This window comes from Ursus maritimus, unplaced genomic scaffold (genome assembly GCF_017311325.1).
Source record: "Ursus maritimus isolate PB19 unplaced genomic scaffold, ASM1731132v1 scaffold_1, whole genome shotgun sequence".
Classification (NCBI taxonomy): Eukaryota; Metazoa; Chordata; class Mammalia; order Carnivora; family Ursidae; genus Ursus; species Ursus maritimus.
The window spans coordinates 90026881-90098969 of record NW_024423343.1 but is presented as its reverse complement, the minus strand read 5'-3'; the positions used below and the strand labels follow the sequence as shown (position 1 = coordinate 90098969).

Sequence of the window (72089 nt, the reverse complement as noted above, 5' to 3'; positions counted from 1 at the left end):
CTAGCCTCTGTACACTGCTGGGTTCCAAAGCCACTCACACACATATCTGTTCCAGGAACCTTACTTCCAGGAACCAAAAATCTGTATTTATCCCTTTCTCCTCTTACCTCCAGAGGTGACTATTCTAACATATTTAAAGCATCATTTTGTTTGTGAAGACTTCTTATAAAATTATACTCTTGTTTTATGAGCATACATTTTTACTTTCTTAAATGGTATTGTTTTAGATATCTCATTCTGTTTCCCAGTCTTTTCAACCATCACTATGCTTTCAAGCTCCATCCATGATATTATGAGTGACTAGATGTAGTCACTGGCTTCCAACTGTGTGTCGGACACCATGGGTTACTCCCCTACCCCCATGTTTTATATGTGCAGTGCCCTAGGGGTGGATACCCAGATGATCTCCATCTTCATGCCATCATCACAAATAATATAGCCATGAGCATCCTAATCCATAGCCCCTTAGGAATGTGTATGAGGACGTCTTTGTGATATATGCATACCCAGAAGTGAAATTAATGATGTTTAGGGTATACATAGGCTTAAATTGACTAGGAAGTACCAAATTACTCATAATCTTCATGCACTAGTCTTCATTCCCACCAGCCATGCATCAACAAACTTGTATGCCACATATAGGCCGACACTCAGTATCATCATCCAGCTTAAATTTTTTTTTTCAGTCTATTTGGTATGAAATTGTGTTTCATTAATATTTTGATTGGTATTTTTCCTGACAATTGATGAATTGCAGCATCCCTTCATATACATTTGACTTCCCTCTTCCACAGACTGCCTGCCTATATCCTTGTTTGTATCTGTGATTTTTAAGATCAGAGAGAAGGTATGATTTTTTTCTGCATTCTCCACTGCTCCCAGCAACACTGATGGATGTTGATTGATGATTGATGAGAAGGTCAATGTAGCTGTGTTATTTGAGCTTCTGGATTTTGAGGCCTACTTCTCCTCCACAGAGCCTGAGGTGTTTGCCTTCATTCATTCAGAACACATTCATCAAACGACTACCCCATGCCAAGTCTTCCTGTGCAACTCTCCCTCCCGGCAAAGCCCAAATGACCTGTCAGTCACTCTATCAATTGAACAGAAGAATGAAACTGGTCACACTAGTCATCTGGCATCAGACAGACTGGTAACATTTTAAGTGCCCTTTTATAGACTCTAGTGCTCTATGATCCTCTGATTGTAACTCACTGACTAGTTGATTTTTTTCCTTAATTGTTGTTTTTAACTGCCACGTGCCTAAAGCAAGGCAAGATCCAAGGAACCTTGGCTATGTGTTTGCACATCAACAGGAGACCCAAAACAGCCTTTTGTTAAGTGTCTCTGCTTGTGAGACATAATCCCACATTGTAGTGAAATATGATTGCTGAAAACTATTATGGATTTCACAGTCAAAAAGTAAACTCTCCTTCTTGTACTCTACAAAGGTCACAAGTCTCAGTGTGACAACATCTATTGGTATTTCCAGGGAGAAGAACTGTTCTCAGCCCTAACCTAGCTACTCCCACACCCACCCACTCCAGGGGCAGGGTTAGGAGCCCGAATCTGTAAGTCTTGTAAGACTGAAATACCTCCACCCCATATTGTAATTGTCTGTTTATTTGTTCTTCCTCCTCTAGATTTGGGACACACGGAGGGCACAGACTGTGTCTTATTCATTTCTTTAGTTTACTGTACTTAGCAAGGCATTTGTCATGGAATTAAGTGTTCAATAAACATTGACTGAATGAATGGACACATGAAAAAATATTTATTGAGCACCTACATGCCACATACTATGTCAGATGCTGGGAATTCATAGACAAATAAGACACAGTTTAATTACAAAAAAGTGTGGAAATGTACAGAGGAGGAGCACCGCATCTTATGGCGAGATGAATGTCAAACAAAGAGGAATGCCATTTGCAATACTCATCTTTTTCATCTCCAAAAGAGTTCATCTGCCTTATATTCTGTATATGGCTTGTATTCTACTTGCAAGAAATAGGCTTTTTCTCTGTGTACATGTGTGTGAGAGGTGTGGGTGTGGATGCTGCCTGTCCACGTGTGCCTATCCATTGTAGCCTGAAGTTAGTACAGGGTGGTTGAAGGCTATTTGCCCACCTTCCAAATGGCAGGGATAGTTACAGAGCCATCTGGGGCTGTAGTGTGAACGAACAAGTGAGTATCACAATATTGGACCCTTCATTCCTTTGGTACATGATCCAACAGTTGGGAAAATCTAAGCTGGCCTAGGAGTGAGCTTTCCCAGCTCCATCTCAAATCCACGTCATTTTTCATCTCTTTGGTCAAGTGAAAGGGACTTGGGTCAAGTTCTGTCCAAAGGATCGGGCTTGAGGGAAACTTAGTCAAGTATGTTTGCTGGAAGGTCTAGTTATATACCTCTTGGAAAACACACTAGTCAGACCTCTGCAGGAACCTTGTCTGACTTCATATCAGCTCAGTGGGAAAGTTTTAAGTGACTTCTTAATGGGCACTAGGTATGGAGCCGAGTAGGGAAGTATGCTAAATTTGGCATTATGTCTTCCACAGAAAAACAAATACTCATTTCTTTGTGCTCACTTTAAAAGATACTTCTTATAAAAAAGGTTTCTTTGTAAAGAATCACTTAGTACTTGGTATTTGATCAAGTGAAACAAATTTGGTTTCTCCTGAGCAAATCCCTAAAGAGATTTTCTTCATTTACATATCTGTGGACTTTGGATAGCAGAGTCTAATGTGAAATAATCTTCAATAAAATTTTTTTCATTGACATTATATAGGGCAGAGTTCTTTTATCTTTATTTGCTCCATAATCTTGAAGCATTTGCTCAATACCACAGTGTGGGCTTCAGTTAAATATGCAACTCCTGGCTCTGCCATACTTTTACAGAATTATTAAACTAGTTTTCTGGTGTGCATTTACCTCTATTTTGATGGACTCAGCCACTGATAATGAGGATCTAGTGTACATGAGTCACCTTTGTTTGGGGTCTGTGAGCCTGTCCATCATAAACCAAAATAGTCAATAGCAGATGAATTGATGAATGCTACCATCAATAATAATTGGGCAATGTGAGGACAACTAATAGAGTAGGGGTTGGCAAACGTTTTCTCTGAAGGGCCAGATAGTAAATATTTTAGGCTTTGTGAGTCATATAGTCTCTGTCATAACTACTTACCTCTGCCACTGTAGTGCCAACTCAGCTGTAGACAATACATAAATGAATGAGCATAGTTATATACCAATAAAACTTTATTTACAAAAACAGGCAACAGGCCAGATTTAGCCTGTGGCTATATTTTACTGATCCCTAACCTAGGATAGAAACAAGTAGCTTTAGGGACACTTGGGTGGCTCAGTCAGTTAAGCGTCTGCCTTTGGCTCAGGTCATGACCTCAGGGTCCTGGGATCAAGCCCCATGTTGGGCTCTCTGTTCAGCAGGGAGTCTGCTTCTTCCTCTCCCCACCCCTCTATCAAATTAAAAAAAAAAAAAAGAAACGAGTTGCTTTAGCTATGAAAAATATCATAAGGGCCCACCCCTTTGAAACTCTAATTTTGCCCTATATCTTAGCATACAGCATCTGCTGTCCAGTTTTGTTTCCTGAGCTTTAGGTTTATAGGGAGAGTGACAGTGTTTACAGAGGATTCAATGACAAGAAGCCCTAAGTGGTGCCCTTCCCTTTTGTTTTCAGACCTCTTGTCCTGTCCTAACTGGGCCATGGTAATGGGCTGAAATAGAGAAGGGTCTGGAATGGAAACCAGCCACTCTGCAGAGGATCAGGGTCTCCCAGGGGAGTTGGGGTTTGGAGCTTAGGGAGAAAGAAGGGGTGTGCTTCTAGGAGTCTACTCTAGCAACTGAGAGATGAGCAAGAAAAGAGACCAAGTTCCCCAAATTCTCCTGGGTGCAAGCTTGGTTCCAGTTTTGGAGAGGTCAGTTTCGGAGCACAGTTTCTAGGCACAGGGTTTGGCTAGCGGTTTGTGTTTCATCGGTAAAGAAGACCCTGTGGTAGTTCTGGTGTTCTCTTCGCAGCCGTTGACAGATGTGAACAATCCATTGCCATGTGGACTCCTTATATGGTTTCAGCATTTGCCAAAGCAGCGATTCCACTGTCTCCATGGGAGACACAAGGGACGCAAGTAAGAACTAAAAGAAAGGTAAGAAACTGAAGCTCAGGTATCCTTTACTTGGAAGAGTGCCAATAAGTACATTAATGAATGTATGGAGTGGATGTTGCAGCTGAGACCAAATTCTAAGATTGTAGTTAACTTTCTTTCTACCTGGAGTAGATCCGTAATCTTGCTTTTTGCTCTAACATTTTTTTCTCAAGTCTGAGCAAACATAAGCCATCCTTGAGTTCCTGGCTCTGATAGATTCCCAAGTGAGCAGCATCTGTTGGATGGAGAAGTAGTTCATGCCCAAGATGTTTTTAGAGGGCTGACCCAGCGTTGGTGTCAGGGCCATCAATTAGACAGTGGGAGAGGGGAAGCAAAGAGGCAGCGATGAAGTTGGTAATTACACACCACAGTACCATTGACCTCCAAGAGCAGGTGGCGGGGGCAAGTGAAATTCCAGGCTCTGTCACTCAAGATTCATTTTCCCTCTTGTGTTTCGGCCTGAGGGGATGCTCATTGATCTGGAAGAGATTGTCTACACTGTTTTGTTAATAATAAGGACAATAAGAAAATAATGTATTTAATACAGAAGGATATTTTCCTTTCCTTTTCTTTCCTTAGTTGCTATCACATTTTTTTTTTAAAGATTTTATTTATTTATTCGACAGAGATAGAGACAGCCAGCGAGAGAGGAAACACAAGCAGGGGGAGTGGGAGAGGAAGAAGCAGGCTCATAGCCGAGGAGCCTGATGTGGGGCTCGATCCCAGAACGCCAGGATCACGCCCTGAGCCGAAGGCAGACGCTTAACCGCTGTGCCACCCAGGCGCCCCTGCTATCACATTTTTTAAACCTCTCTCTCTTTATCATTCTCTCTCTCTTTATATACGTGTGTGTCTATATGTATATATATATATACATCTACATATATATGTTTAAATTGGGAAGATCGGGATCTATATCTATGAGTTCAGTATTTACTGTTTCTTTATTTTTAAAGATTATTTATCTATTTATTTATTTATTTATTTGAGAGATGGTGGGGAGAGCACAAGCAGGGGGAGGGGCAGAGAGAGAGGGAGTGGCAGACTCCCCACTGAGCAGGGAGCTGATACGGGGCTCAATCCCAGGACCCTGAGATCATGACCTGAGCCAAAGGCAGACGCGTAACCAGCTGAGCCACCCAGGTGCCCCAATATTTACTGCTTCTCTAGAACTGGCCCTTTGTTGAGGCCTATGCAGCCCTACGATTTCCATTTCTTCATGATTGCCTTCTTTTACAGAGCCACCATTACTCCTGGGTCCCAGGTCAGAGAGGAGGGCCCAGAAAATGATACCCAAGCCCTGGCAACAGATTTGGTGACTATCCTTCAGCCTTCCCAGTTGTGCTTGCCATTTTCAATGTCACTCTGAGGTGTTTCCAATTCTGTCCCCCTTCGTCCAAAGCATCTCTCCCTCCCAGTGAGAAAGCGTGGCTTTTGGCCTTCAGTGGGGTGGGGGAGGTGAGTGAGTTGTCTTGGGTGCCTACGTTCAGTCCTGAGCAGCCTGGAGTCAAGGGGGGTATGGACAGCAGGACATAACAGCTTCATTTTCCCTAGCTCTTGAGCCACGTCAAACACTTCTCACAATAACAGACCCCAATCTGCAATTGATGTCCGGGACAGATGGAGGTCTTGGCGGAAGCTGAGATTACTTTCCAATTTCACTGAGATTATAAAAACAACATTTTTGAACTTTAAATCCTAGCACTCATGACCCTGAGCATTTTCTTTTTCCTTTGTCACTGCCGTCTTTGAAGACCAAGTTACCTGTTCCTTCAGCTTGAGACAATGTTTCTGGTGATAAGAAAAGACAAACTATCAGAAACCCCAGAGGTGCCAATTATCTGTCATTTCCATGCTAACAACTTGCATGTCTACTCATTGGTTTATATAAAAGTAACTACCCCTTTCTCTTAACATTCTTGGAGGGGGTGCGTGGCGGTGGTGGTGGGGGGGTTGTCTGTACCAAAGTAGCCAGACCAGACTTTTTAAATGAACAAGAGTCAAAAAAGAAAAAGAAAAAAAATGGTAAATTGACTTTTTACAGGGAAACAGGCCATTCCTCAAAAACTATTAAAGATTCTGTCATCCAGAATATCCCTATCCTGTTGACCTTATTTACAGATTTCATGAAAAATACATCATCATAACATTGATATATGGACCCTGTAGCATCCAATTTCTTGAAGGCATGTGAACCTGATAAGGATGCTGGTCATGCACTCATAAACGTGGGGCCAATATAAATGAGATGATGCCCCATGGAATATAATACCCACAGATGCTTTTCTAAAATATGCTCATATCCTTTGGAAACAAGGCAATTTGGCTCTCTACCTTGGCTCCGAATGAAATAATGTTCTGGGTGGGGGAGGCAGGTAATAAAAGCGACAATTGTGAAGTGTTACTGGCAGTTTTTTTCATTTTTACTGCAAGCTGGGCATACATTTGTCTTCATTGTCAAAGGGCTGGTGTTGTTTACAAGTTAAAGACAAGGAAGCAGGAAAGCTTATCCCATTTTCTCAGCCGGGAAAGCACCATTTCCTCAGCACAAATCCAAACCACATCTTGAGCAGGAATTAGGCGACACGTCGCTTTAGATTTGGTCTGATCTGGAAGGTTGCCTTGCTCTTTTCCCCATACCTGTCTGGCGGTGTGGAAATACCTGGCAAGAGTTGCTCTTCGAGGGTGATAGCAAACCAAACTTGGCCATTTCTGCACCTCCCTCCCCCGTGTCAGCTGACTGGAAGCTGAGAACAGCTGGGGGGTCTAGCCTTTGCCAGTTGACAAAACCTTACCAACTTTTCTCATCTTTCAGGAGAAACAAAAGGTGGATGCAGAAATTTTGGAGGCAGAGCGATGGTTGGTCAACTCCTTCACTGTGGACAGTGATGCAGGTTGAAAAGGTTTAATCCGCATCCAGGCCTCCATCTTTCGACAGTCCGTCTTGATTGTCAGGACAAATCTCCAAACTGGGAGGCACAGTACTCTCAGAGGGTGTGGGGAGGGGGGGAACACAACTGGAAGGGAAATGCACTCACACACACACAAATGCGCATACACACACACACACACACACACACACACACACACACACACTTCAAAACAAATCTAAAGTGCAAGGAACTTCAGAGATGGGAACGGGGCCTGAAATCCCAGCCCAGAGCTTGCAAATCCTCAGCAGCCAAACAGTGAGCCTCTGTGTGCCCCATCCTCATTTAGGAACAGTCAACAAAGCAACTGCAGGTGATCTGGGCTGATGCTGTGGAGGCCTCTCAGATGGCCAGGCTCCTGCAAACTTATTCACCGCCTCATTAAAGCAATTTCAAAATCAATTCCGAATTTGACAAGCCGTCAGTACATTGTTGCTTCTCGGTGATGGGAGTGACATGTTAACAGCAATTAGACTTTTGCACATGTACGTTGGAGCCTGTTCAGCATATTCTTTATTAGAAGAGCCTAAAAAGCGTTATTATAATCATCTAACCTGGGGTCATGGACACATGCTCTATGATCTCTGCCTCTGTCAGCAGTCCCCTTGGTGAAATTTTGCCTATTGTCCATAGAGATTAAAAGGAAGTGCTTACCCCAGATGCGATATTGGAAAATCAAAGGTCAGAGCAAAGCTTGTGGTAACCTCCATGTTTTTTAATACAAGTTATAGGAGCAATCAGATTAGCATGAACAGATATTGCTCCTTCTAACAGATGGAGCAGGATTCTTATGCAAACGAGGGAGGACAGGCTACCGTCATTCAGTGGCCACATTCTGGGGGCAGGAGTGGGGATGCTGTTATCTCGACTGTGGTCGGCCAGCACTTGGGCAGTGAGGATGGCAAAGCCTTCACTCCAGATATGCTCAGAGGCATATCAGTCCTTTATGTCGTGGAAAACAACTTCCTTCTCTAATAAAATCAGTCTATCCTGTTTGGAATGGTCCCCTTTGTAGTCAGCTCTATTGGTCAGCTAAAGTCATCAGTGGGAGCTGTTTTCCTCTCTGCTTTGGGGGCCCAGCAGAATCTACTGAAAACGAGTAGTATAAGCTGATCTTCCCAAGACTCTGCCAGCCAAATGAGAACAAAATAAGTCTCCAATCTCGTTGGACCCCATTTACTTCTGGGTAGTCCCAAGAGAGTCTCTCATGTGCCCGCAAACGATTCCCTCCCAGTCTTCTCTTCCGAGTTCTGCTTTGACGGCCACCCTTTGAGAGTGGTTTTATGCCCAGTGTCCAGTGTGAATAAAGCTAACATCTTACAACAACCCCTCAAGTAAGTACTTTTATTATTCCCACTTTGAAGATGAAAAAACAGGAGAGCAGCAAGTTTCACCCAGTTGCTCAGTATCTCATTGCTAGGACACAGGATGCAAGCTCAGACAGTCTGGTTTCCAATCTCCCATGGTTGGTCATTACTCGATGTTGCCTCTTGAGCAGAAGCTGATCTCCACCCAAGGCGACCACCTCCCCAAGCTCCCGTCATTGCAAACTGTTCAATGTTCCAAGTAAACATTTACTGACTGACTGACTGATTAACTGATGCACGGAATGAATGAATTCAGATTGACTTCATGATGGCCAGATTCATGCAGAGCTATATAATATTTCTAATTCCCAGCCTTCTCAAGCAAACCCAGGTTGCTTACACTGGCCAGCCTATTTAAAATTGCAAACAGCTCTCAACTCTGTAGTCTGTAGTCGCTTTCCCTGCTTTAAGTGGTGATGCTTATCACCCCTGACGTATGGTATAGTTTGTTTACCTATCCCTCCCTCCAGAATATAAAGGCAAGAATTTTTCAATGTTTTGCTCACAGCTCTTTCAGTGCTAGGACAGTGCCAGCAACCAACTGCGGTCCCGATAATTGCTGAATAAGTGACAGGGTTATGTATTTCAGGTATAAATAGGGTAGGGAATGTGTCCTATGTTTTGTTCAGAAATAGATCCATAGACTTATGCGCATCACTGATGAGAAACATAACACAAAAAGCTGCAAGGAATTTCGCACTCTTCTAGCCTCTTTGTCATTTTTAGAGAGTCGTTTGCTTTTAATAACACCAAGCAGATGGTAGAACCAGAACTAAAAGTCCATGTCTGGGTACTTTCCCACCCCACATCCCACCACTTAGTGTGACCAGATCTAGGGATTTCCTTTTCCACTTAGCTCGTTATTAAATGTCTTCTCGGAAAACCCCCCACCGATCTGATGTTGCCCCCACTCCCACTTTGGGCTCCTTCCTGGTTGGCTGATGGTAAGGGCTTTAGAGGGTCCCTGTTGTTTTGTTGGGTGGGGGGTTGCTAGCTTTTGAAGCAGGCCTGCTCATTGCTGACTTCCCCCAGGCGCTTGTTTTTGAAGCCAACACTTCAAAGGCAAGCAACATTTGAAATTCCTCAGCTATTCATCCAGTTGGTTAAACTAGATGCGCACCCTCAAGAAGCCATTTGTTACTTTCATTGGGGTCAGCAGATAAGCAGGAAGCCACCATTTGGAGGATGAGCTGATAGCCTACCATGAGGATCAGTAGGTCTGCAGAGGGGCTGCTCAGGGTTCATATTTTGATGTAAAGCTTCCCAAAGAGAGGTTTTAGGAAAATCAAGGTGGAAATTGTGTGTGTGTGTGTGTGTGTGTGTGTGTTTGATGATGATGATGATGATTTTGAATGGTGGGTAGGCAAAAGGGTGAGAAGAAATCTTAGCATTTCCAACAAGAATGAATAGAACAGCAGTTTTTCCAAACTGTGGTCCAGTGATGCTTGGGGGTTCCAGAAACCTTTCTGGGGGTTCTGTAAAGTCAAAACTGTTTTCATAACAACACTAAGATATTATTTGCCCTTTTCACTGTCATTCTCTCATCAGTGTACTGAGGAGTTTCTACCTGTCATGTGATGTGGCAAAAGAGTGAATGCAAACGCAGGAATGAGAAACTAGCCGTCCTCTATTAAGCCAGACATTAAAGAGATTTGCAAAAAACATGAAACGATGTTCCTCTTCTCCCTTTTGTTAAAAAATGCAACTACTTTCCATAAAATTGTATTTTTATGTTAACTTATAATAGGCTTATTATTTTTAAATGATTTAATGAATTTAAACAATTTCTCAGTTTTAATTTCTAACACAGTAAAGACTAATATATATATATATATATATATATATATATACACACACACACACACACACACATACACATACACATATTGCACTATAAATAAAAGCACTTTCAGATCCTCAAAATTTTTTAAGAGAGTGAAGAGGTCACGAGACCAAAAAGTTTGAGAACCACAGTAATAAAGCTGTCAAAACTTGGTCTGAATAAAAGCCACAGAGAATCATACATTTCAGAATGAGAAGGATCCTTGAAGCATGATCTGGTCCCGTCCCCTAGATTGCTCAAGCAGGCTAGGTATTATCCCTTTTTACACATGGGATTACAGAGACCCAGAGGGTTCACAGACTTCCCCAACACTCCACAGCTGTTGAGTTCAGTTAGGGAGAGAAGTGAGGTTGTGGCAAGATTGGGATGACAGGTCTTGTTCCTTTTGATGCAGACAGAGCTCTACCCACTACCCCACTCTGCCAGGGACATGAATGGTACTTACTAAGAAAATGTAAACAACAAATATACAAACCTATCTTCTTCTTTTCTTTTTTTCTTTGGCTGTTAAATCTACCTTTGGTAATTTTTCTGGTGGTGGGTCTGAATGTGCTAGAAAGAACTATTTATTTGCTTAGCTTATTGGATTTAGGAACTGTGGGCTGAAGTTGGTGATGTTGGCTATGCTGGCTGCAGTCCTTGCAGGGCTCAGCTTGTGGGAGAATCCACTTCCATACTCACTGGTGAGGCTATTGGCAAGCCTCAGGCTCTGGCTGGCTGTTCATTAGAGACTTTAGTCCCTTGCCACATGGACCTCTCCACAGCTGCCCAGCTCACAACATGGCAGCTGGCTTCCCTCAGAGTCGGTGTGAGTGAGAGGGGCTACCCAAGATGGAACCCATAGTCTTCTTGTCACCTAGTCTTGGTAGTGACACCCCAGGACTTCTGCCATATTCTAATTTTCAGATGTGAGTCACTAGGTCCAGCCCACATTCAAGGGGAGGGGATTACATATAGATATGAATACCAGGAGGCACGGATTCTGGGGAGCCATCTTAAATGCCGGCTACTACAACCTCTAACCTAACATTTGATCCGGTGACCTTCACACAGTGCCTTTTAAGTGTAAATAACATGTGCTCATTATCTGGGGGACAGTGTGATGCAGAGGTTAAAACCATGAACTCTTCCGGGATTTGATCTCAGCTCTACCGCTCTGATAGCTTTTGACCTCAGGCAAGTGACTGTGTGTCTCAGTTTCCCACCCATAAGATTGGGCTGATAAACATTGCTCCTTCATGGGAGCTGTTGTGAAGATTGCGTTAATACATAGTACAGAGCCATTAAAACTGTGGCTGGCGTGGAGTAAGCCCCATATGGGTACTTATAGGTTTCCCCACCATTGAAAGTAGAGTATTCCTATTAGAATTTCTGATATCTTAGGACACATCTTGCTAATGGACGCACAAAATAAATGGAGATAAAGCACAGATGCCTACAGACACAGTTCAAAGCTATGGCGGCTTGATGCTGAGTGAAATTGCCAGGGAAGGAGTTTGGGGGAGCCACTCTTATGGCTCAGGGTGCACACTGCCTCAATAATGGCTCACTTTAAAACCAACGCTGAACACTATTGTACTTTTCACCTTTTCCCATAAAAGCAAAAAATCATTTTCAGATTAATTTTGGCTGGCAAAAACAAATCCTAATGTAGGTCTTTTCATGTAAGTGAAGTGGCATAACATGAACTTTTGAAAAGTAGGGGAGGTTCCCTCTATTCCTACTGTACACCAGGCACATTATACATTATTTATTGCGAACAATATCCCCATGCAGTAGGTGTTTTCACATCATCTGACTAATGAAAAACTACCGCTTAGAGAGTTTAAGCATCTTGCCCATGGTATCATCACTGGCAAATGATAGGAGTGGGGTTCTTTATCAGGTTTGTATAGCTCCAGTTCTGGCCTTCTATGCTGTTACTTTGGGGAATGCACCATGGAAGGAAAATGATCAGGGAGAGTAAAATAAGAATATGCCTAAGGTACTGCGGAGATAATTATGAGTTAAAAAGAAGACACATTTTGATCATTCCTATGTACACAAATGGGGGTTTTTCTAGGACTAAATTTAACTTTGAAAATAAATGACTAGTAGCCAGGCAGACTCAAAAATAACCAAGTACTCAGGCTATAACTGTTTACCATGTGATTTTCCCCATCCTTTCTATGGTACTTACCTTGCAATTAAATGATCAATAGTTATCCTGTAAGTAGCAAGTATGCCCATGAAATTTGTGACCTGGAAAATCAGCCATTATAAGAGCGGAAGTGTTAAATGGTCTGGAAATGATCAGTGGGAAGGTAAGGCTGCCTCCTTCTTTCGACATATCTACTGAGGCACTAAATTCAGAGATACCCAAATAAATTCCCAGGCTGCGAATTGGCACCATCATCAGGCCCTTCCACAGAGGAGCTGGAAGTGCCTGTGGCGATGCCTCCGCCCAGGCTGGTAGAGTCTCCTTGTACACCTAGGCAGGGAGGTGCAGCTCTCTAGACCTGTACAGTAAAAACTCCATCATCAGTTTTCAGGGCAGCGTATGACTAAGCATGACCAATTGTGGTCTGGTGGCCACTGAGTTGGCAGCTCTCAACAGAGCTGGGCATGTTTCCTGTGACTTCCTTGTAGAGAGAAACTTCAGGGAAGGCAAATGTTCTCCAATGCGCCTTAGGAGATTGTGGGGGGGGGACACCCACTCCTTCTAACATTGGCGCAGGTAGACCACACTGAGGAGAAGCCAGCCACTGCTGGTCTCTATATCCTCTCCAAAAAGAGAGAGTTCCATAATTACTCATTTAGGAGTAAGGAAGAACGGCAAGGCCATTTCTTCTATCTGAAGAACCTGCGTCTTTATTGGGGATTCACGATGGAGTCACATGAGCCAATTGGATCTTGTCAATAGTAACTAGGAATATCAGAGAATCTGGAACATTCAGAAAAGGTCTAGTGAAAAGGGAAGGGTTTGAGCCAGTCCTGGAAGGCTTTAACTAGGCAAAAAGGAAGAAAAAACCCAAGCTCTTTACATTTCTAGGCTGTGGCCATGATCTTCTTTTTCAGATTCTAGGAAAGCAGCTTACTGTAGAGAAAGAGGACGGGCTTTGGCATTGGGCAGACTTGGCTCAAAGTCCTGGATCTCTAATAATTTGCTGTTGGGACCTAAAGCAAGTCACTTAATTTCTTTGAAGTTCTGTTTTCCACCTACAAAGCAGTAATAATAAAGCCTACTGAGAGCAACGCTGAAGGTTATATGAAAATATATGTACTTGCACATAATAGGTACTCAAGAAACATCAGTACCCTTCTTTTTTACTGTCCTTTCAGAGACTCTACTGGACCCTATTAGGCCTGCATGCCCAGCCATGCCAATTCCTGTTTCCAGATCATCTTATGTCAACCTTAGTCTCTTGAAATCCTCCATCAAGGCTGCCATCAAATGCCACCTCCTCTGTGACCTTCCTCAGCCCTCCAGCCATAAGGGACCTGTCAGGCATTCATCCCAGTCTCACTGGATATTTGCTACTGGATTACTTGGGCATACTCCCATCTCTCTTGCCAGGAAATACGCTCCTTGGGAGCGTTGACTGTGTCAGGTTTATCTTTCTAGATGCACAGCACGAGCAAAGACATAGGAGTGGGCATGGCTGTGGTGTGTTAACGGCACGATATCAGCCTGGCTATGAGTGATAGTTTGGGTCAGGAGCAGTACAAAACTTGGCAGCTTGGGAGCATCAAGGCATTTGTCCCAATTCCTCTTCCCCACTTGAGCATAGCACCCTTTTCATGGCTTTTGAGGTTGACTTGATATAAATCTGAGTCTAGTTCACTTTAATGTACTTAACACTCAAACTGGAAACTATCTTTCCCACAGAGCTAGTTATATAGGCTCTCTGGAGGAGAGGTGACTATATCTGGGTCACAGTTTTAATTGGGACAGTCAACTCTAACGGAAATGCTCTAAAAGACAGGTTGGGTGTGCCCATCTCTGCCAATCAGGAAGCCAGGTGGGGTTGTCCCCAGTTGCATGTGTAGGGTTTGTTAAACCTTCCGTATAGTTCACATCGTAGGCCATTCCATACTTGTTCACAGAATTAAAACTCAAGAGAGATGAAAGGAGCTGCCTGACCCTCCGCCAGTCTTTCCTCTCCAAAGCCAGGACGCTTTGAGGGGAAAATTCTAAAGTAGATCTGAGACCGCTTAAATCAGAACTAGAAAAACCAACTCCAGGTGACGGGGTGCAGAGAACGCGTTGGAGTCGAGCATCGTGTTAGCCAGACAGAAGGTGTCTGGTCATTTAAAGCTTTGATTTTTCACAGGCTTCCTGCGTTTTCAGAAAGGTCTATAGTGATTATATTCATAATTGCGCAGGTCACACAGCTAGTTGGCCTCAGAGCTGAGCCTAGTGATGCTATCTTCTATTTACTTTGTGCTTTTTACATTTGTAAAGTCCTGTTATGTACTTTTATTTCTCCAAATGAGTTATATAGCGCATGCTGTTCCCATTTTAAAGATGAGGCAGTTGAGGTTGGGAGGCAGAGTCAGCTAAATGTAAAACTTCTCACGAAGAGCTGCTTTCCCTGTTCATCTTCCGTTCTCCCCTCCTGTCTCGACAGAGATTGTAATGAGTGCCGGAGCCAGGGGTGGAGGTCTGTGGAGAGGGTGCTCCGGGGCTGTGTATGTGACAGAAAGAGACCCCTTGGGGACACGGCCACCTCGAGAGACTGTCGGCAGCCTCATTTATCCACCCCATCCGCCCTGGAAAGCCCCAGGTTGTGCAGCCCGGGGACTGCCGTGCCTTCCCCAAGAAGTTCCGACAGCGGCCCTCCTGGCATGCTATGAAAACCTCAGGCACACATTTTCAGACAGCCGTTAGCAGGCCACAGAAGTTCCCCAAGACACTTGGTAAACCTTGGTCAAATCTGTTCCGATTTTGTGTGGGCGGCTGGGTTTCATCAAGAGGGTGCTGAAAGCAGCAACCCCAGGAGGGCTGAATCTGGACGGAGCAGAGCCTCAGCCCTGCCCACCTTCCTCTGCTGCTCTGTAATGCTCTATAATCCCCGCTGCCGAAAGCGCGAACTCTGACACAACGCTCCTGTGCGACGCATGCCTTTTTACGTGCAAGCTTGGCGGCAATGAGATATTAGGAGAGAGTTTCTCTGAATTTGTTCTCAAATTCTGCAGAATTATCTGTGCGGAAATCCACTGTGGGCTCCGTTGGTTCTTAAAACACACTTAAGAGATACTATCCACTGGGCATTGCCCCTGGGTTCAGTCATTTTTCCTAATGACTTCTGCAGTCAGTCCTGAAAGGCAGACAGATTGCAGTTTTAAAAGCTCAATGGTGACGTTTGAGGGGGAAAAATTCTTTGCTTGTCTTCAATTTTCATTTGTCATCGAGTCCCAGTTTTCCCCCGAAGTTACTAGACTTTGCTGATCTCCTCAGCTGAAACAAAACAAAACCAAACAAGACCAACCACAAGGAGCTGCTTTTGTCCACAAAGCGAGCTGCTAGTGGTGAGGGTCAGGGCTGCCCGCACCGTGGCTTTCAGAGACCAGCCAGATGGCTTCATAAACAGATTCCCTGGGTGGCTGGGGCAGAGGTGAGGACAGACAATGAAGATGGGGGTGTAGGAGCGAAGCTGGAATATTTCGTAAAGACGGGAATGGGAAACAGGGAAGCAAAACATCTGTCTTGGTGTTTAAGAAAGGCTAAGTAACGCGGCTGCTGGTGTCAGACTGTTAGTATCTGTGGAGGACCTCAAGAGACACGTGTCTAGAGTCCCATGAACCTCAGATAGAAAAATCCTCTTGTCTTTCTTCCCAACTTTCAAAAACAGTGTGTATTACTCAAGAAAAACCACAAAGCTTTGAGCTGGTACTGGTTAGCCCAATATAAGGTCAGATTTTGCATAGGAGACTCGGAGACAGGAAATACATTGGCGTAAATGCAGTCAAGAGGGCACTGAAATAATACCACCATTTCCACAGGCTTCACACCAGATATGCTGTCATCTGTGGGCATTTTTTTTTTCTTGATGGTTTGTTTGCAAAATGACTACAGCGCATTAGCATTGCCAATGAGCCTCTGTCGTGAAATTCTACAGGATGAAAAGAGGGGTGATTTTGTCATGCAACCTGGAATCAATTCTCAAGAGGGAGGTGGGAGAAGATGGTGGTCTGACCAATGAGTTTGTATAACAACTTCTACACTTAAACAAAATAGAATATTGGGATCTTCTCTCATTAAGGGTGGTGTTGAAGTTGTCCAAAAGAAGGGCTCCTGGGTGGCTCAGTTGGTTAAGCATCTGCCTTTGGCTCTGGTCATGATCTCAGGGTCCTGGGATCAAGCCCCACATTGGTCTCCCTGCACAGCAGGGAGCCTGCTTCTCTCCCTCCTTCTGCTCTCCACTCCCTACTCCCCTTTCCGCCCACCCCTACCTCCTATTCTCCATACCCCATACCTCCTCCCCCACAACCCCCCCTCTTGTGCTTACTCTCTCTCTCTCAAAGAAATAAATAAAACCTTAAAAAAAAAAAGTTGTCCAAAAGAAAACACCACTCTCTCAAATAAATAAATAAAACCTTAAAAAAAAAAGTTGTCCAAAAGAAAACACCACTACTTACTAGACAGGTTTTCAGGACAGCGTCTTCAGTCTACACTGTGCCTTTTAAAAGTGTATGCCCTTAAAGCGTCATTCATCTCTGACAATTCTGCCAGGCTGGCCTGCTAAATTTTCAACTATTGAATTTTCATAGTCCTTTTGTAAATGAAGATGCTCCCAACTGGCTATTACTCCTGAGAAAACTAGGAAGTGATCTGAGAAAGATGATAATTTATGGTAATATAGAGCAAGACCAATTATTCCTCTTGGATTAAACAGTTCAGTGTTGAACTGAAGTCCAGGGACTTGAATTTCTAATCGGTATTATCCAGGGTTAAAACTTTCTGGGTCAGTTTGGCCTTTGGTAAAACTTCCACTTATTAGATAATCGAGTGTATTTCCTGAGAAAGTTTAATCTAAATATATTAGTTGACCATTTCGCACAAGATTATTAGTTACGATTTGAAATTATAATACTATATATTAATAGGTATGTTCTGATTTTAGGTGGAAGAGTCAGATATTTCCATTTTAAGTCAACATATCCACAAATTAGATTCAATGCCTTTGTCACAGGAATGGTAACGTCAAGGTGATGCTTATAAACAAGGTTCATTTAAGAATTTTGTGGACTAAACTACTACTCCCAGAGATCTGCACCCTACATCAAATCATTCACATTACAAGGCACCCATATTTCACATTAAACACACATGTACATACACAATTGTATGGATTTTTATAAACCAGGTTTTAAAATTACATAGTTACTTGTAACTTATTTATTTGTAATTGGCTATAATGGCATGTATAATTAGAAATTCTTAGAAGTGATGGGGCGCCTGGGTGGCACAGCGGTTGAGCGTCTGCCTTCGGCTCAGGGCGTGGTCCCGGCGTTGTGGGATCGAGCCCCACATCAGGCTCCTCTGCTATGAGCCTGCTTCTTCCTCTCCCACTCCCCCTGCTTGTGTTCCCTCTCTCGCTGGCTGTCTCTATCTCTGTCAAATAAATAAATAAAATCTTTAAAAAAAAAAAAAAAGAAATTCTTAGAAGTGAGAAAAATCTAACCTATAAATTCTTTTCAAATGTAATTAATTTTTATAAATATTGAATTTAACAATTAGTGACATTGCCATGCTTTTTTATACTTATAGGAATTGAAGTATTTATAGATTTAGTAATTTCGTGTGTGTGTGTGTGTGTGTGTGTGTGTGTATTTTGAAACCAATACATTTTTTGCCCCCTGGTTTCTAACATTTCTATAACTTCTTAAGAGGCCTTGTACTCGTAATGCCTGATATTTATAGTGGCCTTGTTTATAAAATCCTTTAAAGGCATAAAATATCTAAAAAATTCATAGAGCATTGAGCAAGCATCGTTGTATCATGGTTGCTTTTTGTCTCTTGTCCTCAATAGCTAGATTACATAGGTCCAGGAATCAAGAGGCATAAGTTGGCTTGGTTCCTCATATTAACAATCCTAGTGATCTACTTGTAGAATTCAGATTTAAATTCTGCTGGATTAGAAGTCCTGGTTTTGGTGACAGAGGGTAGAGAACTACGAGCACAGGACCAAGTACAGTTTCTACTGAATCAGTTTAGGCTCCTTTTGCTAATGGACCGTATTTGCAGGAATGATTGGCCCTGGTTATCATTAAGAACTACAATTGCTGCTACCCAGTGGGGACAGGAAGGAGTATGTCTTGAATGAAGGGGATTCACTGGGATATCTCTAGGAGTTTCCAAAGCCCAGTGCTAACTGTAAATGAGCAAGTGTAGCAAATGCAGTCCAAGAACAGTAGAGCAACTTGGATGGGGGGGGGGTGGGGGAAGGAGGAATAGAAGGTTCAGGAACATGGAAATGTTAAAGGAGATTTGCTGTGTGAATGTCAGGTAGATTTGCAGAGAACCCACCACTAGGCTGAGTTCTCCCCAAGGGCCTTACAGAGCACACCCCTCACAAGGACCCTGTGGAAAGCACTGGTGAGGGGGGCACCAGCTTCACCATTTTCACGGACCTTGGAAAGCTCCAGGGCCTGGGCACTGTTTCTGTAGTGCCTAGTGGAAAAATAGCCTTGTTTACAAACTTCTCTGAGAGTCTCTTTCAGGAAAGATCAATAGGGACCATCTCTTGTGATTCTTAGGCTGATAACTCTTAGAGAAAAAGTTTTCTGGTTTACATCCAGATTATTTTAGGAAGAGGTACTTAGAAGGTACTAAGAAGAGTGTGATATACGAGGAGGAAAAGTTAGTTTGAGATAGCATTGTTAAGTTAATGAGTTAGTCATACCTTTGGGAGACTGGAACTTGATTTCAATGGGGCCCTTCTGAGGAGTCTGCTTAGGAGACACAAGATGGGAGTATTTATTCAATGTATCCACTATCTATCTGCTTTCCTTGTTAGTCAAGTCTTAGCCTATGGGGTGTTTACTCCTTTCACTTCCAGGCTTCTGTACCTGTTAGAAAGGCATGTTGTCCCACATGGCAGTGCAGAGAAGTTCTGGGGCAGCTGAGACAAGGTGTTGTCAGGTTATTCCTGCACATAGTGGTGACTCATCATTGGCTTGAGTGAAAAGGTGAGCCAGGAGGACATGAGGCAGGGCAGACACCGTGTCCCCTCAGGACCCATCCAAGAACTCACCTGTTAAGCTGAGAACAGAATAGAATGTAGAAAACCCATCAATGATATTTATCTTATGTAGCGTGTGCTACTCTATTTTTTTTCTTTCCTTTTGTTTGTTTGTTTTTTAAACATTTAAACCATGGAGATAATAGAATACTCATCAAAGAAAGTCACTTGTGTATTTCAAAGGAAAAAAATGGTAAGGAAATGAAGAATGGGAAACAAAGGAAAGGCCAATTGCCCAAAGGACTTAGGAGTAAAATCTAACCTTGGATGACTTGTCTCTCAGATACTCCTCCCTTCTGTTCTGTGGGAACTCCTTCTCATCCTGCAGGTCCCAATTTACCTCTCTGTGGTTTCTCCAGCTCCTTTCACTTTCCCTGATTCTGGAGGTCCTGACTCTCTCCTCAGGGTCACTCACTCTCTCTCCTGGGCTCCCAAAGCCTTTGACACAAACCTCTGTTCCAGTATGTGCCACATTGTACAGCAAATTTCCAATAGATTAGGGCCTTCTCATTTTTTCCCCCTTGACACTTTTTCTAGCATCTTGTATGCACTCATTTTCTGAATTTCAGCCACAGTATTATGTAGCAGATGACCTTTCTGGATCTGCTATGTGCTGGGCACAGTGGGAGAGACACTGTGTTGTAAGACCCAGGTCTTGCCCTCAGGGGGACGCAGAGAAATCCAGTGGGCAGGTCAGGAGTTGGCTGATCAAAAGTCCAACCCCCATTATAAAACCTGAAATCCCAGTTTCAGTTGTTAGCCTGATAGTCCTGAGGGGAATAAACTCTTGGCGTGAACCAGGGAGATAATGGTTCCTTCAGAAGTGAAGACACAGAGTAGCCAGGAGCTTGGTGATACTCCTGTAGGGGTCTGAACGCACATGTCCCACCTTGTAGGATTCTGTGGGGAGGGTCCCAGAGCAGCAGTGCCTCTGCCTGAGCCAAAGTGAGCCTGGGAAGGGGAAGGGAGGGATCCAAGGTATGGGCCAAATCAGATTGCTAAATCCTGTCCAGTTGTACTCAGAAATGAGGAACTTGTTGGTGCCCTCATTAGGGCAATTGTTCCTTAGAATGAGAAGCAATTTAAACAAGATCTGCATTGACTGGGCTCAACCCAAGTTCCCTCCCCACACCTCTACTCTGTCTACACCTTTGGTCTTCTACACAGGTCAGACTTCTCTCCAGAGCCGAAGTCACCTGGTGTCAATAGGACCCTTCTCTCTCTCTCTCTCTCTCTCTCTCTCTCTTTAGTTTTAAAGATTTTATTTGTTTATTTGAGAGAGAGAGAGAGAGAGAGAGAGAGAAAGAGCACGAGAGGGACAGAGGGAGAGGCAGACTCCCCACTGAGTGGGAAGTCCCATGTGGGACTCGATCCGGAGACTCCGGGATCATGACCTGAGTCGAAGGCAGATGCTTAACTGACTGCGCCACCCAGGTGCCCCAGGACCCTTTTCTTTTAAATTGTGCTAACTAGGCCTTCCAGGCTGGGCTGGCCCACAAACCAGCCCTGTAAGCACTTCAGGAAGAAACACCCTGGAGGAAAGAATGATTCAAAGATGCCGCGCACACTCTGAATATCAGGTCGGTTTCAGTTCTAGGTCAAGAGTTGAAACAGCCCAGACAAATGGTCCTCTGCTCCTTCAAAGTCAGGCCCCTTTGTACCAGTCTGAGGTTTCTGGTTAGGCATTTGTGGAAGCTTGTCTAGACCTCACTTTTCATATGGTGGAGTGTTCTGTTAACTTGGAAATTTTCATGAATTATTTTGAAAGCATTGCAAAACAGGTCCAGCTTGTCCATGGGGGGAAGAGGTGGCTGTTTGATTTGTCTCTTTTATTCTTTTTTTTAAAATTGAGGCCAATTTATATGACACAAAATTAGCCATTTTAAGGTATACTATTCAGTGACATTTGGTGCAGCTACCACCTGTATCTAGGTTCAAAGCATTTTTGTCACCCCAAAAGGAAATCCCATACCCCTCAAGCAGCCCCTTCTCCTTCCTCCCAACCACGGGCCCTGGCAACCACCACTCTGCTCTCTGTCTCTATGGATTTATCTATTTGGGTATGCCGTGTATACGTTATCATATACATGTGAACTTGTGTGTCTGATTTCATGGAGCACATTTTCAAGGCTCATCCATGTGGTGACATGTATCAGAACTTTGTTCCTTTTTATGGTTAAGCCCACTCTATGTTTATACCACATTTTATTTATCTATTCATCCATCACTTCTATTTTTTGCCACTTCTTAAGATCCTGGACTTTGAGCCCAGTCACTCCATTTCAGACTCCTCCTTCTATACTCTTCAAAAGAAGTAGCAACTTCTAAAGGAAACGAAGGCAGCCCAAGGTGTGATTCTCTAAAGTTGACACCTTCAGGTGAAACACGCATTCAGCTGGTCACAAATGCTTCCTTCTTCTGACTTTGTTGTTAAGGAACTGTTGGAGGGATCTTTGCTGTTTTTCATTTTTCTCTTATTCAGTAGAAAGCATTGAGTTTGAATTCCCTAAGTGGGGCTGCCTTACCCAATGAGATCTTTTCTTAATGCTTTTAAAGTGGACTTTCAAGGCAAGATAAAAACATAGTTCTTCTAAATACTGCAGGGCTCAGGCAGTGAGATGGGACAGACGCCTGCCTGGGGTTTGGTGTCTGGGTCTGGCTTGTCTCCTGCCCTTGGGGGGCCCCAGCCTCCACCTCTAGCCCACCATTTGTGCCAATAGGGCCTAAGACCAATGAAAACCAAGAGAACTGCTTTTCTGTGACGCATTTCCTCACCCTGCCACAAATTGCAACAGGGGAGATGAGATAAAGAAGAGGAACCTCAACAGAAAGACCAAGTTGGGGATGGATGTAAACAGCAGGTTTGCCACACAGGGAGTAGAAAGCAGCCCTTGAAGGGCAAGCTGATGCAGTTAGACCTGGCTGGGGGAGGGAAAGCCTTCCTTCCTTGTGGGGAGGGACCCTGGGAGACATTAGAGCAGAGGGAATCAGCCAGGGGTAGTGCACCTTTAATTTTATCCCCAGAGGATGGACTCCTGGATATCAAGGCACAAGTTTACTGGTAGATCATTCAAGAAGAGTCTTCCCCAGAGTCCATTGACCTGAATGAAATACTTAACAGTAAAGCTGGAGTCTGAAACTGTTAATTAAGTGTGATTAGTAGGAACAGCAGCGTTAGGGGCTACTCGCATTACAGCTGAATTGGCATCACTTTCTCCATTTTAAATATCACTCTGGGTTTAATTTACTGCTGATGCCACTCTTAACTTTGAGACCCCTTTCCTGGAACAGATGTAAAGCCCTCCAGCATTGCTTTATCTGCACCTCACCTAACAATGCCTCATGGTGTGGAAGAAAGAGAAGCAAAAGGCAGGAGTGTGAGTTTTAGGTTAGTTCTTGCCATGGGCAATTACCACCTAAGTACTGTGATCTCAAAAATGAAGGGAGCCAGAGTGGTTCCTAAGGCATATTCTGTATACCCCAACTCCTCTAAGTCATCGGTGGATGGATGATTGGAAGGAGGCTTTGATTCCCCACATTTCCAACCTGCGCTCAGGAAGTCCTCAGGCAAAACAATGCAGGTAAGTGTAGGCCCTGAAGTGGTAATAAGGCCTGGGGGCATATGTGCTACCCTGTGGTATCAACCCTCCCTTGTGTTATGCATTTAGGATCTTGTCAATTTTTATACTGAAAATGATCGTCCAATTGAACAGAAGTTTAACTTATTATTATTGTGGCTCATATTATTTGGTATTTAGTGTTATTTCCACATCCTGTGTTCTGAAGTGAAATTACCTAGCCAAAGAATACTTTAAAACTTGTAATGGTTAGGACACTGGTTAAGTTGTTGAAAGTTAAGCCTATAAGACAGCGAGACTCCAAAAATAGAGTGACCTAACAAAGAGGGAAGTTCACTTCTCTTTCATACGAGAGACCAGAGGCAAGTGGTTCAGGGTCCGAGGGGTGACTACACCACGTCTGCACCAACTTCCACCTCGGGGCCTGCATGGCTGCTCTGGCTCTCCTCATGTCCCAGCCCACAAGGGAGGGAAATGTCAAGAGGGTGCATGTGCCTTCCTCAGTAGGGCATGAGCCAGAAGTGCTCTTTTCTACTCAAGTCTTACTGGCAGGATTTAGTCACATAGTTACATATTAAGCTACAAGGCTGTAAAATGTAGTCTGTGGCTTGGCTATGTGCCTAATTAAAATTCAGGGGTTTGTTTTAAAGATGGGGAGAATGATTATTGGTGGACAGCCATATTCTCTGCCAGAAGACTCATGCCAAATTATTTTCCAAAACAATTTGTGCTAAAGTTCAGTTTCACCAAAATTGCATGGGTATGCCAGTTTTTTTCTTTCTTTCTTTCTTTTTTTTTTTTTTTAAGATTGTTTATTTTATTTTAGAGAGAGAGAGTGAGGGTGAATGAGTGAAGCGTGATGAGGGGCAGAGGGAGAGAGAGAGAGTCTCAAGCAGACTCCATGCTGAGCACGGAGCTCAGCCTGGGGCTCAATCCCACTACCCTGAGATCATGACCCAAGCCAAAATCAAGAGTTGGACACTCAACCAACTGAGCCATCCACGTGCCCCAGGCATGCCAATTTAACAACTGTTATTAAGGATCTTTTTTTGTGTGTAAAACATCCAGACACCATGGGGGTATTGATGGAGAAAAGGCAGGAGGCAGTTTTGTATATAGGAAACATCTAGAGACAGGGATTAATTTAAGTGCAGAAGCGTGTGGTTCAGACCCTGCATGTCATGGAAAGGACTGGTGAACGTTGGCGCATGCAAGAGTTGGTGGTGAAGGGGGATGATGTGAATTCAGGTGGAGTCTGCAGGATGATGTTGCTCATCAGCTCTTGATTGTTTCTGCTCATAGGGCCAGGGAGCACTAAAGTTAGTCCTCACTCAACCTCCAATGCCATCAAGCCAACTCTAATGTTTTATTAAATCTTTCCACTGCCAATGAATAGCAAAAGGGTAGGGTTTTGAAATGTACACCATTTTCCTGGTCTTCAGTGGAATATTGAATGGAGGAAAGGAATCAAGGGGGAGGCAGGGAAAGAGAACTCAGACATGCTGGAGGAGGTGAAGGCTCTTTATGGATTCCGGGAATGCTAGTCTTCCAGCTACTGAGGCTGTGGGCTTCGGCATCCCCTGTGAACAGTGAGGTCTCTAAACATTGATCCAAGGGCCCATGTACTAAATACCTTTAACCAGAAATATACCCTCTGAGTCCTTTTCCTTCATGCTCTGTGAGTTGGAGAAGGGAAGGAACTAGTGTAGTAATTGGATGAATGCCTGGAATGAAATAATATCAATTGATGGTATAGGGAGCTGAGGTTCTAAGTACAAACAAACTCTGAAAAATTGGGAAGAAGAAGATAATTATTTTTGTTCCACCTCTCCTAGCATTTCCATCTCTTTGCCATTTACCACCAGTATTCCCATAGTGTTTCACTCCCTCTTCTCCCAAATGTGTCCTATTTGGTCATATCTCATGCTTCCCATTTCTCTCTTTTCACTTTCTTACCTGACTGTGAATGATTTTTGTTCTACTTTCTTATTCTACATTTTCTGGGGTCTGAGCCGATCTTCTCATCACTCTTCCATGCCTCCATCCTTCCATCTATCTTGTTATCTGCCCATCCATCCATCCATCCATCCATCCAGGAAAGCTAATTTAAACTACGGTCTTAATGGCTTTTAAAGTCTTAACTTTAAGCCTTCTTCAGTTGAGTGAGTTTCTGGCATAACCAGCTGATGGGGTAGCTATTTGGGGAGGTGAGTTAAACTATCTCATATTCTTTGCTTAATCATAGAACTAGTTAGCTTAGATCTGTTATGTCGGGGCAAGAGCAAATTTGAAGATGATTCTGCTCAGTTCATAGTCACCTCTGCCTAACTGCTGTCATTATAGAATGTGAAATAAACCTGCAGGCATTGTCACGAAGACCTCATTGCTGGCAAGGCCCCAGCAGGCTTGTAGTAGGTGAGGAGCCTTTGCAAGACACCTGCCCCGGGTTTTGCTGCTGCCCTCCTTGGAGGGTTTCAGGGGTGGGGTTTCTTCTGTGGTCAGGGCACTGGGATTGTGGGTATGATCTGTCCTGTCATCACTTTCACTCTGATTAGCTTCATTCGGAAGAACCTTTGACAGCCTTTCACAGACACAGGTCAACGTGGGAAAACCAGCTCCACTCTATGGGACTGATTTAATCTCTTTGTGTAGAGGCTGATATTGGGAAATAACACACTTCTTCTCACGTCAAACATGTAGGACATGACAGCCCACAGCTGCTGCCGATGCATGTCGGGTTTTCTCACTGGGAGCCCCATGGCATCTTGGGACAGCCAACTAAAGGTGTTTGTCTGGCTTAGGCCCTGACGCATCAGTCACCGCTGGGCTTGGTGCCACTCAGCTTTGTGTGTAATTAAACAATCTGTAGCTTAGTGGGACATCCTGCTTGCTTTGGATGACTCAGAGCTCCCTGGCAGCTGGTTGAAGTTTTGTTTACAGCAGTGTTGCCCACTCAGTCTACACCTACAGCTCCCTATAAACCACTACACAGGTGGCCCAACTTTTGGTGCAAATAAAAGTTTGTCAACTGTCGTTTTCTTTCTCGTGTGTGTGTGTGTGTTAAAACTTATCTAAACAAAATTAAGCTGTGGGGAGTCCATTAATAAAAGGTTTCTATTACAAAATTATTGGCACTCTGCAAGGTGCTTTGTAGGAGAGCAGAAAGATCGATATTACCTAGAATAAAATAGCCAGGCAGACATTACTCAGGGGAAATAGGCTCTTAAGTATGAGAGGGAATATAGATTTCTACCCAGGCAGTCAATGTTTGAATATGATGAAACAGCGTGTTAGAATCGGTGGTCTGGCAATTATTTGAGAAGTGTTGGGAGACTCTAAATGTGCTTAAAAAAAAAAAAAAGGAAAAATGAACAAACAACTCAGCTAGATCTTCTCAGAAATACAGAGCAAGTATTTAAACACAAGACCAGAAACCCAAAAAGGTATCATTTGATTAATTTGTGGAGATATCTAAGGCCACAGAAGTGGTGTGATGACTGTGCTTGCCCTGGGGAGGGAGGGATAGGACAGGGAGACCATGCAGGCTTCTAGACCAGAGAGGCTAACGAGTAGCCATTCCTCATCTCTAAGCTTGGTTCTTTCACTTGTCTCTTGGAAGCTTTGTGAAAAGGGGGGGGGGACACAATGGATTGTTACCCAGATCAGATCAATTTAATGGGGTGCAGTTTACTTTCCATCTCTGTCACATGAACCAATTAACCTGCGCACTGGTGAAATGCAACTGGCAGATAATTGGGCCATTGTTGGAGCAGCGCACGCCCTGGGTACCATTTGCAAATTGCTGAGATAGTGATCACTGGATGACTCCAGGGATGAGGCGGAACGGGTTCAGCTGCAGCTATGGTGGGATATCCGTTTTCTGGCCCAAGGAATGGCTGTGTATTGTCAGGGAAGGTGAGCAAGAGGAAGAGAGAAATAAAAAGGAGCCTCTAGATGAGCAAAGGGTAAGGGGAGGCAAGGAAAGGGAGAAGGTGAAAAGGGAATGAGAGAGGGAGAAAGAGACAGAAGATGAGGAAAGGGAAGGAAGAAGGGAGAGAATACAATACTTGCAGGTGCTGCTTTTGACAGTAAACGGTTGAAGGAGTCCTACACCCAGGCCAGCTTTCCCTAAAGTGTATTCAGAGGAGGACTCATGTCCTGTGTGGTGTTAATTGGTGTTTTATGGGGGACTTTTTTTTTTTTTAGATGGAGAGATATGTCCTATGGTTTCATCCATTTGGGAAATGTTTGATTTGGCAGGTTTCTCTAGTGCTTCCCTTAGAGCTTTCAATAGACTAAAGTGCATTATGGGTCTCTAATGTGGGGCCTTATTATATGGCTTCTTCTCAGATGAGTTTATTGGGAAATTATTTATTCAAGGACCATATCCCGGAACAAGAATTCTGAGAAATGGAATTTTAAAAAAAATGATCTAGGCCTTTGCCCTGCATCAAGGTAATGTAGCCATTTCCATGCTGGTTCTACCTTTAAGCTGGACAAAACCCTGTCCTCATCCTTTGGTGGGAGCACGAAAGCTACCTGCCAGGGTATGTTCCAGAGTCGGTTCTCAGGACGCCAACCCTGCACTCATTCATTCATTGGTGTACTCATTCATTCAAACTCCATCCTCTGTCGCTCTTGTGCTGCAGGTTCTGGCTCTGAGCACTTACTCCTTCCTGACTTCGATGCCCATGCCTGGCTGCCATCCCTGCAGAGTTGGAAACATACTGATTTCTCTTCTGGTGTTTTGACATTTAGTACTGCCATATAGTCTTGGATATCTGCTTTGGCTCTGCCTTCTCCTCTGAACTCAGCGTCTCCAATTGTCTGCAAGGTCAAGACCACTGGCCAGTGTAGTCCCTGGCCTTGTGTAACCCACCTCTTGCTCAGTTTTCTCAGCCAGGATAAGCTGAAACCCTCAGCTCCTCCTCCTGCTCTTGAAGGTGTGGATTTGAATACCTCCCATCCTCTGATCCCCTTCTAGCATCTCAGCTGCTCCCAGAGTCAGGAAGTTTGATGAGTAAGTTAATTCCTCTTGTTGTTCCACAAGAGCATTGGACAGTGAAGGGGCATCAGGCACTGGCCTGTTAGGGCTGAGATGGGAAGCTCCCCGTTGCAACTTGCTGACTCCGCATTCTTATTCCTGGAAGGGAACAGCTCCTACCCAGGCGAAGCCCCTCAGATGCCCTCTGAGGACCTCCAGTAGGGGTGGAAGGGAGCCAGCAAGATCCTCTCTGGCTCTACCCTAACCTCCTCCCGTGGTATTATTTAAACGGTGACAACTCCTTCTGGAGACATGGCATCATGAGAATGTGTCCATGAGATGATCCCATTGTGCAGGTCTATGAGATGTTAGCCAAAATGTCATACTTTTGTGCTGATTCACTGCTTCCTCTAGAGGCCCACAGAGTCCACTTCTCCCTAGTGAAGGTATTTATTCCACCTGTTTTATGGGAGACCTGTGAACTCATGGCAGGAAAATTACTCCTATCTTGAAGCTCAGGATACACAAATAAAGGAACTGAAGCACTTAAGATTCCTTTACAACCCATCCATGAAGTCTGGGATTAGACAGATAATTAGCCATTATTAGCAGCTTCTTAGATCCATTTTCTTTCACTTTCTGCAAATGGCGTTCCTTACCCCACCACCTAGCAGGAGCAATCTGGAGCATAGAAGGTAGGGGAACACATGCATCTCCCAACTCCCAAATTTATAGGAAAAATAAGCAGTGGGGAAAGGAGGACATGCAGAAATTATGATTTCAGAAAGTTAATTAATTTTACCCAAAATGCTGCTGCTATCTGCTCATTATAGACATTTTGGAAAATAGAAAAAGGTAGGAAGATAGAAAATTTGTCTGTGAAGATAAATGGAGACCTTCACACTTTGGTGTCAGCATCTGCAATGGTTGTATCTTTCTTGACCTTGTTTTTTTTACCCACAAACATAGAATATCTTGTATCTAATCATATCTCCAACTTTGTACTGGTTTCTAGAAAACTGCAGTGTTCATTCATGGGGTAAATAATTATTAATTCAACAATGCTTATTGAATGCCTATCATGTGTCAGGAACTCTGCTAGGCCTCGAGGAGATCTCAGTGAGCAAAACAGTTGTGCAGCTGTCTACACATACACACCATTCCTAAGTGGTGTGAGCTGATGGATGTTGACAGGTATTAATACGACTCATTGAATGTGTAGCTAGCATTGTGTTAGCACTTTGCACACGTGTCAGGAAAATTTAATTCTTTCAATATATGTGAATTTTCTCAGAATTTTTCCTTCTCCCCATTCCAAGGGGGCTATCCCACACTGATATGCTCTTGCTTGTGGGTAAGTTCTGTGTTGCTGTAGGATGCCTCCTCTCTTCATCTTTTGTGAAGGCCTTTGGCATAATCTCTTGCAAAAGACTGTGGCTGTGATCCCAGAGGAAGAGAGGAAGGAGAAGTGTGGTTGGAGAAGAGAGAGGTGTTGGCTAAGAAAGCCATCAGCTTCTGCATAACTGAAAAGGGGATAGACAGGGCCGGCCGAGAGGGGTGGGGATCTGTGTCCTTCTCCCTGGGGGTTGTTAGAGGGGAAAGACTGGTGGCATACCAGGTGCCTGTGCTCCCAGCAACAGCCAATATCATCACACCCCACCCCCGTGCCAGAGAGCAACTGAGGTGCTTGACTCGAGGGCCCACGAAGACATTGACAGTGGACATCTTTTGTTGACCAGTGTGGAGTGCTGGCTGTGGTTGCCTCAATGTTTCATGATTCATGAGGTCTTCAGGGCCTCTGTAGAACTGATCTCTGCTACTTTGATAACACACCAGCCTCAAATTCTCTTTGCAACAGTAGCCAGCCCAAACTCACTAACAGAATAGAACAAAATCAAATTCAGGCCAAGTGTTGCCAAACACCAATCACTGAACTAGAATTTATTAGCAAGCTGACTACATATTCTTCCTACCACTTGCTCTTCTATACTCAATGAAGCCCTGGTTCTGTGTACTTCTCGGTGCTTTGAGGACTACTTTACACGCATGATTCACTTCATACAGAGCATAGCAGAGCTAGAGTCTAGTCCTTTTATAGCTGACATCAGGCATCCGGAATTTTCCAAATAGTTCAACACAGGATTGTTTGTAGATCAAGTCCTGCACCATCCTTATATTTCCAGGCTGAAGGCCTTGCTGGGTTCTTAATATTCCTTTCACAAGTTCATACTTGACCAATGAGGGCCTTTTTCTATCATCTTTATGCAGACTGACAAGCCACTAGTATTATCAGTTGTATTCGTTTCCTGTGGCTGCTCTAAGAAAGTACCACAAACATAGAGACCTAAAACAACAGAAATGCATTCTAAGTCTGGAGGCCAGGAGTCCGACCTCAAGGAGCTGGCAGGACTGCACTTGCTCTGGAGGCTCTAGGGGACAGTCTGTTCCTTGCTTCTCCCACCTGCTGGCGGCTGTTGGTACTCCTTGGCTTGTGACTACCTTACTCCAATTTCTGCAGCTATCTTGACAGTGACTCCTTTGCTTCTGTCTGTAGACTCTCCCTCTGCCTCTCTCTTAGAAGGTCAGTTGGCATGGGCTTTAGGGTCCATCTGGATAGTCTAGGATAATCTCCTTACGTCAAGATCTTTAACTTAATTATATCTGCTAAGGCCATTTTTTCAGTCACTTTCACAGTTTCTGGGGATGTGGACATGGGGGTATGGGGTCGTCTTTCAACCCACTACATCAACAAAACTGCTTTCTGATACTTAGGAAGCTATAAAGCAAATCTGCTATTGATCACAATGTAGTTAATAGGTGAACAAGCAGTAGCTTCCTCTGTAATGTAGCCTTTCTGACAAATACTAGCTGACCACCCCCTAGAGTGTGACTTCATGATAGAGTCAGTGGCGGCCCCTAGAGGGCAGCTTACAGTAACGAACACAATTATAGGACACCATCTAAAGAAGGGGTGTTTTCAAAGTAAGTTATGACATCAAACAGGAGGGAACCCTAATAATGTTTGTGATTGAATTTACCACTAAACTTTAGGATGTGGATTCAGAGTTAGACTTACTTTTAGGAAATAAAAGACCTATTTCTTGTATCCAAGGTTGTGCTGGGAAATTCCTGCCATATACACATTAGCATAGTTAATTCTCACAGCAACACCAAAGTAAACATGATTTTATACATTTTATAGGTAAGAAAACTGAAAATTATCACACCGATAGAGAGGATATGGCTAAGACTTGACCACATTTCTGCCTGACTCTAAAGTCAACCCACTTTCCTACATAGCTAGACTGTCTTCTTTAAGAAGGTCCAACCTGCCTGGAAAGATCTTCCCCTGCCCAGTTTCTGGTGGTACTTGCAATTCCACCTGCTTTAAGTAAGTACCCCATGGAGAGGTAACGTTAATGACAGGGAAGACAGAGAGAGAGGAGTGTAGAGATCAGAAAGGGAGCAGGAGAGAGGTAGGGCTCAGGGGGAACCTTCTGGAGAAGGGAGTTGAGGGCATGAAGTGATGTCTCAGTCAGTTTGGGCTGCTATAACGAAGTACCACAGACCGGGCAGGCAGTTGATAAACAACAGAAACTTATTTCTCACAGTTCAGGAGGCTCAGAGGTTCTGGCCAGAGCCTTCCCTGGTGTTGGAGACTGCTCATTGTATCCTCACATGGCAGAGAGTAGAGGGAGGAAGCAAACTCTCTCATGACTCTTTTAAGGGTGCTAATCCCATTCCTGAGGGTTCTACCCCATAACCTCATCTAATCCCAATTACCTCCAAAGGCTCCACCTCCAAGATATTAGAAGATAGTGTTCAAAACCTGAATTTGGCAGGGTGGGGGGACATAAAGATTCAGTACATGACAAGTGACCAAGAGTTTTCCCAGAGCCTCCACCAGTCAATGGGATGGCAGACATAGTAGGTCACCAGGGCATCAGAAGAAGCAGGATAAGCAGCACTCCAGTGGGTCCAAGTGGTCCCTGCTGGGTATGTCCTGGCTGCCCCTGAGTCTGGAGTGACTTTGCCCTGTTGGTCCCATAATTCTTCCCTGGCTCTCTACCACTTTGTGGTCCTACTTGAGTTGTGGCAAATTCTTAATACCTATGCCAGTTGACCTATTATCTATGCAGTAGATTACACGATGGCTTCAGTTCTTCCTTCTTCCTTGTTTCTATAGGCATCGCCATGTGAGCTTGCAGTGCCTTTTCCTAGAAGGAGGATATTTCCTCAACCCATTGATAGTGACCTTGGCCATGTAACTTGCTTTAGCCAATAGGATGTTCTCAGATATGATGTGAGCAAAGGCTTGAAATGTGCTCATTCAGTTGAGTCTATGTTCTTATATTTTAGCCATGGCCACAAGCAGAACATAATCTAGCTAGTCCATTGCAAGACATGGAGATGATAAGGATCCACCCTTCTAGCAGTTTGAAACCTAGCCAAGCTGAGCTCGACCTAGGTTAGCTGGTCCCTATATAATCCTTATATAAATAAGAACAACTGCTCATTGTTTTAAACTACTTCATGTTGGGTTGGCTTGCCATACAGCATTATTGTGGGAAGGGCTGCCTGACACATTCTGTCTCTGTCATTGTCATTTCTACCACTTTCCACCACTGTCTACACCATCACTGCTACATTACTGTTTTGGGGTGCCAGCAGCACTGGTGGGAGTCAGATCCCCAGGTGCTAAGGCAGCTTCTCAACATAGAGCTGGATTCCTGAAGGGCACCATGCAGAGCCAAGACCTCCACAGCACATCCAGACCCTAGAAAGGAAGAAGATGGGTTCTCTTTCTACCTTGCACAATGCTGTAACCACTCCCTCCTATCATCTCTCCAGGGAGGTCCCAGCCTCCACCTGTCCTAAGCTTCCAAAGGTGCACCTGCAGATCAAGAAAGCCCTCTCACTCCATCTGTAGATTCAGTATCTGCCTGGCCAGTTCTAGCCATGGATGTTTGCAGCTTGAATTGAACTAGCCAGTGTAAGTTGACCTCCATCCCTTCTACCTCTCTAGCTGCCCACATCCAAGTCTTTGCTTCAAGCATTCTTGAGAGGAATAGCTTTCTGGAGACAGAAAAGAGGACTGTCCATCTAAATCCCAACCACTTCAATAACAAGCAACCAGTCAGGCGGGATACCAGTGGTTTTCTCTGGATAATGGGATTAGGGATGTTTGTTTTTTTAAAAAAACAATTCTTCATTTTCCTATGTGTTTTCTAAGTCCTCCATTGTTTTTGACCTGAAAAACAATAAATGCTAATAAAAACAATGAAACAGCCCGACAGCTGTGAGCAAAGCCCTGCAGGATGAGGGTGGTGGGGGCAGGGTGGCTATAACAGTAGCTATGACAGTAGCCAGGGGTCAGTGCCCAGAGCTTTTAGCGGCAGCCTGTGACCATGGAGTTCCAGCCCAGTCTGTCACTTGGCGCTGGCTTCCACTGAGGGTCAGTGCTCCTAACCTTAGCTGGGCAGCTGGCAAAGGACTCCCTTTAAGAAGATGTGGGGGACCCGGAAGATCTGGCAAGGGAGTGTGGCTAGATCAGCATAAATCCATCTGCACTATAGGGGATCCTTGCTTTGTGTGGTAAATGGGTTTCCGAAAAATGGTGAGAATTACAATTCTAAATCAAAAAAACCATTTTGCAAGTGCCAGGGGAGTTTCCTGAATAAAAGGCTCCTATTGTGAAGGCCTGGGCAAAGCAAATAATCCCTCTCCATTTTATCTTTGGCATAAATCTGGATTTTCACTTAGGGTGTTTTGGGTTTCCATGAAAATACAGATGACAGGTGTTCTGGAAAAGCATCTCTTGGAATGTCTGCCAAGAGTTAATGGCCAGCAGCATCACCTCCAATTGGAAGGACAGCCCAGCTCTGGTTTAAGTCCCACTCCTGGTGCTAACATGCTATATCCTTTGCAGGTTCTGCTACTCCTGCCTGGAATGCTCTCCCCCTAGAGTTGCATATGTCTCCCTCTCAACCTTCCTTTGAGCTTGTGCCCAAATGTCACTCATATTTTCACAGAGGCCTTTCTCATCTATTGACTTAAAATTGTAACTCTTCACTACTCCTTCTCCCCTTTGCCTGCTTGATTTGTCTCCATAGTACTCACCACCACTTGTCATACTCTGTATTTCCCTGATTTTGTTTACTGTCTGTGTCCCTCACTGGAATGTCAACCCCATGGGGCCAGGATTGCATGTTGTTTTGTTCACTGCTGTATCCTTCGTGCCTGGAATAGTGCCTGGCACAGAGCCTGTGTGCTTCGATAAATATTTGCTGAGTGAGTTGAATGTATGATCTTAAGGATGTCATTTAAATTTTCTGTGTGTCTAAAACATAAATGAATAAGTGGCAACTGCCCCTCAGCCTGAGAGTTGGAGAGCCAGGAGGGGTTGCTGGCACTGGGACAGCCTTCCAGAGCAGCTCTCCCTTGCCTAGGGGGCAGCCACTCCACAGCTTCAGCCAACTCTTGTGTCAGGGAAACTGGCCCAGGACGGTCATATTTTAAAGTAATGTCTTTTAAAGAAAAGTCAAAAGGTAATTTTTTTTAAAAAGAAGTGAGATCACCTGATTTGTAAACATTGGTGACCAAGTCCTACTTGTACAAAAACCTGGTGCAGTTCAGACAAAGCACATATGCATCAACTCTGCAAAGTGGGCACCAGGATGGGATATCTGAACTAGATACTCTCCCTTTAAAATTCTCCTCTCTTCTCTTAAAATTCTGTACTTCCATTAAATTGTTTCCATCTTTCCCACTGTGGTGGGAAACATATAGACTAATCAAACTCAGACCAAATTATTTGAGTTAAATGGTAAATATTGGCTATCATATTTATCTCCCCAATCTTGGAAAAGTTTGCTCCCTAGAAAACCACTGGCTGCCTCTTCAGTGACATAGAGAAAATCAACACACAACGTGGAAGGATCGGTTGAGGTAGCAAGGCAATGGGACTTCCATCATGTTATTTCTCCAGTTTATAGGATGTGGAAGATTTCCTCATGCAAAATAGTAGCTCCACTGGCCCTAGTTCTGGGCTTATTGGGTCACTTGGAGGAAAGAAAAAAAAAAGCATTCCTTTTCCACTCCGTCACTCCAAAATTTCATTTTATGCAATGCATTTTATTCTCAAATAATGATTTTTGCTCCTTGTCTGCTATTAATCCTTAATACATGTATTTGATAACTTGTGAAATGTCCCAGTGAGCCCCCTGGGATCTGTAAAGGACTGTGATGAAGGAATAGCTGAAACAAACAGGAGAATGTCCAACAAATGGAATTGCTCTGATGACCTCCAATCCCAGGGCCACTATGATAAATGACTCTCTATTGCCAATTATAGGAGTTGTAATTGGACCCTTTCCTGCTGCAGAACAAGTTATTTTATGACTGTGATATGGTGTGTGATATGGAAATATGGGCTTTGGGACCAATAGGGAGCTGTAAGTTGCTGGACAGGGTCAGAGAATAAGAGGTGAGAGAGAGGAGCCAGGAAATGTTGGTCCGTGCTAATGCAGAGGTAGAAAGGGTGTTGGGGGAAAGGGAGGGAGGAAGGGGTAGGAAGCAAGAAAGAGTAGTCCTCGTGGGGGGCAAGAATTGCTATGGAGGGGCACAAAGAGACTGGTTTTAGACCCACAAAGATGTGGACTTGAGTATCAGCTCCATTTCTTAACAGCTATATGTGCCAAGTTACTCAACCTCTTTGAGACTCAGTTTTGTCATCTATAAAATGGACCTAGTAAAGCCTTCCTCCCAGAGTTGATATGAAAACCAAATGATAATGTATGTGTGGTGCCAGGTACAACCTAGGGACTCAACACCACCCATGTCACCCAAGATTCTGGGTCTCAGAATCTTCAGTTATAAAGTGGTAGCTGGTATTGAACTAGATCAAGGGTAGAAACTCAAATGCTTATAGGGCAAATGCTTATAGTAGCAGAACTGAAAAAGCTGGACACCTACTAAAGAAATGATTTTCTATCCTCAAATAGTTGGAATCTCTGGGGGTTGAAACTTCTCTGGGAGATTCGATGATGTATCCAGATGGAGAAGCACTGAAACAAAACTTTCCAAAGGTAACCTGTGATTAAATAGAATAATAATTCTAAGTCACCTAGAAACACAAAATTTGTAGAAAAACCAGCAAATTTGTTTTCTAAGAGTATTTTTTTAAATTTATTTTTGAGAGAGAGAGGGAGAGTGTGCGTGCATGTGCACATACTCAGCAGGGGAGAGGGAGAGAGAGTCTCAAGCAGACCCTGCACTGAGTGTGGAGCCTGATGTGGGGCTCAATCTCACAACCCTGAGATCATGATCTTAGCCGAAACCAAGAGTCAGATGCTCAACTGACTGCACCACCCAGACACCCCTCTAAGAACTTTTAAATTTTGTTTTGTAGTCTCATCCCTCAACTTGGAAAATAATAAAAATATCTGCCCTCCTCTCCCACTAATTTTTTGGTCAACATCTTCATCTGCATAATTATATTAACATATATGTAGCTGTGTGACCAATATGTACAACTAAAAAATAATTGTTGTTGTTGGAGAGTTGCATTTACGTTTCTAACAATTGTGAACTATGCAGACTGCAGGTACCCTGGGTGGTAGATTAGACTTGGCCATGAATTAATTGAAGCTCCTCTCATCAAGAGCTGGAGCCTATTTCCACACTTCCTGAAATGGGCTGGCCTGTGACTTGCTTTGACCAACAGAATGCCGTAAAAGTGATTGTGATTTCCGAGTGCAGGCTTAGAGGGGCTCTGCATCTTCCATTCTCAGGCTTTTAGAACTGAGCTGCTATGTGTAGAAGCTGAGCTGTCCCGCTGAAAGGGCCATGGAAAAGAAATGAATTATTCTCACTAACAGACTGTCAGATTTATGAGTGAGGCTATTCAGGACCAGCCAGCCTCCAGCTGACCTGCCAATTGAGATCTACCAATGAACTACAAATGCAAAGGGAGCCCCACTGATACCATATGGAGCAGAGATGGGCTGTCCCAGCTGAGCCCAGCCCAGATTACTGACCTACAGGACTGGGAGCAAATAAATAATTGTCACTGTAAGCTACTAACATTTGTGGTGGTTTGTTACACAGCAAAAGATAACTGATACACCGTGGCAATATTTTGGACATTTCTTTGATCACAGGGAAGCTTTCAGAGAGTTGGGCAAATATATAGTCTTCATTTTCTGGAAGGCCTAGAAGCTGGTAAGTATCTCAAAAGTAATTCTTAAGGCTGTGTTGTTATTTATGGTTTGAGTAATAAAAAGGCTTCTGAAGGAAGAGAGGGAAGCTCTGAGGTCTGGGGAGGATATAGGGCTCTCTGAGTAGAAGTAGGTGGGATGTTTTCAGCTGGAAATAGTAGAATATGCAAATGAAAGTTTTTCAAAAACAATATGGACACTTAGTATCTGACTAAAATTAGGAAGTATGTAAATACAAGGTTTAGTGCAGTAGTTCAAGTTCCCAGGCTCTCTTTTCCTGAGCTGCCATCTATAGTGAGTCAACAGTGTTTCTCCTCATGGTCTCAAGATGGCTGCTGCAGCTACAAATCATCTTATGACATCCTTAAAAGGAAGGGAAGGTGGTGGGGAAGAAAGCTCTTCTCCTATGTGGCTTCCTTCACAAAATGAAGGAAGCAAATCTTTTCCTAGGAGTTTCTCAGCAGAATTTTTCTTATGTCTCATTGACCAAATTGGGATCACTTGGCTACCCTACCATAAGGGAGGCTGGGAAAGCAGCTATCTGGTGATTTCAGTTTCTGTTGTAGGAGACAGGCTCTGCCTAAAGGGAAGATGGGTAAGGACAGCAGTTGGGAGGCGACAAATAGATGTAGGGCCAGCCTTTGCCTTCCCATAGAGGACAAGCACAAAGAGGAGCGAGTGCTCCAGGAGCCTGAGCTTGTGCTCTCGAGTCAGGAACCTTTGGGGCTACAGACAAACATGATATACAGAACACGTAAATATGTCCCCCAATTATCCAAGATTTTTGATCTATGAAAAGTGATCTAAAAAAATATTTCAGTGTTTCCTTCAAGACTTTAAGACATAGATATTTCATAGCTATTTGCCTTTTGTATGAAGCACTTAACTCTGAAATTATTCTGCCCATAACATAGAAACACTCACTGTTGTGGTCAATAGGTATTAAGAGTCTGAAGAACTGCCTGACCACATTTGCAGAATGTGGGTTGGTGTCACAGTCTGAAGTGAAGACTTCCTCATAATCCTTTGTGTCTTCATGACAGAAGCAGTCAGAGACAATGGGAGACTTCTCTGTGGGATGTTTTGGGAGTCTGGGTCAAAACCAAGATGGTGGCCAAAGTGATTGCTATACTCCGAACTAGGTTAGAGAGGAAGTTAATTCTCCACATCTTTCAAAGCAACATCTTGTTTCAGGTTGCCTGTAATGGAGTTGAGAATGGGTTTGGAGCTGGAGGGATACAGATAATTATCATATTTCTGTTAGACTTACTTTAGGCTACTAGAGTGGCAGTGGTTCTTCCAGACTTTCTTTAGACTTGACCTTTTCAAGGCACGGTACCTGCATCAGGCTATTTCCCTTATTTTTAAAAGCAAGCTGGTAAAGCTTCACAAATCACCTGTTAAATTTGACCAGTTACATTTTACATCTATGGCAACCTATTTCCCTTTTTCTTCCCTCCTACTTTTTAATCCTTTGAATTTACTTCTCTCTTTGGACGCTTTCTTAACAGTTTTGTACATGACAATACCCGGAATCATCCAAATGGCCTCCCAGATAGCATCCAGCTAAGGATCTGAAAGTCCAGTCCCATGGGATTTTATTAGTAGCCCACTAAGATCCGACTGGGAACAGCAAACCTAACAGCTTGACTCTTCTGTGGCCAACCCAATAGTTTGCTTTAAAAAAATTTCTCTCCTCTTAAAATTTAAGGGATATGGACTAATAAGAAAATAAAATAAAAATAATTTATAGGGGCATCTGGGTGGCTCAGTCAGTTAAGCATTTGCCTTTGGCTCAGTCCGTGATCTTGGGGTCCTGGGATTGAGCCCAGTGTTGGCCTCCCTGCTCAGTGGGGAGTCTGCTTGACCCTCTCCCCTTGCCCCTCCCCCTTGTTCATGCTCTCTCTCTCTCAAAAAATAAATAAATAAATAAAATCTTAGAAAAAAAATAATTTATAATTATAGTCCTCAGAAATAACTCTCCTCTCTATTTTGGTGAATATCCTTCTAATCTTTTTTTGGGAAAAATTTTTTTTCTTTTGTCCCTTTTTTTAAAAAATTTTTTTATTATGTTATGCTAGTCACTATACAGTACATCCTTAGTTTTTGATGTAGTGTTCCATGATTCACTGTTTGCGTATAACACTCAGTGCTCCATGCAATACGTGCCCTCCTTAATACCCATCACCGGCCTATCCCAATCCCCCACCCCCTTCCCCTCTGAAGCCCTCAGTTTGTTTCCCAGAGTCCATAGTCTCTCGTGGTTCATTCCCCTTTCTGTTTACCCCCCCTTCATTCTTCCCTTCCTTCTCCTACCGATCTCCCTGTTATTTCTTATGTTCCATAAATGAGTGAAACCATATGATAATTGTCTTTCTCTGCTTGACTTATTTGGGAAAATATTTCATATATATATTTACAAAAATGGAATCACACTAGACATACTGTTCTATGAGTTTTTCCATTTAACAGTATCTCATGAATGTAATCCATGAACGTTTTTCTCACAAACATTTATTTTTAATGGAGTTTTTACAATGGTTATGCCATAATGTATTCAATTGCTCTTTTGAGGCATTTACATTGTTTCCATTTTTTTTCTATTATAAGGAATGCTATGACTAATAGCCTTAGGGCTTAAATATTTGGGTACATTGGTGATCATATTTTTATTAATTTTTAATTTTTTCATTTTTTGGTGATTGTACTTTTAGACTGAATTCCCTGAAGATGACTAAATGGTTTGCCAATACACTGGTGCCTGGTACTGGCATAGAATTTCAGTGAAGCGGCCTGTGAAACTTGCCCAAGTGCTTATCATTTAGGGGCACTGGTTATGGGATATACATAGGGTATGGTGGGCATGAGAAGGCATTCTGGAATCTCCCAGTGAGGTGTGTTTGAGGCCATCAACATTCAACAAATAGTGGTTATGTATGTATTTAAAGTAAATTCTGTGAAACTAATTTCCGCTTAGTGACAAATATCTCCTTGGTCTTGACTTTGGACTGCAGTGAGCAGCAGAACAGTCATATTACCAAGTAATACAGATTTTTTTCCCCTGATAGTCTCATATGTACGGCTGGAAGGAGAAAGCAAGAGAAGCCATCTGTCATAGGAGCCAGAGCTGGAAGATTTAATATTTGGAAGGTTGATTGGTCACATTTTTGGTCACAAGTGTAGCCTCTGTTTTCTGATTTCAGGATCATAATCTAGATCCATGAATTAAGAAGTCAATAATTTGGTAAAACAGAAACTCAGTGGAAGTGGAGTGAATTCTGGCCTTAATTATTACTTTGTTGGAATGTTTTTCTTCGGCATTTTCCCAGCTTGAACCACTGTTTGCTTCTTTTTTATGCCTTTTTACTCTGCCATGTGTTGTATTGTAATATATAATTTAGTAAGAGAGTTGCTGGTTATACCCTTGAGACATTTAATAGAAATGGCTAATTAAATTAATAATTGTCTCTGGGAGGTTTTAAACCTACAGAGGGATGAGTGTGGGAGTTAGTAGTAACCTTTAAATTTCTCTTCATATTTTTCAAAGAACATACATGTTTTGCAAGTGCACTTTCTCTTCTTCCTCCTTTAACCTTTTGGAGCTCTCAGGAGAATTTCAGGGAAAATGAAATAATGTCAGGTATTGTGAAACCAGACAGGCTTGGCTCTGAGTCTCGCTTTGCCGTCTCCTGGATGTGGGGTCTTTGAGTCGGTCATTTAATTCCTCTGAGCCTCAGCTTCTTAATCTGTAAAATGAATATTTCATTAATTTTTTTGTTGTGCTAAATGAAACTAACTTTAATTAACTTAAGCCAAAAAAAGATCTACAGGAAGGTTACTGGCTAACTCATAAAATGGAGGAGAGAGCTAAACTATCAATTCTTGGGAACAGCCGGCTCGGGGCCTCAGCCCAACGAAAGCAGGCCACACCCGCCCTGGGCTGCCAGGTGTCTCCACTCAAGTCAGCATCCCAGGAGGAGGAACCTGATTGGCTGGGATGGAATCACATGCCCTCTCCAGACCTCTTCCTCTTCCCAGGGGCGTGGTACAGGGAAGTTTGATTGGCAGTTCCACTAGAGTCACACGAAATGGGGAAAGTGCAGTTCCTAAACACAAAGTGGGAGGCGGAGAACTCTTTCCAGAGGGAGGAGTATCGGGTGCACATACGCAAACTCGGAACACCACCTCATGCTTTTAGAAGATTCCAGATACTTGTACCCAAGATCCTGGTATACGGTATGTGTAGCTACCATGGTTATTATTGTTGTCAGAAGGTGAGGGTTGGCTCTTGTTTTGGTATGAGGGCAAGGTTAAGAAGTTAATTTTTCTTTTGAGTCCAGCGGATTCTCTTTAAACCACATGGACTAAAATGTGGATTTCCTGAGCCCCTTATCCGACTGAGTGGATTAGAATCTCTGTGAAGGTGGGTTCCTGGCCTCTTCCTCTTTAACAAGTAACGCATGGGCTCCTCTTACATACTGTGTTTTGAGACCCAGAGTCCTTAGTAATCAGGTGTGAGGATTTGACTCTGCTCAGGAAGCATTTTATTTAATTAATTTTTAAAGATTTATTTATTTGAGAGGGTGAGAATGCGAGTGAGGGAAGGGGCAGAGGGAGAGACAGAATCCCCAAAGCAGACTCCCTACTGAGAGTGGGGCACCCCTCTCTCCCCTCCCCAGCACCTGGCTATATCCCAGGACCCTGAGATGATGACCTGAGCTGAGATCAAGAGTGTGCCCCTTAACTGACTGAGCCACCCAGGCGCCCCAGGAAGTATGTCAGGAGAGATTTTTTTTCCTACCATCAGAGCTGTGGAAGATGGGTGTTTTGCTGAAGGAATAAAATGGCCTAATCAATGGGGTTGGTGATAAGCCGTGGTTCTCAACCCTAGCTGCACACTGGAATCACCTGGGGAGTGTTGACCACATCCTGATGCCTGGGACCCATCTAGGAGAGCCGAGGTGTAGCTAGTTCCCACCAGCAACCAGATGTGTTCAATGTCCTCCCAGGCTGGGAACTCTGGAGACATCCTTTTCCACCCACTCTGGAAGCCCAGTGGTCTCATCCTTCTGTTGACAGCTCAGGATCTGCAGAATTGGTCAGTTTCAGAGCATAGTCTCTTCAGTTTCCCCCATCTGATCCCGACAGTTACCCAGTCCTCAGGCAGGTGGGGGTAGGTAGCAATCTGTGCCTGATTTTAGAGATGAAGGAACTGACCACTCAGAGAGATCCATTGACTGGGGATTCCACCAAAGTTGCACAGCTTAGAAAAGGCAGAGCCAGAACTCAGGCTGCTGCTTCTGGCTCCTGATTCCCTGCTCTGTACACTTCCCTCTCAGAGACTGGAACATTCAGATTTTCCAAGCTTGCTTTCAGTTACAGTTTCAGGGAAACCTAAGGGTGAGCCCTAAGCCCTTTGCAAGAGAGCTTATGTGAAAAACATCCTTCGGGGCTTTCAGCCACCTTCTGGGAGGTCTTTAAGTCATTTCTGTCCCAGGAGCTTTGATTTAGCTACCAGTTCTGAGTGCGGTGCCTTCGAGGGTTAGCGGGGTAAGGCTGGGATTACAAACCACAGCACCCATGCCAGCTTCCTGCGGGTGGGCTCGTCCACCCAAGAAACATTCCCAGATGAGCTGTCAGCTCTGCTACAAGAGCCTGCCTTAGATTTCCCCCACTCAGACAGCACCGAGCAGAGAACTACACCCAGCAAACACTTGATGATTAGACTGTAACAAAGAGGAGATTTTCTCACCCTTCGGACTTGCCCCGCATCTGCCACTTCTTGACCATCTTTTTTAAGCTTAGTTTTTCATTAAAAAAACTTGATATATAATCATTAAAGGACATAAAGGAGTACCAATAAGGAGACAGAAAAAAACCACTTATAATAGTGATGGGTGTTTATTATAAACACTCTGAGTCTAATAAACTTTGTGTGATTTAATCTGCACAATACTCAGTCTAGGCAAGAGGACAGTCAGAGCCTGAATGCTTGCCCACCATCCCCCTTCCCGTACACCACCGCCAGGAAAACACACACTTCGGCCTTCTTTCCTGTGTATGCAGCTCTTGCTGCTCCCTGAAGGTGACGGTATTTGATATCTCTAGGTCTTTGCTCTCCTGGACTTGACATCAAGAATAGTTCTCTGTTTTGCTCATCTGGCCACTTTTGGCTGTGCTATTAAGGCACAGCCCAAAGACAACCTCTCTATTATGGGCTAGATGGTGTCTCCCCAAAATTCATATGTTGAAATGCCAACCTCTGGTATCTCAGAATGTGACTGCATTTGGAGATAAGATCTTTATTTTTTAAATTTTTTAGAAGATTTTATTTGAGAGAGCAAGAACATGAGCAAGGGCAGAGGGGCAGGGGGAGAGGAAGAGCAAGAAGCAGACTCCCCCCTGAACAGGGAGCCCAATGCAGGGCTCGATCCCAGGACCCTGGGATGACCTGAGCCAAAGGCAGACGCTTAAATGACTGAGCCACCCAGGCACCCCTGGAGATAAGATCTTTAAAGAGGTGACTGAGCTAACATGAGACCATTAGCGTGGACCCTAATCCAATCTGACTGGTATCCTTGTAAGAGGATATTTGGTTGTAGATATAGACCCTGGGGAGTGTATGCACATAGGATAGGTCCCGTGAGAGGACACAGTAAGAAGACAGCCATCCACAGGCCAAGGAGAGAGGCCTCAGGAGAAACCAATCCTTGCTGACACCTTGATCTTGGACTCAGAGCCTTCAGAAAGCTAAGGAAATAAATTTCTGTTGCTTTAGCCACCCAGTCTGTGGTATGTTGATAGGGTAGCCCTAGCAAACTAACACACTCTCTAAAACCTTTCTGGATGCCCAGCCCCGTCCCCAGGAAGAACTAACGCTCCTTGCTCTCACCAGGGCCCCTTTACTGAACTGTTTTCCCGTTTGTCCCCCGCTCTGGGCCACACATTCTTAGAGGTCCACATCTGGTTCATTTCTGCCTTTCTGGCATCTTGCCCGGTGCTGCGCACACCCTGGGCTTGGGAAAAGATTGGAGTGAATGAAGGAATGAACAATCTGAGGCTTTGAGCTCTTGTCCCGTGTCCTGGCCTCTGAATAGTGTCCAGCAACTGCCCGTAGTAGATTGATTTGGTTCATGTACACCGTGGACTATGCATGGAAGGGTGAAGGGACTCCAGAGATGGAGAGGGGTCAGGCAGACAGGCAGGAGCGGTGGTCGTCCAATCCCCCCCTCTTTGTCCCCCATCCTCCCCACTGTACTTCCTCCTGCTGACTCACATGCCTTGGAAGAGTCCTGTGCTCTGCAGCCTCCTGGCCTGGGCCCCTGGCATGCAGCCCTCCCTTCAGGCTGTCGGCCACTTGATCACAGGCAGAAGATGTGAATTCCCCGCGGCCCCATTGTGTGGTCCTCTTCTCAAAGTCTGTTTCCCCACCCCAACTTCTGGAAGTCCCTTTGGAGGGTCTGACAGACGGTGTCTCTTTCCCACCCCTCCAGCTGGACAGGCTCAGGGAACAGAAGGAGCTTTCTGGGAACAGACTGGGGAGGAGGAGCCAGGAAGAGTGACAAAGGCACAAGTTCGGGCTTTCTTTGCTCTGGACTTGTTGCCCAGGCAGGGCTCTGAGCTGCCTCCAAAGTGGTCCTCTGGTAACAGGGGAAGCCGAAGAGATTTGCTAACAGGGTAGCATTTATGCATAAGCCAGCCCCCCCCAGGTTTCAGCCCCAGTGGTGGACAGCCTCTTTGCATAGGAAACCCTCTGGAGAAAGAGGCCAGACAGACAGGCCTGGCCTGGGATCAAAGCAGTAGGCCTCAGAGGGGGGGCCGAGTGGAGGACAGGCTGGATCTGAGTTCTGGGTCAGCGCCATGGACAGGGCAGTGGGGAGCAGGGCAGGCGTGGAGGACGCAGGGGGCGGGCAGCACCTCCGTTGTCTGCTCTCACCTGGGACTCCTGCAGTGCTGAGAAGTCTCAGAAACGGGCAGTGGCCGCGTGTGGTGGCCAGCGGGGTTGGAGGTGCTCTGGGGAGGGTGGAGGCTGCCCGGGAGGCAGGGCCAACTGCTCCAGCAGGCTCGGTGCCTGGGGCCCATGCCACTTGGAGGGGCCCCAGTGATGTTTTGTTTTCTTTTAAAATCAGAAGAAAAGAAATGAACTTTTAATATACAAAAAGTCACATGTCCTGTGATTCCATTTATAGGAAATGTCCAGAAGAGGCAAATTTCATAGGGACAGAAAGTAGATTAGTGGGTACCAGGGGCTGGGAAGAAGAGGCAGTGGGGAGTGACTGCTCCTGGGTTTGGGGATGTGTGTGTCTCTTTTTGGCATGATAAAAATGTTCTGGAATTAGTTCATGGTGAAGGTTGCACAACCTTGTGAATATACTAAAAATGAATGAATTGTACACTGGAAAAGTGTCTCTTGTTTTCTGGCATGGGGATTATAGCCCAATAAAGCTGTTTTTTTCAGGTTTTAAAAGCAAGGGGGGTGGTCGGGGCAGTGGAATAAAAGAAGAAAATCTAGAACCATAACGTAATATATAATCTTTAACCAAATGAACAAGAAATGGGCTTGAACAGAAAAAAATGAGATGAGGTTAGGCAAAACTAACCTAACAGGTTTCATCTGGTGTACTAACTCTGTTGGTGGCTTTGTGGAATGCTGAGCTAATGACAATGCTGAGGCTGCATTTAGACTCGAAAAGAGCAGTCAGGGTGATCAGTTGGGCACAGGGTGTGGCGGAGGGGGTATCCGTGGTAATGTTTGCCGGCCCTGCATGCATGACCTCTGTGGTCCTCCCCAGCTTTCACACTCCCTGCCCTGAGACAGTCCTATGAACAGGAAGGGGAAACGTGGGCCCTAGAAGTGGGTTAGAAAGTGGAGATAGGCCTCGTTACAGTCAGCACAGACCCTGCTCCTGCAAGCCAGCTGGGGCTCGCTGGCATTTCTTCTAACATGGGTTGCATTCTTGTAACGGCCCCCTCACCTGCTGCACGCCCAGTAAGTAACAGTCCCAGAGCAGGGCTCTTAATCAGCTCTGTGCAGGTCCGTAGTCATGATCCATCTTTTCTAATTGCCCCCTGCTTTTCTCCATCAGAGAACTCTCCTTAGAGAAAGGGCAGTTGCGTAAAGCATTTAGACAAACTCTTTCTTGGTGCGGATCCTATCATTAAAATATATGCATCCTTAGCACTCTTCTCTCTTTCCAGTGGGGCTTAGCAAGTAACATCCCCCCTCACTTTTCAGAGTGTGTCAAGAGACTAGCTTTGGGCAAGAGAGAAAAAGACATTTATCATCGGAACGACAGCCACAGCGGGCAAAGCCATTTTTATTTGGTGGTGGTGGAGCTGGCCTTATCCCTTCTGGGAAAAATAATGAATATTAGAGGTTCTGTTTACAAATATGCACCTTTTGCTGATTTCTCTCACCGCCCAGCAATTTTTCAACAGGACAGCTTTCTTGGAAAGACTGCAGACTGCCAGAAGATGATAAAATGTGGTGTCCGGAGAGACGCCTGGGGCTCTGTTTGTTTAACTGGGTAATTGGGCTAATTTAGACTTTGAAAGGTCATCTTCCTGCAGCCAAGTCGCCCCAGGTGCTGGTCTGCATGGAGGCTCTCTGGTTGAATAATCAGGTCTAAAACCTCCTCCCACTCTTCACCTGCTTCTCAAAGGGCCACCCTCCAGGACAGGCTTACAACCACCCCACCACCCACGATGGATCTTTATGGAAGACAAATTTTGAACTCCCTGAGCTTCATAAACCTTTCTAGAAAGAACCAAATGTGTGAGGCTCATTTCCCCCATTTCTTTGCTATTTAAAGCCAACCTTGCTTTTCCTCCCCAACTCACTAACATGCTTAAGCCAGCTAATGAGATCAGAAAGTGATTAGCTGTCAGTCCGCAAGAGAAATTGATCAGTGATGGTTTCAGGGGGAGGAAAAAAAATGCCCCCAAAGACAGTCCACGGATTTTACTGATGCTATTTGTGCTCCTCTTTATCATGTATGACATTTTTTTAGGGTCTGTTGTTTCTACAAGATCGTCTGCAGGGCCTCACGGCAGGTGCTGTCCACATGTCTACTTTAGAAAAGCCCAGAGTGACTGTTCTCAGAAACTGAGCACAGGGTAAAGGCACAACATTGAGTTGACCACGGCCAAGATGCTTTTGTTTAAAAACCAAACACGCCCTTTGCAGGAGGCCACATGGTGCGGTGGGAAAAGTCAGACACCAGCATTTGGGTGTGATTCCTTGGCTGTTATTCTCTCGTGCTGGGTGACGTCGGTGAACAACTTGCCTTCTCCAAGGGTCTCAGTTCCCACATCTGTGAGACGGGGAGGGTTCCTTGGCAGGACAAACATCTAGCAGTGCCTAAAGAAGGGAGGCTGAATAAAAAAAATTAATAGTATTACTAATTTCATTTCTAAAGGTCACTGCAGACTGGTGTTAAGGAATTCAATAACTCCTATTTGTATGGTCCCCCTTGCAGTGCCATTTCAGGACCCCACAGCCCAGCAAAGCCCTCTGGAATGGTTTCTGCAAATCCCTAGTAGGTAACCTGTGTGCTCCCAAACAAGGCTCACTGTCCACCATTTCCCCTCAGTCCTCTGAGGGGCTCTTTTGGGCCTTTGATGCTGGGAGGTCCGCCTCCAGGGAAAGCTCCCAGTGGGACAGTCAGCCCACATCCCAGCAGGGCCACAGAAGGTGTTTGTGGACCTCTTTTTCCATGTGAAAATAGATATTAAAAATTGTATTTTAAGGCTCTGTGGGTAAATGATAAATATAATCCAGGCTGGGTAAAGTTTTTTAAAACATCTCTTCAACTCTAAAAGTTATTTTTTTAAAAAAAATGGAGGTGAATTCACATAACATAAAACCAGCCATTTTAAAGTGTATACTTCAGTGGCATTTGCTCCATCCACAACGTTGTACGACCGTCCTCTCGCTCTAGTTCCGAAACGTTGTCGTCACTCCCAAAAGAGACCTTGTACCAGGAAACATCAGTCGCCATACCTTCTTTCACTTAACGTGATGGCTTCGGCATTCCTCCATGTGGTAGCGTGCATCAGTACTTCGTTCCTTTTGGGGCTGAGTAGTCTCCCCTTGGGTGGATGTACCACATTTTGTTTCCCCATTCGTTAGCTGGAAACAACTGTGTGTTGTTTCCACTTCTGGCTGTTACGAATAACGCTGCTATGAGCCTTCGTGTACAAGTTTGTGTCTGGATATTTATTTTCATTTCTCTTGTGTATATACCGAGGAGTGGGATTGCTGATTCATGGTGACTCTAAGCTTAAGTTTTTGAGGAACGACCACTATTTTCCAAAGCAGCTGTACTATTGTACATTCCCACCAGCAGCACGTGAAGTTTCTAATTTATCCACATCCTCGCCGACACCTTTTGTTATCTGTCTTTTTATTGTGGCCATCATAGCAGGTGTGAAGTGGCATCCATCCATCTCGTTTTAAGGACAAGTGGAAGACCAGAGAGGAGATATGACCTGTGCAACCTCATATGTTGCAGAGTTAGCTTCTGGACAGCAAATCTTTACCTTCCAATGTGATGCTTGTTCCCCCATCAGATGAAATGTCCTTTTTCTTCAACATTTTAAAAAAATATTTTACTTATTTATTTATTTTTAAATAATTTTTTGTTATGTTAGTCATGATGCAACGTTCCATGATTCATTATTTGCATATAACACCCAGTGCACCATGCAATACGTGCCCTCCTTAATACCCATCGCCGGCCTATCCCAATTCCCCACCCCTCTCCCCTCTGAAGCCCTCAGTTTGTTTCCCAGAGTCCACAGTCTCTCATGGTTCATTTCCCCTTCTGTTTACCCCCCCTTCATTCTTCCCTTCTGTCTCCTACCAATCTTCCTGCTATTTCTTATGTTCCATAAATGAGTGAAACCATATGATAATTGTCTTTCTCTGCTTGAATTATTTCACTTAGCATAGTCTCCTCCAGTCCCATCCATGTTGCTGCAAATGTTGGGTAACCGTTCTTTCTGATGGCTGAGTAATATTCCATCGTATATATGGACCACATCTTCTTTATCCATTCATCTGTTGATGGGCATCTCAGCTCCTTCCACAATTTAGCTATTGTGGACAATGCTGCTATGAACATTGGGGTGCATATGGTCCTTCTCTTCACTACGTCTCTATCTTTGGAGTAAATACCCAGTAGTGCAATGGCTGGATCATAGGGTAGCTCAATTTTTAACTTTTTGAGGGACCTCCACACTGTTTTCCAAAGTGGCTTTACCAACTTGCATTCTCACCACCAGTGTAAGAGGGATCCCCTTTCTCCACATCCTCTCCAACATTTGTTGTTTCTTGCCTTGTCGATCTTTGCCATGCTAACTGGCGTAAGGTGGTATCTCAATGTGGTTTTGATTTGAATTTCCCTGATGGCTAATGATTTTGAACATTTTTTCATGTGTCTGTTAGCCATTTGTATGTCTTCATTGGAAAAGTGTCTGTTCATATCTTCTGACCATTTTTGGTTTGATTATTTGTTTCTCATGTATTGAGTTTGAGAAGTTCTTCGTAGATCTTGGATACCAGTCTTTTATCTGTAGTGTCATTTGCAAATATCTTCTCCCATTCCGTGGGCTGCCTCTTAGTTTTTTTGACTGTTTCCTTGGCTGTGCAGAAGCTTTTTATCTTAACCAATCTCTCACACCATACACAAAGATAAACTCCAAATGAATGAAATACCTCGAGGTGAGACAGGAATCCATCAAAATCACAGAGGAGAACATAGGCTGCAACCTCTTTGACATCAGCCACAGCAACTTTTTTCATGACACATCTCCAAAGACAAGAGAAACAAAAGAAAAAATGAACTTGTGGGACTTCATCAAGATAAAAAGCTTCCGCACAGCCAAGGAAACAGTAAAAAAAAACTTATTTTATTTTATTTATTTATTTTATTTTATTTTAGAGAGAGAAAGCACGCGAGTGACATGAGCGGGAGGGACAGAGGGAGAGGGAGAGAGAATCCCAAGCTGACTCTGCACTGAGAGTGGAGCGTGCTTTGGGGTCTGATCCCCGGACTCCGAGACCGTGACCTGAGCTGAAACCATGAGTGGGATGCTCAACTGACTGAGTCACCCATGTGCCCCATCTTTTTCTTCAACATTAAAAGAAAAGCAAAGTCAGCTAGTAAAGTGATACATGGAGCCAGCCTTCCCTCACTAGCCATGATAATAGAACTCTAGGTGCTCACCACTAATGGAGAACAGCAGCAGTGGGCTTCAGGAGAGGGAGTCTTCCCACCCAGCCAGCAGTCCGATTGGGATTGGCCCAGGCCCTTCCAGGGCTGACTTTACTCTCTGAACTTTTCTTAAATGGGGCAGAGCTTTAGCAATGACCTAAGTCTGCTTCACCTGCACCATAGGTTCTATTGAGAACCTATTAGATGCTAGTTATAGTTTTATACATTGGAGGTACAAAAATAAATAAGGCATGGCTTGACTCCAGCCTATTATCTCTGTATTATTCTGTTGTATTAATAGTACAGGTAGATGCAGGGCATGAAGGGAGTCAGATAAGGGGCACCACCCCAGTCTGGAAGGGGGGAATGAAAGCTGAGTCCGGAAGGGCTCAGAGTGACTGTGGGAAGCTTGCCAGGCCTACTCTGTACGTGGAAGTAGGAGAAGTATGTAAGCAATGTCTCTGGATGGGTGAGAAGAGCTTGAAGATCAAGTGGAACATTCACCAGCTCACAGTTGAAGCCCTTTGGAGCATTTTAACCGAGTTATACACAGCAGAGAAACCATTTTCAGAGGCATGCTCATCAGCTTTGTGGGCAACCCGGCACATATAACGCAAGCCGAGTCAGAGGTGGGAGTGAGAAAGGCAACTATTGACTAGCTGAGCAAATAACATTCCCCACTGGTCAAGTTCTGCATATGAGTGTATATAGTCCGGAAAGTGCCAGGGCATCAGGCTGGCTTTGCTGGTCGCATCTCCCACACATACAGTGTGACTATTGTTTTCAGTTATGAAGGAAACATTTGGTCCCCAAACAACCATATAAATAAAGAAAAACACGTATTGATTCATCTTTTCCATCTTGGTTTGCGTAAAGTACCTCTGTTTTACATTAGCCTTCAGCTATGTGGTTTCTGCCCAGGCAGGCCTCAGCAAAATTGTGCAACAGGTGAGGTTTCTTCCTTAGACCCATCGGAAGCTACTGTAAATCCCCCTGCTAATGATCTAGGTTGAACAGTGAGACATTAGGTGCAGTACGCCTCAGGTGCTGTTTACTTGTAAAGTTGAACATGTTCTTGATTTTAACTCTTGGTTTGCAAATCCTTTACTCTTTGAAGTTGTGTTTCCAGTGCTTTGGCCTGGTAGAAATACCTGTTGTTGTGAGTTTTGAGGTTTTTTTTTTTTTTTTTTTTAATGGAAAACTGAGAGATTGGGTGACCAGCAGTGACGGCACATGTAGTTTGAAACAAAGTCCAGCTGATGTTCATAATGAGTCATTTCTGTAGTAAGAATCCTGGCAGGCTCTGGAATACCTAGGAGCAGTGTAACAGCAGCCTTACTGAGCAGTAAGAGGGTAGGAACCTGTTTGAAGCTTTTTAACAAAATTACTTAGACTGTATAATACTGATCAACAAGGAGATGACATTTTTTAAAAGATATATTTAGTCACATATTAAATAAAATTGATGAAATGGCAATGTCCATATCATAGGATGTTACCATTTTTTAAAATTGGGATTGCTAGGTGGGAGTTGGAAGCTTCTACACCATCCCTATCATCACTGTCTTTCCTTTGGAGAACGAATGTGACTTCTTCTGCTTTGGAATAAGGTCTAATCTCAAGTGCATTAGAAGATAGATACACTGGATGGACCTAGTCTCCCTATTTATCTTCTAGAGGAGAAGGAACAGTCTTTTTGTTTTGTTTTGTTTTTTAAGAGAGAGAGCGAGAGCATGCCAGCCAGCGTGGGGGGCAGAGGGAGAGGGGGAGAGAGAATCTCTCTCTCTTTTTTTAATGTTATGTCAGACACCATACAGTACATCATTAGTTTTTGATGTAGTGTTCCATGATTCATTAGTTGTGTATAACACCCAGTGCTCATTACAACACATGCCTTCCGTAATACCCATCTCTGGGCTGCCCTCTCCCCCACCTCCCAATACCCTCAGATTGTTTCCTAGAGTCCGTAGTCTCTCATGGTTCATGGGGAGAGAGAATCTTAAGCAGGCTCCACACTCAGTATGGAACCTGATGTGAGGCTCCATCTCAGGACCCTGAGATCATGACCTGAGCCAACATCAAGAGTCAGATGCTTAACTAAGTCACCCTGGTGCCCCAAGGGACAGTTTGTAGGAAGGTTCTAAGGAGGGCACTAGCATCTTTGTTTCTCTCTCTCAACAGTACTGGCGCATGGACGGCAGTTGATGGAAGGCTGGTGGGAGGGCTGAGAGGAGATGCAGGAATACAGTCCCTTAGGGAAGAGGATGTGCTGAGCTGTGTCTCAAGGGCTCTTGAAGTGGGAGAGGGGGTGACGGGGAACTCCTGGCGTGAGCACCAGAGGGAGGATGAGTAGCAGTATTAGAGGTATTGGTACACCAGAGGATGTGTGAGAGATGCGTGAGCCAGGGATTCTGTACATCAGAGCCTGCCGGAGGTCAAGCTGGGCTTGTCCTGGAAGAGCAACATTTGGCCTGGCTAAGGGTATGCAGAGCACAAGTCGTACCCATTGATTTCGGGCAATGGGGGATGGTTTATGGGTACTTGTCTTCACAAGAGCCCTGCATTTGCTCACATCTCTCTTTTCTTGGGAGGTAGTTTGCTCCACAAATACTTGCTAGTTTTTCCAAATTTGGCTGGAACATCACTGTGAAAATTTCCTGATATTAGACATAGATCACAGTACTTCCTTCTAACTCTGTGTTTATGTCCCTGCCTCTTGTGTTTAGATGGTGAAGTCCTCACATGTGAGACCATGCCTGAGTCATCATGGTATCCCCACCATCCAGCACAGAGAGGATGCTCAGCGATTGATCTCAAGTGAATGAGTAAATACACTGGATTTGGTCTGGGATTTTGTCTTAAGCACTAATTGTTAAGGTCATTTTCTCCCCAGCCTGCAGCCTCTCTGTGCCACCCCTGTACCCCCCTGCCAGCCATCTAAGTTAGTCAGGAACACCCAGGGAGAGGGCCTGAAATCCTCTGGTTATACAAGGACATGGCCTATGATTTTCTTTTGGTACTGTTACCACAGACTTAAGATGGGCACCCCAGCTGGAACCAACTGTCAGAAACTATTAAGTCAAACTATTAAGAATTTTTGCTACCATGCACTGACCCACGGTGATGGATATTGAAGAAAAGACAGAAAAAGAAAAAAAAGTTAAAATGGAATTGGAGGTGGGGAAAAAGAGTTACCACAAACTTCATGGCCTAAAGCAACACAAATTAATTAATTAATTATATTTATTTTAGAGAAAGCACGTGGTGATGGGGGCCAGTGGCAGAGGGAGAGGGAGAATCTCAAGTAGACTCAGCACTGAGCATAATACAGGTCTCGATCTTAGGACCCTGAGATCATGACCTGAGCTGAAACCAAGAGTCAGTCACCTAACTGACTGTGTACACAGGCACCCCAGCAACACAAATTTATTATCCGACAGTCTGGAGGTCAGAAGTCTCACGTGGGGTGGGCTACAGTCAAGGTGTCAGCAGAGCTGTGTGTTCCTCCTGGAGGCTCTAGGGGAGATTCTGGTTCCCTTTTCTGGCTTCTTGAGTCCACCCACACTGCTTCCTCATGGCTTCTCCTTCCTGCTGCTTCTTCCAGTAGTGGGTCGAGTCCTCCTGACACCGTCTCCCTGGTGTACTGTCTTCTGCTTACTCTGACATTGGGCCCACCTCAAATACAGGACAATCTCCCCAGGTCAGTGTCAGGTGATTAGCAACCTTAATTCCATCTGCAACTTTAATTTCTCTTCAGTGTGTAACCTAACATAGATTACATTCAAAGATTCTGGGGAGTAGGACATGGACATCTACCAGAGCCTGTGATACATTTTGGGTCTCAAATGGGGAGTCTTTTGGTCACTTGTCTTAGTCCATTTGGGCTGCTAGAGCAAAATACCACTGACTGGGTGGCTTGTAAACAACAGAAACTTATTTCTCACAGTTCTGGAGTCTGGACCAAGATCGAGGCCCTCAGAACCCCTGTGTCTGATGCAGACCTGCTTTCCTAGTTCATAGGCAGCCATCTTCTCGCTTTGTCCTCACATGGCGATGGGACAGGGGAGATCTTTTTGACAAGGGCACTCATCCCATTTGTGAGGGTGAAGCCCTCACCCTCCCAAATCACCTCCCAAATGTCCTAACACATTGCGGGTTAGTTTCCAACGTAGGAATTTGGGGGCTGGGGAGGGTATACAAACAATGAGTTTAGAGCTTCACCCGCAGCTTGCTTCCATTCCTTTGAATAACAGAATTACTTCTTAAGGATTTGCCACTCAAGCCAAAGACCAGTGTTTGATCCAGAAATAACCAGCTAGGTGCTGTGGTTATCACCTTCCTTCACAAATGTGGGAGTGACTGAGGCACGCAAGGCCCTGGCTTCCCTGTCATAAATCATCACCACAAAGATGTACTTGACCACAGATGACAGTTAATAACGACAGTCAAATGGCAGGCACTCTTCTGCTTGTATCATCTCAATTACTATCCTTACTGAAGGATAGGTATTGTCCCCAGGTCCAAAGGAGAAAACTAGGGTTGAGTCAAATGGAATAACTCCCTTCAGGTCATGTAATAAGTGGCAAAACTGGGTTTAGAGTCTGGGCTTATCTGATTTTACTCCACCTTTGGACAGCTCTGAGGAAATAACGTCTCTTAAAAGTCCTCCCAAATTATTTGTTAGTCCTTAGGAAAGAGGCTGTGCATTAGAATTACTTGGTGAGCTTTTAAATAATACCAGTGGTCTGCTTCAAGCCTGTTGCATCAGAATCTCTGGGAGTGAGTCTTGGTCAGCTGTATTTTTTGGTTACCTAGTTATTATAACATGTGCTTAGGGTTTAAAGAACTGCTACCTTAGGGAAAGTTCTGTCTCTTCTCTAGCACCCATCTTTGCATCATTGTATCCTTTAACCTCTGCCCAGAACTGACCCCCTCATGTTCTGTGGCCAAAGGGGAAGAGGTGAGCAGGTGAGGTTTCTCTGGTTCTCTTGAGCCCCCTTCTTGCTTGTTGGCAGGCCTCTTGCTTAAGACCCTCGTGTATGGGAGCTTCTCTAAGTGCCCTTTTAACCTGTCCTGACTTAGCAGCAGCAGATGGCAGCCTTTGCCTGGGCATCCCCTATGGGCAGGGAAGCAGAGAAACAGCCCCAGTGAGTGCAGGGATAATGTCTAGACTTCACAGGAATAACAGTGCTTCATTTCCCCGCGCTGATTCCCCTTTCCCTCATTGATTTTATGGTGGAATAAGTTCTCAATAGTAGCAGAAAACAGTCATTTGCAAAGCCAGTGATTTATGTTTCTCCCCTTCTTGTTGGTTTAGTAAATCCATGTAATACTTGAAAGTGGAGATACACTGAATGCTTGCCCAGAATTGCAGACATGTGCTGTTTGCAGAAAGAGCAGACAGTTGGGATGGAGTGTGGCCCCACTCCTGGCACAAGTTTGCTGAATTCAGGAAGATGATTAGCGTTCTGTGCCTTCACCCCAAAAGTGCAGACCCTAGGAGGGTGGTAGTGGTAGGATGCACTGGGGATTCCTCAACTTTCTAGTCCAGACAGTATGTTAATATGTAAAAATTTTTTTTCTTATTCATGAAACACTTCAAAAATGCAGAAGATGAGAGGAGATGGTGTAACAGGGCCTTATGTATCTATTACAGAATTTAAACAAAGCTTATTATTTTGTTGTATTTACTTTAAGAGTTCTTAAAAAAAGAGAAAGGTAAGTTAATTCCTCTATAGCAATTGCCCTACCACATCTTTTTCTTTTTTCTCCCTCCTTCCCCAAAGGTAACCATGCATTTGAACTTATTCTCGTGAATGACTATATTTTAACTGCAGTGGATGTATTCATAAGTGATCATATTATGATTGTCTTGTGTTTTAAAATTAATTATATACAGACGGTCCCTGATTGATGATTTTTCAACTTTATGATGATGCAAAGGCAATTCATTAGAAAGGCATTCACTAGAAACTGAACTTCGAATTTCGAATGTTGACGTTTTCCCAGCCTAGGCATATGCCGTGCGATGCTTCTCCTGATGCTGGGCCGCATCCTTCATAACCACTCTCTAACTGGACAACTGTTCTGTTCCTTACCTTTAGTACAGTGGTTACTTAATTATGTGAGATAGTCAGCATTTTATTATAAAATAGGCTTTGTGTTAGATGATTGGGTCCAACTATAAGCCAATATAAGTGTTCTGAGCATGATTTTGGTAGGTTAGGTGTATAAATGCATTTTCCAATTACTGTATTTTCACAGCTGATGATGGGTTTGTCAGGACATAACCCCATCTTAAGTTGAGGAAGATCCATATTTCCTTCTCTTTTGTTTTTTTCTTTTTGTGACTTGAGAAATCCTTTTCTGTCCCAAATTCACAAAAGATATTTTCCCATGTTTCTTTTAAAGGTTTTACAGTTTAATCCATTTAAAATTTTGTAGTTTTTATATAGGTGTGAGAAACTTTATTTTAATTTTATTTTTTTCATCATTCCTTCAGTGCTATGTCCTTCTCTTGTTGATTTACGGTGTTACCGGTATCATATGCTTGACTATTGTGTATGTGGACCCCTTTTATGTTCCGTATTGATTTCTAATGGTTAAGATGTTTATTCCTATACCAGTACCACATTGTTTTAATTATTGTAACCTCATGAGTTTTTAATTAATATTTTTATTGAGATATAATACATGTATCATAAAATTTGCCTTATCAAAATGTAAAATTTAGTGTAGTCACAAAGTTGTGCAACCAACTTCACTATTAACTCCAGAACATATTTGTCACCCCCAAAAGAAACCCTGTACCCGTTAGCAGCTGCTCCCCAGCCCTCCACCCCTCTCAGCTCCTGGCAACCACTCATCTACCTTCTGTCTCTATAGATTTGTGTATTCTGGACATTTCATATAAATGGACTCATACGATATGTGGTCTTTTGAGTTCGGCTTCTTTCACACAGCATTTTTCAAGTTTCATCCATGTTGTAGCATGTTTTAGTGCATCACTCATTTTATGGCTGAGTATTTTTTTTTAAATGATTTTTTATTATATTATGTTAGTCACCATACAGTACATCCCCGGTTTCCGATGTAAGGCTCGATGATTCATTAGTTGCGTATAACACCCAGTGCACCATGCAATACGTTATGGCTGAGTATTATTCCATTATATGAACGTATCAGATTTTGTTTATCCATTCATCAGTTGATGGACATTTGGGTTGTTTCCACCTTTTGGCCATTATAAATAATACCACTATGAACATTTCTGTACGAGTTTTTATGTGGACATATGTTTTCATTTCTCTTGGTTAGGTATGTAAGAGTGCTACTGCTAGGCCAAAAGGGCAATTCTATGTTTAGCATTTTGGGAAACCACCAAACTATTTTCCAAAGTGGCTACACCATTTTACATTTCTACCAGTAATGTTTGAGAGTTCCAATTTCCCTCCAACCTCACCAATGCTTGTCGATTATTGTTATCTTACTGAGCATGAAATTGTATCTCATTGTGGTTTTGACTGGTATTCTCTAATCGCTAATGATACTGAGAATCTTTTCATGTGATTATTGGTAATATGTACATGTTCTTTGGAGAAATGTCTATTCAAATCCTTGGTTTCATCATGTGTTTTGATATTAGTAGATGATCCCTTCCTTTTACGTCTTCAAAAGTCTTGCTGTTCCTGGCCCTTCACTTTCACATAAAATTTATGATGAGCTTATCCCACCCCAAAATTCACTGGGTTATATAATAGAACTTGAATTTGTAGATTAATTTGGAAAATTGATTCCTGAAAATATGCATAAACATGGAAAACGTCATTAGTTGCCCCAGTTTCCATACCAGGTCTGGATTGCCTATTTCCAAATTATTACTGAGCTTGGGGGAGGGGGAGTTTGTAGGGGATAGAAGGAGGAGGGAGAGGGGTGGAAGGGAGAGAGGAAGAAGGGAAAAAGAGAAAGGGAGAGGAGGGGTGGAAGGGAGAAGTGGGGAGAGAGAGAGGGAAGAGACAGGGAGGGCAGTGGGGTTAGAGAGAAAGGCTAGTAGATTAAACTGCTATTTTGTTTTTTTTTCTTGTTTTTTTTTTTAAAGGTTTATTTGGCGGAGGAGAGGAGGGAGGGGCAGAGAGCGAGGGAGAGAGAGAATCTCCAGTAGATTCTCTGCTGTGCGTGGAGACTGATGAGGGGCTTAACCCTGAGATCATGACCTGAGGCCAAATCAAAAGTTGGATGTTTAACCGACTGAGCCACCCAGGCGCCCTATTTTGGGTTTCTGTTATGCTCAGTCATAATCCATATCCCAAATAATAAAATGGTATATCTCTTCATTTACTTAGCTTCGTTAAATATATTCTTAAATTTTAACATAATTTTGCTCATAAAAGTTCTCACATCATCTGTTAGGTGTATCTCTATGTTCTTTATAGAAGTGTTTGTTGGTATTGTGACATGCATGTTTTTCAAACTCCTATGTTTTGTGTGTTTGTTGCTAGTGTGTAAGAACATGATGGACCGTAGGTGTTGTTTGTGTGCCAGCAACTTTATTGAATGTTGTTATTAGTTCTGTCAGTTTGTCTGTAGATGTTTTAGACTTTTCTGTGTTGATCAACATTATCTGTGAGTTATGACCTTTTTTTCCCAATTATTACATCTTAAGATTTCTTTTCTAGTCTTGCTGTGTTAACATTGACAGTACAAGTTTGCACAGAAGCAGTAATAGCTGACATCCTTCTGTTTTTCCTTATTTTAAGTGAGAAATTACAATTTTTCACTATTTTCATGTTTGCTCTATGTTTTTGATAGATATTCTTTATGTAGTTAAAAAGAAATCTCTTTTATTTCTACTAAGAATTTTACCTCAAAATGAGAATTTATTTTATCATATGTCTTTTTTGCTTCTGTAACTTTTTTTTATTTGGTTTATTATTAGGTATATTATGTGAAGAGATTTTCTAACATTAAACCTTTCTAAGATGAAACCTGTAAAGATTTTTTGGTACATTGGTAAAGTTAATTTGTTAATCTGTTTATAAAAATTCTCTTTGTGCCTGTATTTGTGAGATCACCCAATGGTTTTTTATTTTCACACTGTCCTGTCTGGGTTATCTAAGGATCTGTCACTCTCATAAAATGAGTGGGGAGCATTTCCTCTTTTTCTGTTTCTGAAACAATTTGAATAAGATTGAAAATATCTGTTCCTGTGATGTTTGGTAGAACTTACCCACGGAATCATTTGAGGTTGGGTTTTTTTGTGGCTATGTATGTGTGTGTGCACGCCTGTGTGCATGTGTATTTGTGTGTGAATGAATTTTAAACTATTCATTTTATTTACTGATAATAATAGGCATTATTATTATGCAGTATTATAATATGCAGTATTATTAATAATATGCAGTATTATTAATAATACTGATAATTTATTTACTGATAATAAAATAATAAGACCATTCAAATTTTATACACTTCTTGGACAGTTCTGGTAAATTTTATTTTTCTAAAATATTATAACTTTAATCTGAATACTCAAATGTTTATGGTATTGTTGTTCATAGTATTTTCTTATGATTTCTGAAAATCTCTGCTGCAATGTGATTAGCTTCCTTTCTATGTTTCTTTTTTGGTGGTTTATAGGCATGTGTGTAATTTTTTAATCAATCACTGTTTTCTTTGCCAGTCTTGTCAGAGATTTGTTTCTTTTACTTAGTCATTTTTAAAGTAGTAACTATTGCAGTGCCTGAGTGGCTTAGTCAGTTAAGTGTCTGCCTTCAGCTCAGGTCATGATCCCAGGGTCCTGGGATTGAGCCTGGCATTGGGCTTCCTGCTCAGTGGGGAGTCTGCTTGTTCCCCATCTTCCCACTTGTGCTCTCTTTCACTATCTCTGTCTCTCTCAAATAAATAAATAAAATATTAAAAAAATAAAGTAGTAACTATTGGTTTTATTGATTTTTCCATTGTTTCTTTTTATTCTATTATTTTTTCTATTGATCTTTAGAATTTCTTTTATTATCCAGTTTTTAATGGGAGTTTCATCTGTTGTTCCTTTCACAACTTTGAGTCAGATGCTTAGCTCTCTTAAGTTCTAACATATGTATTATATAAAATTGCTTGTAAGTACTGCTCGAATTGCATCCCCCACATTTTGATATGTGGTATTTTAATTTGCTTGCAATGCAAAGTATTTTCTACTATTTATTAAAATATTTTAATTGGCCCATGAATTATTTCCAAACGTATGAGAGTTTCAAGGATTATCTTTTTGTTACAGATTTTTTTTTTTTAAGTAATCTCTGCTAACAACATGGGGCTCAAACTCACAAGCCCAATATCAGGAGTCACATGCTCTACTGACTGAGCCAGCCAGGCACCAAAGATTTTATTTACATATTTATTTGAGAGAGAGAGAGTGTGTGTATGTGTGTGTGTGAATGCAGGCACATGCACAGGGGGGAGGCTAAAGGGGGAGGGAAAGGGACAAGCAGGCTCCATACTCAGCTCAAAGCCCATCGCAGGGCTCGATCCCTCAACCCTGAGATCATGACCTGAACCAAAATCGGGAGTCGGAAGCTCAAGTGACTGAACCACCCAGGCACCCCTTTTGTTATAGATTTTTATTTTTATTGTATTATGATGAGAAAGAGCATGGTTATGTGATATTTGTTGTTTGGTATTTCTTAAGATGACTGTGAGTCCTAATACTGTGTATTCTTTAATTCTTAGGTACAGAGATTTGTAGATGTTATTAGATCAAGCTTGTCAGTCGCACTGTTTAAAGCTTCTACAGGCTGACTCTTAAACTTTTCTAAAGGTTTTCTTTTTTATTAGATGTTTAATTATTTTAAAATCTACCTTGTTTTATTAAAAAAATTTCAGATCATAATTCTATTACCCCAGGTTCTTAAAGTCTAATCTTGTATTTATGGTGTTTTCTGTTTTCTGCTTGTGGTGGATTTCTCCTTGTGGATTTTGACATTTTTAACAGGGAGCTTATCTTAGGTTAACATTTTCCCTTCCACGAATTCCTTGTGGCATTAATGGTTATTCTTTTAGCAAGAGCTAAAAGTCAGAGGCATCACTGGCCCAGGCACTGGGGAGTTCCAAGAAAATGTGGATAAATTTGAGCCCCAGGGGTCTGTCTGGGATTTTTAATTCCCAAAGGAGATGTTTTTGCTCATCTAGATTTCAGAGACAGACATGACTTCTCGTTTATCTGTTCTGATAGATTTTGTTGTAGCCTATCTTTTCAAAGGGGATATCACTTTCTGAGAGTCCCAATTTAAGAGTTCTTGCTTCCAACTCTTTACCTTGCATTGGGTCCCACATCATTCTGTCTCTTGTTTTAAAACTCAAGCCATTATGTTTTTTTCACCTTCTGGTAACCACAGCATTATCAGCTTCTAGACTATCGCTCTGTTTCATGCTCCTTTTTGGTACCTAGAAATTTTCACTTTTTTGTGTGTGAGCCTAATCAAATATTTAAAACATTTTAAAATTATATTTTATCAGGAATTCTTGGTTTTTGAAGCAAGACATTTTGTTGTTGCTATTGGTTGTTATTTTAGCCTTATATTTCTAGAGCTAGAATACATGCTTAGTCTTTAATTGTGAAAGATGGAGAAGTTTCAGAACACCAGGAGACAAATGATTCTTAAAATGTTTCAACTGTTGTTTTCTCTTGAATTCAGCATCGTTACAATATTTAGATAGGTCCTTAACTGCTATTAGTCTGAAGGAGCCAACCTCATGGCTGAGTTGGTGTTTGTGGGAGAACTTGCTGGGGGCCAGCAGCTACTGTGGGGCTACTGGAAGGAACCTACAGGCTGTTGTTTTTATACATGGAGGAGATGTTTTATCTCTTTCATGAAACACCTTCCCTAGAACAAAAATAGCAGGTCCATGGTGAAATTTACTTGAACTGCTTTCCTGGTGAAGTTTCCTTTGACCTGTGTCCATGAGAAGACTGCTATGAGATTTTTCTTTACTTATTCCAGAAACAAAGAGTTCTCCCAGATCAGAAAAGAAAGCAAGCAGATTCCTAAATGAAGGGCCTTCAGGAGAGGATTTTTCTGTTTTTCATTCTCTCTCTGTTCAAATATACAGATAACATATAAAGAAATATACAGAGGCCTTACTAGGGCATTTCTTGCTTAGGAAAAGTGGTCACATTGATTAAAACCCTCTATTCCTGTAAAAAGCAGTAGTTATTATATACAGATGCCAGGAAGCTCACGGGCTCTCCCATAATAGCCAGAAGTAATAATGTAGCCCTAAGAACTACAATTTCAGTGTCTCCTAAGTGCTAATCATTGTCATGGTGCTAGGAATCCAGAGATAGAACAAGTTAGTCTTTGCTATCAAAGAATTTACAGATCAGTGGAGATGAATAGATCACTGGAAAATTAAAGGAATGATACAATTAATTTAAAAAATTGGTGGATTAGTCTTCGTCAAAATTAAAACTTTGGCTCTTCAAAAGACAATGTTAAGAGAATAAAAAGACAAACCACAGATCGGGAGAAAATATTTGTAGATTTTATATCTGATAAAGGACTTGTGTCAAAAATATATAAAGAACACTTAAAATTTAAGAAGAAACAGATGATTCAATTTAAAGAATGGGCATAAGATTTGAAGAGATATTTCATCAGAGAAGATACATGAATAGCACAGAGCACATGAAAAGATGCTTAACATCATTGGTCACTAGGAAAATGCAAGTTAAAACTACAATAAAGTGTTACTTAAGACCTATTAGAATGGTTAAAATAAAAAAAGACTGATCATATCAGGTGTTGGCTAGGATGTGGAGAAACTGGAGCTCTCATATACTGCTAGTGGGAATGTAAAATGGTATGACTATTTTGGAAAATATTTTAGAAGTTTCTTAAAAATTATATATATATTCCTACCATATATCTGGCCACTTAACTCCTAGGTATTTACCCAAGAGAAAAGGAAATATGTGTCTGTAAAGAGATTTGTACATGGATGTTCATAGAAGATTTATTTGTAATAGTCCCAAACTGAAAACAACCCAGATGCCCATCAACAGGTGAATGGAAAAACCAACTGTGGTACTTCCACACAATGGAATACTACTCCATTGTGTAGGATAAAAAGGATTGAACCACTGATGCACACAGGAAGAATGAATCTTGAAATAATTATGCTGAGTTTAAGAGAAGACAGACAAAAATGAGTATATGCTATATGATTCCATCAAATAAAACTTTAGAAAATGCAAACTAATCTATAGGGATAGAAAACAGATCTGTTGTTGCCTGGGGCTGGAGTTGAGAGAGGTGAGGGGGAAAAACTACAAAGGATCATTCAGAAACTTTTAGGGGTGATGAATTTGTTTATAATCTTGATTGTGGTGGTACTTTCTTGGATGTATAACGATGTCAAAACTTATCAAATTGTTTACTTTAAATGTGTGCAGTTTATTATAGGTGCCTTGGAAGAGGTAAGTTCAAGGTGCTATGAACAGATGGTACCTGGGAGGGTCCTTTAACCGATGCTACCTGGAAGTCAGGGAAGAGGAGACACTTGGCCTGAGATTTGGAATTTGAGTCTGTGTTATTGAGGGAAAGGAGGTGAGGAAGGGCAGGGGAGTAAAGAACTCTTCACGTGGAGGCCGCACCAAATGCAAAGATTCCAAAGCATGTAAGTATGTGATATATTTAGAGACCTACGAGTAGCGTGGCATGACTGAAACATAAGATGCTCATGGAGAGGAGAGGAGAGGAGAGGAGAGGAGAGGAGAGGAGAGGAGAGGAGAGGAGAGGAGAGGAGAGGAGAGGCAGATAATGGCGCAGATTCCTTTCTAGCTCGTGAGTTTATGTAATTCTCATCATGAGATACCACTTAACTGTGTAACCAGCTTGTCCAGGCATCCCCATCTTTGAATACAATGCGGGGTCTCCATTTGTGTGCATATTGAAATGGTATGACTCCCTGACCCCCTACTTGCCCAAAGTATCCCCAGTTATTTGGGAGAATCTCCAAATGGGCTTTCATATATGCTCATAAAGCAGTCTGCCATATTCTTCCTTTCCTTCCTAAGACACACTTTTTGACATCTATTCTCCAACAGGCTGACCCAAGAAGCTGCATTCACATTCCTGTACCTGTTTTGGAGTTTTGTCACTGGGAGGACTCCAGAGTTCACACCAAGCTTAGCGAAATACTAGTTGTACCCAACGCTACCAGTCTCAGGTGCCAGAGCAGGGAGAAAATCTTGTGCGTCTGCATTGTGTCAGCTTAGCTGAGCAAGAATTTCCTTTCATGGAACTTGCTTCTCTTTATAAGCACAAATTAGTATTGCTCACGAGAGATACTTTGTGTGAGATCTGGAAGGCAGGAGGGAAGCCGCAGCCGTATTTTTTCACTCTGATGGTCTATGCAGCAGAGTGGCAGCTTGCCCCCATTTATCCCTGATTTGCTATCAGACTTGGGCCAGTCCCACCAGAACTGCTGCTTCTGTGAGTTCTGGCCAGGTCCCTGTGCTGCTTTGTGGTGAGGGGGGCCGGTGTCTCCTGCACATTACCCAGCGCATCAAGGTCAGAGGTGGTGGGAGACCGATGCGGGTCCCAGTTTGTCTTTGTGGGTTCCAGTTTGTTCTTGCTATTGACCACATCCAGTTTTCTTTTTTGACTGCTACTCTAGCTAATGTAATGGCAGCTTCGAGTTTAACACCTGGCACAGAGGTAGCACCCTGCATAGAATGCTCTCCTGCCTCCCACAGCTGGGTAAAATCTAACTCCTGTAATGAATGTCTTATATCACTCACAGTGGTCCTGCTTCTCTAGTTGAACCCCAACTAAGACAGGTCTCCCACCCTTATGCTACCTGGATCCAAGAGCAGCATTGTTTTGCCAAAACCTTTATAAAGACCTCTTCTGAAGGCATAGTGTCCAATGTCTGACCATCCCCTCTATAATCAGAGGCTCACACCACAGGGCTGAGTGGGGGAGAGGTGCCAACACAAACCTTCCATTTTCCTCTCTTCTCCCAACTGCACCCCAACCAAATGCCTTCCTCCTCCCCCATTTAACAGAAATAAAAGCATGGTGTGAGCAGATGTTCCTTGTGGGTGTGAGTGCTGGTGGAGGGCTCCTTGGCTCTCCAGCCCAGCTGCTTCAGGGCCCCACTCAGACAGTTCCAGTGCCCTCAGAGACAAGATGAACTCCTCCCTGAGTCTTTGATTCTCTTGCTCAAAGAGCCTCAGCAACTTGACCCTCATGTCTTTGTTTTCACTCATTTCCTTTCCATGGTGCTTTGCCAGAATTCTGGGATGGATTACCAGGCCTCCATGAAGATCTACTTGACTGAAGGAGCGGAGCAACAGGGAAGAGCAATTTCGTGGCTCTTTTTTTTTTTTTTTAAGATTTTATTTATTACAGAGAGAGACAGCCAGCGCGAGAGGGAACACAAGCAGGGGGAGTGGGAGAGGAAGAAGCAGGCTCCTAGCGGAGAAGCCTGTTGTGGGGCTCGATCCCAGAACGCTGGGATCATGCCCTGAGCCAAAGGCAGACGCTTAACGACTGCTCCACCCAGGCGCCCCTTCTTGGCTCTTTTTACTCAATGCAGTACTGTATCTGGTAAACTCATGTCTACAAAGCCCAGAAAGTGAGGAAATTCTGAGATAGAAGACGATGAACTTGAAGCAGGTACCAAGAGGCCCTGACCCTCTACCTGCCTGAAGCTTGAATCCTCCCGTGTGAGACTCTGGGGCTCTGAGCAAGTCTCTTTCTGCCCTTCCTCCGTAAGAAGGTCCTGTACACTTACCGTATTTCCTTCCCACTGGTCCCACAGGACACTGTGAGTATGATGAGAAGAATAAGCTCTGACGTCTGGAAAGCTGTGTTACCTAGTGCAGCCTTTTCCGAACCTGCCTGATCATTGGAACGCCCTCTCTTGGGTTACTGTTCCCTCATACAGGTTGGAAACCAGCACAACTTTCCAGCTCTCTACCGCCTCCCCAAGATTTTAACTCAGTAGGTTGGGCTGTGTCATGGAATCTGTACTTTAAAAATGAGACAAAAACCAAACAAAACTCTGCAGGTTATTCTGATGGTAAGCCAAGTGCAGAAACAACTGTGAACAACTGATCTAGTGAAGGAAAGAGCCTTATAGAGTTTAGGGGTTCTGTCTCCAAGGCCAAGAAAAATGGAAAGAGATATCCAGATAATTCCAGTCCAAAAACACATTTTCATTAGAATTATGTGAAGCATGAGTAACTGTATCTGAGACATTTGGGTGGAAAGCATACCCGTGAAGCGAAGTCTTTTTCCCAAATAGGTTTAAATTCAGACCAAGCCTCTGGAAAAGTGGCAGTGGTGGGAGATTGAGCAGAGAAGGAAGAATTGCGTGTTCTGAACCGTTTTACTCTCATTGTGGCCCCCATACATTCTGGACGTGCTGGGAGTCTCTTCGTCTTTCTACATGCTTATTGCAGAGTAGCCTCATAGCTCACAAACCAGAATCCTTATTTTTGACATGGAAAAATAATGCCTGTAACTTATAATATCCCGTACTTCGGCAAATAATAGAGAATAGATTTGGGGACAACGTTCCTTTTGTTTAGAATTTAAAATTTCTAATGCATCTGTATATGTAAATATATATTTTTACGTATAGTTGATGTATAATATGTACTTTTCAGATGTAGCACATAGTGATTCAGCATTTCTATGCACTACAAAATGATCACGATGATAAGTGTCGTTACCATCTATCATCATTACCGGCTATCGTTATTACACTATTATTGACTATATTCCCTGTGCTGTACTTTACATTCTTGTGACTTATTTATTTTATGACTAGAAGTTTGTATCTTTTAATCTCCTTCACCTATTTCATCCATCTCTCCTCCCCTCCTCTCCGCCTACCACTAGTTTGTTCTCTGTATTTATGAGTCTGCTTCTGTTTTGTTTGTTTTGATATTTTAGATTATATAAGTAAAATAATACGGTATTTGTCTTTCTCTGTCTGACTGATTTCACTTGACATAATATCTTCTAGGACTATCCATGTTGTTGCAAATGGCCTAAGATTTCATTTTTTTTTTTGTTAATGGCTGAGTAATATTCCTGGGTGCACGTGTGAGAGTGAGTGTGTGTGTGTGTGTGTGTGTGTGTGTGTTACATTGTCTATCCATTCATCTATCAACACACAGGTGGCTTCTGTATCTTGGCTATTATCAATAACACTGCAATGAATATGGGAGTGTATCTATCCTGTTGAATTAGAGTTTTTGTTTTCTTTGGATAAATGCCCAGAAGTGGAATTGCTGGATTGTATGGTATTTCTTTTTTTAAATTTTTTGAGGAACCTCCATACTGGTTTCTACAATGGCTGCACCAACTTACGTTCGCACCAACGGTACAGGAGAGTTCCTTTTTCTCCACATCCTCGCCAACACTTATTTCTTGTCTTTTTGATTCTAGACATTCTGACAGGTATGAGGTGATATCTCAGTGTGGTTTTGATTTGCATTTCCCTGACGATTAATGATGTTGAGCATCTTTTCATGTGTCTGTTGACCATCTGTTTGCCTTCTTTGAAAAAAATGTCTATTCAGGTCCTCTGCCCATGTTTTAATTGGAATTTTTTGGTGTTGTATGAGTTTTTGAATATATTTTGGATATTAACCTCTTATTGGATATATGATTTGCAAATATCTTCTCCCATTTAGTAGGCTGCCTTTTCGTTTTGTGGATGGTTCCCTTCACTGTGCAAAAGCTTTCTAGTTTGATGTAGTCCCAATTGTTTATTTTTCCTTTTGTTGCCCTTGCCTCAGGAGACAGATCCAAAAAAATATTGCTAAGACTGATGTCTGAGAGTTTACTGCCCATGTTTTCTTTTAGGAATTTTATGGTTTCAGATCCTACATTTAGGCCTTTAATACATTTTGAGTAGATTTTTTATTTCAGGTCAGCATCTGTTGCTTTGCAGCTACGATGGCTACATGTCCCAGACATTATGGGGGGGCAGATTTGTCATTCTGCCCATTGTCTCCGGTTGGTATGCTATGACCAATTAATAGCTCTCTGTTTCCTAATTTGACTGTGGGAAATTGAGGCTCCATCTTTAGGGACTGAATAGAATGCGTGCAACTCCCTTTCAGGTCTGTGTTCCATGGTCTGCATTTGCTAGACACATTTCTTAAATGCCACCTTTCCTGGGAGGGAAAGCTGTAGCCTGTTTTTGTTCCATCGACTGTAATAGTCCACTGCTTATTGCCTTGCTCTGGACGGTCACCGGAGAGGAAAGGCAGGGGTTCTGTGGGCCCAGCATTACATTTCCTGTGAACACAACTTTGTGCTGCCATCTCGTGGCTGGGTAAACTCGAAAGGCTGCCAGCCACTTTGGAGCAACTTTCCAAAAAGGAACCAGATATTCAAAATGCATGTTCTCTGCCTGCCCAGAAGAAAAATTAACCAGCAATTTCTAATAACGGTGCCATCCCTGCCTTTCTATTTCCGGAGAAGAAAGTACCTCTTGTATTGTTAAGGTAGATTCCTGCCTGTTCCTTTAAAGAGAAAGGAATTCATTCCTGTTTTGGTTTTAGTTATTTTTGGATCAGCCCTCAGGCAGTGTTTTGAGTGAAGGTTTGAGAAGTTCAGAGAAAAGTCTTTAAAAAGAAGTACACCATTCCAGACCAGAAAGGGAGGCTGAAAGTGGAGACAGGTAAGTCTAATCTCTGGGACAGAGGTTCTCAAAGTGTGGTCCCTATACCAGCTGCAACAGCACCAGTGGGGAAACGTGTTAACATGCACATTCTTGGCCCCCGGCCTACACCTGCTGAATCAGAAACTCTGGGGTGCAGCCCGGAGATCTGTGTTTTTAGCTGATTCTGGAGCAGGCTCCGTCTACAACACTGCGTTGGGGGATCGAAGCCACGTGTGGACAAACGTGAAGCTGATGACATTCAGCACCGATTCGGTTCTTCATTATACTCATCCCTCCCCATCCCCTCTCTGTGTGTTATTTACCCAGTAAACAACGAATGGATCTGCACTCAGTGACTATTTTGGGCAAGCCCCATTTCAGGTGGTGTTGATACTGGGATTGGTCTGAACAAGAGCCCAAGGATTTGCATTTCTAACAATTTCCCAGGTGACCCTGATGCTGCTGGTCTGGAAACTGGATTTTAGCAGCCCTGGTTTAGAGGTGAGAGCAGCAGGCCCCAAAGCCTTTGTGGTTTTCAGATGGAGCAGGCATCTCGGGCTTTTCAGGATCTGTGTGGCCGTGAGACCCACTTCTCAGCCCTTCCTGCCTCTTAACCGCGGGCACTCGGGAGACATGGTTATTTGAATTGAACTCTAGTCCATCAGAGAGGGATTAAAATAACATGCTGTGATTTCACCACCCAAAGTTGGCACAATTGAGAAGCCCCGTGCAGATGTACAATTACTAAAAAGCTTCAGTGAAAATTGTCAATTGCCTCGGAAATTTTGGCCGTCTATGGAAAGGCCTGCTTGGTGCTCTGCGCCCGTCTCCGGCTGATCGATACCGCTTGCATGCAGCATATCCGCCTCTTGTTTAATTTGCCATTTATAAGTGTGGTTGGTCCAACAACGCTAAACAATTCTAATGCAAAGGACAAATAAGCAGAACAGCAAATCAAACTGGATTTGTGGGCACAATTAAACAGTAAGCAATGTCAGAGCTGGGCGCAGTACCCCACGACAGGTAAGAATACAGGTGTCTGCTTGTGTGTCCTATGCACTCTCTACCGTCTGCTGACTGGACGCCGTTCCTCTGATGCGGCTTCTAGCCAGCATTGTCTGGGAAGGGAAGGCTAGACTTTGCTCTGTAATCTTAAGTCTTTCAGAGACAGTGGGTGAGGCAGCTTAGTGTGGTGGTAAAAACGCAAAGCTTTAAGGTCAGGCAAGGCTGATGCCCCCCCCCCAATCTGCTGATGCCCCCCCCCAATCCTTTATAGCTCGTGGGAAGTTATTTGATCTCTCTGGATCTCATTTTCTTCACCGGTAGATTTGGGACAGCGCAGCCCACTTCTTGCAGTGGTTTTAGGGATTCAATGAAACAAAGGTAGGTAAGGCACATAGTAGGTGCTCAATATATGGTAGTAAACGCCCGGTTTCAGAGGGCTGGGACTGGAAGAGGCTGTGAGCACCCGCACTTGTCGTCTTCGTGCTCTGGGCCTTTTTCTCCCTCTTCAGCTTGCTCTGTGTTAACATGTGAGTATACGAGCCCCCAGTGGAGGGCACCCCCGGGGCTGTGAAAGCTCTGTGACTCCCAGGGCAGCAGAAATGCTGGCCTTAGATCAACAGCATCAGGTGACCACCCCGGAGATGCGAACACAGGCCTTTACTACAAAAATGACGGAGCTGGGCCTTACTGACTGGGCTGAAGTAGGACGTGCTTGAATTTTAAAGGGGTTCGCCATCTCTGTGATAGGTGCCTGCCAGCTCAGTCACTGGGTTTGCTTAACGCGTTCCTCCGGGAAGAGTTTGGTGGTGAAGCAGTTGGGAGGAAGGAGAGGAGGCCTGGGTGGGGGCTGCTTAGGAGGTATGGAGGGGCCAGGCTTGGCTGTGCGTGGGGGTGTGAGAAAGAAGCGGTGTCGGGAGAAGTAGGGAGGTTGGCTGTGGGGTACTGAAGAGTCTGTTTTCAATTTTTCTGAAGAAAGACTGCTCTAGGTGAGTCCTACTCTGAAATCCTTTCTGTGAACCGTGGGTCACTTCTCCCACAGTGTGGCCCCATTGCCGAGGGAGTTTATAATTGAGATTCTGGGAGCGGGAAAAATCCATCTTATTATCACTGTGATGAATATACAGGGGAATGAGTTCAGGCCATGGGGTCAGATGTGGGCCTGAGTTAGAATCCAGATCTTCTCCATTGAGCTGAGCGACTTTGGGCTGGTTATGTAAGTAATCTGTGTCTCAGGTCTGACTGTAAGGTGGGATTAATAATATACTTATCTTGCCAGACTGTTGTGAGGGTTAGCAGGGATAATGCAAGGAAGCATTTAGCAGAATTCCTGGTTGACGGGAAGTGCTGGATATTAACTAGGGTTAGGAGAGTGTTTCTCTTTAGATTCCCTTGCATGGATTTTTAGCTGTGCAACCTTCAAGGGGTCACCTATGCTTTGTGACACTGAGTTGCTTCAGCTTTTAAAAAACAGAAGTAGCCTGAGGGACCTGCAGGTGGAGGCCTGGGTCAGACGACTCTACTCCATGGTTTCGGATGTGTGCAGACAAAGCCATTCATTTTGAGACCCAGTCGGAGGCAGGAATGCCTGAGCTGGTGCCTTTGGGGGGGCTGGGAAGGGTCTGAAGTTCATCAGGAGAAGTGGTGTTTAGAAAGGAGTGTGTCTTCCGTTTTGACCTAGAGGAAACGGGGAGGGATGTGGTGTAGCACACTAAAGGCGGGGCTGGCTGATGAAACTTGGTGGTTGTATTTCCCAAAGGGTCGGCGCAGGTCCAGATTGGCTGCCTGGGCTCCATCTGCACCTGTCACGCATGCCCTCACTTGACTTTGGGATCAGCCGCTGAGGCAGGCTCAGCAACTGGGACCTGGAAAGAGGCCCT

At 43.5% G+C, this 72089-nt stretch overlaps 1 long non-coding RNA gene across 1 annotated transcript; it reads left to right on the top strand.

The window, feature by feature from the left end:
- Positions 1 to 22366: 22366 nt before the first annotated feature.
- On the top strand, positions 22367 to 53670 carry LOC121106318. The gene is made up of 2 exons (XR_005838945.1): positions 22367 to 23110; positions 53253 to 53670. It is a non-coding gene; the product is annotated as an uncharacterized LOC121106318 (long non-coding RNA).
- The last annotated feature ends 18419 nt before the right edge of the window (positions 53671 to 72089 follow it).